The sequence below is a fragment of the Scyliorhinus torazame genome, chromosome 14, assembly GCF_047496885.1.
Source record: "Scyliorhinus torazame isolate Kashiwa2021f chromosome 14, sScyTor2.1, whole genome shotgun sequence".
Classification (NCBI taxonomy): domain Eukaryota; kingdom Metazoa; phylum Chordata; class Chondrichthyes; order Carcharhiniformes; family Scyliorhinidae; genus Scyliorhinus; species Scyliorhinus torazame.
In genome coordinates this window covers 60047968-60120056 of record NC_092720.1, presented here as the reverse complement: position 1 = coordinate 60120056, position 72089 = coordinate 60047968, and the positions used below count along the sequence as shown (strand labels likewise).

General features: G+C 48.6%; 1 protein-coding gene and 2 non-coding genes across 3 annotated transcripts; all 3 read right to left on the bottom strand.

Moving 5' to 3' along the window:
- Window positions 1–37005: 37005 nt before the first annotated feature.
- ncl (nucleolin) lies at window positions 37006–49094 on the bottom strand. Its single transcript, XM_072474264.1, has 15 exons — window positions 48946–49094; window positions 47692–47787; window positions 47305–47461; window positions 46254–46358; window positions 45657–45797; window positions 44779–44868; window positions 42042–42168; window positions 40891–41027; window positions 40396–40525; window positions 39802–39956; window positions 39442–39559; window positions 39080–39207; window positions 38848–38974; window positions 38322–38584; window positions 37006–37742 (listed from the first exon to the last, which is right to left on the bottom strand). Exons 1-15 carry the CDS (start codon window positions 48961–48963, stop codon window positions 37690–37692), a joined length of 1845 nt encoding a protein of 614 aa, XP_072330365.1. The 5' UTR covers window positions 48964–49094; the 3' UTR covers window positions 37006–37689.
- On the bottom strand, window positions 39624–39703 carry LOC140390941 (small nucleolar RNA SNORD20). The gene has a single exon (XR_011934969.1). It is a non-coding gene; the product is annotated as a small nucleolar RNA SNORD20 (small nucleolar RNA).
- Window positions 42245–42313, bottom strand: LOC140390939 (small nucleolar RNA SNORD82). The gene has a single exon (XR_011934968.1). It is a non-coding gene; the product is annotated as a small nucleolar RNA SNORD82 (small nucleolar RNA).
- Window positions 49095–72089: the final 22995 nt, after the last annotated feature.

Below are 72089 nucleotides of genomic sequence, written 5' to 3'. Positions count from 1 at the left end.
AAATCATAAATTCTTTCCAACTTGCGCTATACATGAGCGCCTCCAGGTGACCATTTTGTGAATGTTGACGGTTTCTACAATGTTTTCCTGCAAAGCAAAATGCAACCTTTAATGCAGGAAAAATCACAAATCTTTAACCGTGTATTCAGGTAAAGGTTGACACCAAATCAAAGGAGCTGGAATTATAGAATGGTTACAAAATAAAAGGGTGCCATTTTGCCCTTGTCGGCTCTGTACAAGAACTCAGCTAGTCCTATTCCTAGCCCTTGCTCTTCAGAACATTTTCCTTTCAAATTGAATCTGCCTTCACCACACTCTCAGGCAGTGCATTCTGAATCCTAACCATTCGCTACATAAAAATGTTTTTCCTCATCGCACCTCTGGTTCTATTCTCGGCGCGGGAGCCGGGAGTTTCACCCAGTGTCGCTGTTAGCCCCTCACTGGTCCCGGAATTGGTCTGGGGTCAGCGCCGATTCTTTGGGCGTAAACCTCGCACGAATTCTCCGTTTGAGTCGGCATTTAGCCGCTGAAACGGAGAATCCAGCTCTCTGTTTTTATAGTGAGGTAAAAGATGTGGGGCTGAATTTTCCGTTTCTGAGACTAAGTGCTTATGCCAACGGAGAATCCGTGAACTTTTACGACAGGAAACCACGCCGCACGTGGACCGATTGAGGGGCTAGTACCGGCGGTGCATGGAACACAGTCAATTCCCATGAAAAATGGTGCGGGATTGGTCAGGTCTGTGATTTGACACTCGGGAGGCTGACAAGCTGCAGCTACACCCTCCCCACACATACTTATTGAAGCCAAAAAGATGGCACTGATTGTGCTGGAGAGTGCCCATACAGCAGCTGGGGCCAGAGGGCACCGGGGGGGGGGGGGGGGGGGGGGGGGGGGGAGAACCTACACGACCCCTGGCACTAAGTTTAATGTGGGCTGTTAGCAGTGTGCACAGTTGCATGGCAGCCTTGCCGGCCGTGGTAATGGTGGTCTGTATCCGTTCACTCCGACCCCACAGCCCACCTCCCACTACTCCCAAGCCCCCCGGCCCTGGCAGAGGTCCCCCAGCCAGCGGCACCCCTGTCGGCTTACTATGCCGATGTTGGGCACTGTCCATACACCCTTTCTCTTTCTCAGCAACCATCATGGCAGGTTTGTGATTTTTGAAAGTACACGCTGTCGGGAAGTCAGCCCATCAGAGGTGGAGAATCGCGGGAATGGTGTTATAAGTACCCATGGAATGAAATGCAATGGTGCTGTTTGAGGTGACAGAGAATCACAATTTGGTGTCAAATCGGTGCTGCCACGATTTTGTTGTCGGAAGCTAGTCTCCCTCGATTTCGGCGCCGGGTAATGGAAAACTCCACTCATGGTGCTTCTAATAATTATTTTTAAAATACCATTGTGTTCTAAATAAACTTGTTCTGCGTAATACATCAATAACATGGTTATAGATGATGCCTTGAAGGAGATTTCATATTTGTGATCATTATTGGCTCTAATGTAGCTGAGCAAATATTCTGAATGTGCTAAAATAAGCTTTATTTTTATAGAGAACCATTAGCTGAAAAAAGTCTTAATTCTATGCATCTTAAGTTTATTTCAAAGATGACTTTAGTGACCAAATTGTGATTTAAAAAAAGCCAAAAGCTGTGATAACTCAGTTAGGTCTATTTATTTTGCTTTTTATCCCCATTGATACATGAAGTCAATACACATTTTATTTATTGTGTACACATCCTAAGATTTGTGTTGTTTTACAAACTTTGAAACCAATGTCAAAGGGATTCACATATATCAAGAAAATAAGTGGTCCTCACACCAAACCCTGGGGTAACCTCACAAAAATCAACCGTTCACCACCACTGTTTCCTGTCATTCAGCAAACCTTTGTATTCATGCTGCCACTTTATTTCAGTCTTTGCTGATAAGCCTGTTATGTGGCACTTTATCAAACACTTTGGTCAAATGATGCAGAGACTAGGGGCGAAATTCTCCATTATCGGCGCGATGTCCGCCGACCAGCGCAAATCCCACCTGCATCGCGCCGCCCCAAACGTCGCTAAGTCTCCGGCCCGGAATGGGCTAGCAGCGACGTGGCGCTATCCGCTCTGGCTCACGCTGTGCGGCGTCATACACGCCGCACGGCGTGACGGCTCAAAAGACGCGCTGTTCCCCCCACCCGACCAGAAGACCCGACCGGATGGCCGCCCGCCACTCAGCCCCGAGGTTCCAGTCCCGCGACATTGAGGCGCTCCCGGGCGCAGTGGAGCAGAGTTGGGAGGCCCTGTATCCTGGACACGGCCGCAGAGATGCCCCACGCCACAGCCGGCGTCTGTGGAGGGAGGTGACAGAGGCCGTCAGCACTGTGGCCCTAACACCACGGACAGGCACCCAGTGCCACAAGAAGGTGAACAACCTCGTCAGGGCAGACAGGGTGAGCCCCCCCCCCCCCGCCCGATATCCATATCCCCCATCCCCATATTCCACTCCCCCATATCCCCCCTCCCCATATCCCCCCTCCCCCATATCCTCCCTCCCCATATCCCCCCTCCCCCATATCCCCCCTCCCCCATACCCCCCTTCCCCATATCCCCCCTCCCCCATATCCCCCCTCCCCCATATCCCCCCTCCCCCATATCCCCCCTCCCCCATAATCCCCCCTCCCCCATATCACCTGATCACTGCCTGCGTGTCTAACCATGCATGCTTCATTGTGTATCGCAGGAGCAAACGTCGAGGCACCCATCCCCGCAGATGCAGTCCGCCCGCATGATGCCCCTCGGAGACCACGGGAGACGGAGAGACCCGGACCCTCTGGCATGCGACGCCCGCAGGATGCCCCTCGGAGACCACGGGAGACGGAGAGACCCGGACCCTCTGGCATGCGACACCCGCACGATGCCCCTCGGAGACCACGGGAGACGGAGAGACCTGGAGCAACAGGGAGACTGCGCCCCCGTCTCATGCGGGGGCGGCGACGCAGGCGTGTGCCACCCAGCGACGAGGGGGCAGTCACAGGCCCCCGTCACAGCCGAGCCACAAAACCACAACGCAGGAAACCCCTACCCAGGACACCCCTACCCAGGGAACTGAAATACAGGACAGTGACACAGATTGGATGGGCGGAGACGAACCGCCACCCCAAAGTGCCATGGACTCAGAGTCGGACGTGCACACCACACAACGCCACTGCTGTCACCAACACCCTCCACCACTCCACCATCGCAGAGACGCTCACCTCGGATGGGCACTTTAGTGATGAGGCGCCTGGTACACTCACTGGTGCGCACAACACAGCCGTCCCAGTACAGCAGGTGGAGGTAGGAGCAGCAGAGGGGCTGGGCGGTCGGAGGGCAGCCCGGCGTAAGCGAACATCTGCCGCCCAGATGGATCCCGGGTTCCTGGAGTTACCACACCCACCCATAGGTCCGATGCAACCACTGACACTGAACCTGAGACGAGCGAAGAGGGTGACGGCCAGCTTGTGGCGGCTGCAGTCGCAGGTGGAGGAGTCCACCCGTGTCCAGGAACTGGGAGTGGTGCCGGTCATGCGTGCCACCCAGGCCGACACCGCACGGGTGGCGTCCGCGGTGGAGGCAATGGGTGCAACGGTGTCAGACATGGGGAACGGTTTGCGAGGCCTTGGGCTTTCCGTGCAGGCGGCGTCTGTGGCCCAGGACATGGCTGCCCTCTCACAGGAGGCCATGAGCCAGCGCCAGCGGCAGATGGCAGAGGGGCTCAACTCCGTGGCACAGTCTCTGCAGGCCATGGCCCAGTCTCTGCAGGCCATGGCCCAGTCTCAGCAGGCCATCGCTGAGGGCATTGGCGCCATTGCCCATGTGCTAGCCGGCATCGCACAGTCACAGACAGGGATTGCCAACTCCCTGAGCTCCATGGCTGCAAACCTGCAGACCCTTGTCGATACCAGCACGGGCCTCCAGGACTGGCAGCGCCAGATGTCGGGGTGGCGTCGGATGGCCAGTCCGTTCGAATCCCCCACCCATGTGGAGGCCTGGGAGCCATCGGGCACCCCGAGGGAGGAGGAGGTGCTGGGGCCTGTTCCGAGTCCCATTGTAGGGGAGGTCCCGGAACACCTCACCACCTCGGGCTCCCCCCCTTCCGTCCCAGGTGCATCGGGTGGGCAATGGGCAGGACAGGCTGGCAGCTCGCCATCCCAGTCGCCCGGGCCGCAGCCTGGCCCATCTAGGCCAGGACGCCCCAGGAAACGGCCGCCAAAGGGATCCCGTGTCAGAGGGCAGGAATCACAGGAGTCCACCTCCAGTTCTGCTGTACCATCTGGGGAACCAGCTAGGCGTAGTCAAAGGGCCCGTAAGGCCAAACAATTAGACACTGAGTAAGTTGGCACGGGTGCAGGGCACAGATGAGTTTTAGGGACTAGGGCACGTGCATGAACTCCTTTCGTTATTAAAGTCAATGTTACACCTACAGAAGCTGCCTTTGTACTCGGTCCAAAGCGTGCGGGGGGTGTCATGTACATTGAGCGCAAGTGTGTGTGTGAGGGGTGGTCTTACCTCAGCCCCAAATGAGTCTGCCCCCTTCCCCCTGGGACAGCCCAGCAACATCCCCCCGGGCAGAGGACGGGACCGTGCGCTGCAGTGTCACAGCCGCATGCAGGGATGGTCCGGGTGGATGGTGGTACTGTGGCCATGGGTCAGACATAGTCCAACGATGTGGAGCCAGGAGCTCATCGCAGGGCGGGTTGTCATCATCCTCCATGGCCTGCAATAGACACGCGTCCACCGGCAACTGTGTGAGTCCGGCCGTTGTGCCGCAGGTGGATCGGCAATGGGGGGTGATGTGCATGCGGGTGGAGTGGGTGGGGTTGGGGAGGGGGGTGAGGGTGCTGGGTGGGTGGATGGGTGGGGGGTGTGGGTGGTCGGGTGTTGCCATGGTGTGCGGTCTGTGGCCATACTACCCGATTCCCACGCCCATCTAGTCAGTGAAGCGGGCGTCTATCAGCCTGTCCCGTGCCCGCTGGCCCAGCCGGTAACGGTGGACAGCCACCCGCCCGTGTCTAGCCCGTCTGCCCTGACCATTGCCCCCATCCCCCTCATCTGAGGAGGACTGCGCCTCTTCCTGCTGCTCCTCCACTCTGCCGTCCTCTGCCTGCGGCACATCGCCCCTCTGCTGGGCTATATTGTGCAGGACGCAGCACACCACAATGATGCGGCCGACCCTATCTGACCGATACTGGAGGGCGCCCCCAGAGAGGTCCAGGCACCTGAAACGCATCTTCAGCACGCCAAAGCACCTCTCTATCACTCCCCTTGTCACTACATGGGCATCATTGTAGTGGTTCTCCGCCTCATTGCGTGGCCTCCGTATAGGCGTCATCAGCCACGATCGCAATGGGTAGCCCCTGTTGCCCAGCAACCAGCCCCTCAGCCGGGGATGGCGTCCCTCGTACATGCCGGGGATGTATGACCACGACAACATGTATGAGTCGTGTACACTGCCCTGGTAACGGGCGCAGACGTGCAGGATCATCATGCGGTGGTCGCAGACCACCTGTATGTTCATCGAATAGGTCCCCTTCCTATTGGTGAACACGGCCCTGTTATCTGCAGGTGGCCGCACGGCGACGTGCATCCCATCAATCGCGCCCTGGACCATGGGGAACCCGGCCACGGCAGAGAAGCCCTTGGCCCGGGCATCTTGGCTGGCCCGGTCCACAGGGAAGCAGATGTAGCGGTGCGCAATGGCATATAGGGCGTCTGTCACTGCCCGGATGCACCGGTGCACCGATGTCTGCGATATGCCGGACAGATCCCCACTCGGTGCCTGGAATGACCCCGTTGCATAAAAGTTCAGGGCCACCGTAACCTTGACGGACACGGGGAGAGGGTGTCCCCCGCCAGTGCCACGCGGTGACAGGTGCGCCAGCAGGTGGCAGATCTGTGCCACAGTTTCCCGGCTCATCCGGAGTCTCCTCCTGCATTCCCGGTCCGTGAGGTCCTGGTATGACAGCCGGGGCCGGTACACACGGAGCGTCCTCGGGTGCCTCTGTTGTCATGGGACCGCGACGTCCTCCTCCCCCTCCTCGTCCTGTCGGTCAGGTGTCCCTCCAGCCTGGTCGGCTGCCGCCTGCCCCTCTGCGGCAGCCTGCGCCGCCTCTCTGGCACGCTCCTCATCCTCCTCCTCATTCAGGGCAACTTGGACATTAGCGGCTGCCGCCACGGCGGCCAACATCGCTGGCTGACCGGAAAACATGGCGGCCTGTGCGGGGGGAGGGGGGAACGACGACATGTCATCATTGCCCATACCCCCTCCTCCCCCCCAGCCAGGTGGCATGTCCACATGGGTCCGACTGTTGGAGGCTGACACCTGGCCAGGTGGACCAACTCACTTGCCCTCGCACCCCCCTTCCCGGCACGGACCCGTCCCCCTCCCCGGCACGGACCCCCCCCCCCCCGCCCCGGCACGGACCCCGACTCCCGTCCCCCTCCCCGGCACGGACCCCCCCGTCCCACTCTCCGCACGGACCCCCCCCGTCCCCCTCCCCGGCACGGACCCCCCCCCCGTCCTCCTACCCGGCACGGACACCCCCTCCCCGGCACGGACCCCCCTCCGCCCCCCTCCCCGGCACGGACCCCCCATCCCCCTCCCTGGCAGTCATCCTCCCGTCCCTGGCACTCACCCCCCCCCCCTCCCGGCACTCCCCCGGAGCCCAGCCCACTCTAACCACCCCCCCCGCCGCACACACACACACACACACACAACCCTACACACACCTCTCCCCCACACATGCAGACTGTGGCCACGCCATCGCCTCTCCAGCGGCCAACCCCCCAGGCCGTCACCCACCTGCACGCTGGTCGGCGTCAACCATGAGCACTGGTTGACAACAATTAATAGGTGGTTTGATTTGCACCGACGTGACCCGTGATCACGTCGGCGGGACTTCGGCCCATCCGGACGGGAGAATATTGGCAGCCTCGAAATCCATTGTCTTGCACCCACCCGTGCCATTCTCCGAGGTCTGCGGCGCGATTGACGCCCCGCCGACTTTCCTCCCTCGGAGAATTCGGCGGGCGGCGGGGGCGGGATTCACGACGGCCCACGGCGATTCTCCGACCCGGTGGGGGGTCGGAGAATCTCGCCCCAGGAGTTTAAATTCCATTGTGAGCATTGGGAAATTTATATTCAATGAATTAAATAATTCTGGAATATTAATGCTGAGCATGAACTTACATTGAAGTAATGGACATGACAAAGTACATTCAGCCCAGTTGACCATGTCTTTCACCTCTTCACCAACAGTTCCAGAATTGGGAGAACTTACACTATACTTTGTCAAGCACTTGATTCATAACTTACAGCTTTTGTGCCAGACTCCTTTTATCAAACCCTGTCCCAGACCTGCTAGGGTGGATGAACAGTGGAATACAGTTGGGAAGGTGTGGTCCTAAGGACCCTCAAACATGACTGAACTTCATGTCACCAGTCAAACATGGGCAAGGAAATCTACTGATCACCACCCACTGCACAGAATCAATATTTCACTTGTTGAAGACCATTTGGGAGAAATGCAAGGGTGGCAAGGTCAAAGAATTGGGCAGAATTCTGGGCGGGGGACCATCAGTGTCTCAGTAGCACCACTACTGACGAGCATGTTGACTTCTTTTTTTTTAAAATAATTTTTATTAAAGGTTTTCATAAAATATCAATAACAAAATGAGAAAGAAAAAAGAACCCAACAGGGTTAAGCACAAAACACAATCTAAAAAAGCAACCCCCCAAACCCCTCCCCCCCGTGCCTAAATAATAAATTAACATTAACACCCCGACTTAAGACAACAGGTGTATGCACCCCCTCAGACCCTTCCAGTGTAAATATCATAAACAAAAATAAAGTAAACTACCCCCCGCCCCCCGAGCTGCTGCTGCCATTGACCAATGTCTATCGTTCTGCCAGGAAGTCTAAGAACGGTTGCCACCGCCTAAAGAACCCTTATACCGACCCTCTCAAGGCGAATTTCACCCTCTCCAATTTAATGAACCCCGCCATATCGCTGATCCAGGATTTCACGCTTGGGGGCCTCGTATCTTTCCACTGAAGGAGAATCCTTCGCCGGGCTACCAGGGACGCAAAGGCCAGAATACCGGCCTCTTTCACCTCCTGCACTCCCGGCTCCTCTGCCACCCCAAATATTGCGAGCCCCAGCCCAGTTTGACCCTGGATCCTACCACCCTCGACACCGTCCTCGCTACGCCCTTCCAAAATTCCTCCAGCGATGGGCATGCCCAGAACATATGGATGTGATTTGCTGGGCTCCCTGAGCACCTAACACACCTGTCCTCACCCCAAAAGAACCTGCTCATCCTTGTCCCGGTCGTGTGTGCCCTGTGCAGCACCTTAAACTGTATGAGGCTGAGCTTCGCGCATGAAGAGGAAAAGTTCACCCTCCCTAGGGCATCTGCCCACGTCCCCTCTTCGATCTCCTCTCCCAGCTCCTCCTCCCACTTGCCTTTCAACTCCACCACCGAGGCCTCCTACTCCTCCTGCATCACCTGGTAAGTTTCCGAGATCTTCCCCACTCCGACCCCCCCCCCCCCGAGAGCACCCTGTCCTGTACTGCGTGTGGCAGTAGCCGTGGGAATTCCGCCACCTGCCGTCTGGCAAACGCCCTTACCTGTAAATACCTGAAGGTGTTCCCCGGGGGGAGCCCATACTTCTCCTCCAGCTCACCTAAGCTCGCGAACATCCCGTCCACAAACAGGTCCCCCAACTTTCGTATCCCTGCCCTGTGCCACCCCGAAAACCCTCCACCTGTTCTTCCTGGGGCGAACCGGTGGTTCCCCCGTAATGGAGTCCACGCCGAGGCCCTAACTTCCCCCCTATGCCGCCTCCACTGCCCCCAAATTTTGAGGGCCGCCACCACCACCGGGCTCGTGGTATACCTCCTTGGAGGGAGCGGCAGCGGCGCCATTGCCAGCGCTCCCAGACTCGTACCCACACAGGACGCCGTCTCCAGCCTCTTCCATGCAGCCCCCTTCCCCTCCATCACCCACTTGCGCACCATTGTCGCATTGGCGGCCCAGTAGTACCCACAGAGGTTGGGCAGTGCCAGCCCGCCCCTATCTCTACTCCGCTCCAGGAACACCCTTCTCACCCTCGGAGTCCCTCGCGCCCACACAAACCCCATTATACTCCTGTTAACCCGCCTGAAAAAAGCCTTCAGGATAAACACGGGGAGGCACTGAAACAGGAACAAAAACCTTGGGAGCACCGTCATTGTGATTGACTGCACCCTACCCACCAGGGACAGCGGCAACGCGTCCCACTTCTTGAACTCCTCCTCCATTTGCTCCACCAGCCTTGTAAAGTTAAGCCTATGCAGGGCCCCCCAGCTCCTGGCCACCTGGACCCCCAAATATCTGAAGCTCCTCTCCGCCCTTTTTAGTGGGAGCTCGCCAATCCCCCTCTCCTGGTCCCCTGGATGAACTACGAACAGTTCGCTCTTCCCCATGTTGAGCTTGTACACCGAAAAGTCCCCGAATTCCCTAAGAATCCTCATTACCTCCGGCATTCCTCCCACCTGGTCCGCCACATACAGCAGCAGGTCATCCGCATAAAGCGACACTCTATGCTCCTCCCCACCCTGCACCAACCCCTTGACTCCCTCAGTGCCATAGCCAGGGGTTCAATCACCAGTGCGAAGAGCAGGGGGGACAGGGGACACCCCTGTCTCGTCCCTCGGTGCAACCAAAAGTACTCAGACCTCCTCCTGTTTGTGGCCACACTCGCCATCGGGACCTCGTACAACAGCCTAACCCACCTGACAAACCCCTCCCCAAACCCAAACCTCTTCAGCACCTCCTACAGGTACCCCTACTCTACCCTATCGAAGGCTTTCTCAGCGTCCATCACCACCACTATCTCCGCCTCCTCCTCCCTCGCCGGCATCATGATAACGTTCAAAAGCCTCCGCACATTCGCGTTCAACTGCCTCCCCTTCACAAACCCAGTCTGGTCTTCATGGATGATCTGCGGCACACAATCCTCAATCCTCGTGGCTAAGACTTTCGCCAGCACCTTGGCATCTACATTTAGCAAGGAAATCGGTCTGTAAGAACCACATTGCAGGGGATCCTGCAATGGATCAAGGAGATCAGTGCCCGGGACATTGTCGGGGGTAAAGCCCCCCCCCTCCCTTGCCTCATTGAAGGTCCTAACTAACAGCGGGCCCAACAGGCCCATATATTTTTTATAGAACCCGACCGGGAAACCGTCTGGCCCCGGTGCCTTCCCCGCCTGCATGCTTCCTGTCCCTTTGATCAGCTCCTCCAGCCCAATCGGGGCCCCCAGTCCCGCCACCAGTCCCTCTTCCACCTTTGGAAACCTCAATTGGTCCAGGAAACGGCCCATCCCTCCCTCTACCCGTGGGGGCTCGGATCGGTACAATTCCTCGTAGAAGTCCCTGAAGACCCCATTGATGCAAACCCCACTCCGCACCACGTTCCCTCCCCTGTCCTTAACTCCCCCGATCTCCCTAGCTGCGTCCCGCTTCCGAAGCTGATGCGCCAGCATCCGGCTTGCCTTTTCCCCATACTTGTAGACCGCCCCCTGGGCCTTCCTCCACTGCACCTCCGCCTTCCTGGTGGTCACCAGGTCGAATTCGGCCTGGAGGCTGCGCCTCTTCCTCAACAATCCTTCCTCAGGTTCTTCCGCATACCTCCTGTCTACCCTCACCATCTCCCCCACCAGCCTCTCCCTCTCCCCCCCGCTCCCTCCGCTCCTTGTGGGCCCTGATGGAGATCAGCTCTCCCCTCACCACCGCCTTCAGTGCCTCCCATACCATCCCCACTCGGACCTCCCCGTTGTCGTTGGTCTCCAAGTACCTCTCTATACTTCCTCGGACCCGCTCGCTCACCTCCTCGTCCGCCAACAGCCCCACCTCAAAGCGCCACAGCGGGCGCTGGTCCCTCTCCTCCAAGTCCACCCAATGCGGTGCGTGGTCCGAACTGGCTATTGCCGAATACTCGGTATCCTCTACTCTCGCCATCAGCGGCCTACTCAAAATGAAAAAGTCGATTCGAGAATAAGCCTTATAGACATGTGAGAAGAATGAAAATTCCCTAGCCCCCGGCCTTGCAAATCTCCAAGGGTCCACCCCTCTCATTTGGTCCATGAATCCCCTCAACACTCTAGCTGCCGCCGGCTTCCTACCCGTCCTAGACCCGGAGCGATCCAGTGCAGGATCCAACACCGTGTTAAAGTCTCCCCCCATTATCAGGCCCCCCACTTCCAGGTCTGGGATCCGACCCAACATACGCCACATAAAACCCGCATCGTCCCAGTTCGGAGCATACACATTGACCAGTACCACCCTCTCTCCCTGCAACTTACCACTTACCATTATGTACCTACCGCCATTATCTGCCACAATGCTCGACGCCTCGAATAACACCTTCTTTCCCACCAAGATCGCCCCCCCTCGATTTTTGGCATCTAGCCCTGAGTGAAACACCTGACCTACCCACCCTTTCCTCAGTCTTACCTGGTCTGCCACCTTCAGGTGTGTCTCCTGGAGCATAACCACATCCGCCTTGAGCCCCTTCAGGTGCGCGAACACGCGGGCCCGCTTAACCGGCCCTTTCAGTCCCCTTACATTCCAGGTTATCAGCCGGATTAGGGGGCTACCCGCCCCCCTCCCCCGCCGACTAGCCATGACCCCTCCTCGGCCAGCCACGCGCCCGCACCCCACACCCGGCCCATTCCCCACAGTGGCATACCCCCGTCTCGACCCACCCCACTCGCTCCAGCTCCTTCTTGATCTTAGCAGCAGCAAATCGATTCCCCCCCCCCCCCCCGGCTAGGACCCATCCTAGCTGGTTTACTCCCCCCATTGCACTTCCGCAAGTCAGCTGACTCCTGCTGACCCCGGCCACTCCCGCCTCCCCTTTGACTCCTCCCATTGTGTGGCACACCCTCCTCTCCCGCTCCCCATTCACAGGCTCTCCCCCTCCTTTCTAAGCGCGGGAAACAATCCTCGCTTCCCCGCCCCGGTCCCACCCCCCCCCCAGTCTTCGGCGCAGGAAAGAAATCCCGCGCTCTCCACCTACCAGGCCCCGCCACCAACCAAACCAGTGCCCAACCCGCCCCATCCACCCTCCCCAACCCGAAAGAGAAAAACACAGAGAAAAAGAAACCCAAAACAATGCAGAGGCCCCCCCCCCTCCCCCGAACCAAAAATAGGCATAACATATCCACCACAGTCCCCAATCGCCCACCCCAACCCTCAGTCTGTGTCCAGCTTCTCGGCCTGAACAAAGGCCCACGCCTCCTCCGGAGACTTAAAATAATGGTGCTGGTCCTTGTAGGTAACCCACAGTCGCGCCGGCTGCAACATGCCAAACTTCACCCCCTTCCTGTGCAGCACCGCCTTCGCTCGATTGTACCCGGCCCTCCTCTTCGCCACCTCCTCACTCCAGTCCTGATATATCCGAACCTCCGCGTTCTCCCACCTGCTGCTCCTCTCCTTCTTGGCCCACCTGAGCTCACATTCCCGATTGACGAACCGATGGAACTGCAGCAACACCGCCCGCGGAGGCTCGTTAGCCTTGGGCCTCCTCGCCAACACTCTATGGGCCCCTTCCAGCTCCAGGGGCCCCTGGAAGGACCCCGCTCCCATCAGCGAGTTTAACATGGTGACCACATAGGCCCCCACGTCCGGCCCCTCCAGCCCCTCCGGGAGGCCCAGAATCCGCAGATTCTTCCGCCTCGACCGATTCTCCATCTCCTCGAACCGCTCCTGCCATTTCTTGTGGAGCGCCTCGTGCGCCTCCACCTTTACCGCCAGGACTAAGATCTCGTCCTCATTGTCAGAGATCTTTTGTTGTGCCTCTCGGATCGCCACCCCCTGGGCCGTCTGTGTCTCCAGCAGCTTACCAATAGAAGCCTTCATCGGCTCTAGCAGGTCCGTTTTAATCTCTCTGAGGCAGCGCTGGATACCCTCCTGTTGCTCCTCCGCCCACTGCTTCCATGCTGCCTGGTCTCCGCCCGCCGCCATTTTGTCCTTCTTCCCTCCCTTCTTCTGGTCCACCACCACCTTTTTTGTCACCCCGCTCCTAGTTAAAGCCATATACTGACGGGGAGCTATTATTAACTCCTTCCCACACCGGGAAACGTCGAAAAAGTGACCTTGGGGCCAGAAAAGAGCCCAAAAGTCCGTTTTTGCGGGAGCCGCCGAATGTGCGACTTAGCTCCGCATAGCCGCAACCGGAAGTCTCGAGAGGGAATCCTTTTGGCAGTGTTCGCTTCACCAATCTACCCCAAAATGTCTGTGGAAACTCCTGAAAAAGGTCTAAGTGGCCGTTCCAGAAGGGAGCTGCCGAATGCGCAACCTACTCCTCCATGGCCGCCACCGGGTGCCTCATCCCCGCTTCTTCAGTGGCCCTGGTGAGATCTTTTCACAGTGGTTCCCTCTGCTGTTAGAATTCAACTTTGATAAAGGCCCTCAGGTCATTTTGCAGCTTTAAGCTTGCCCTTCCCCCGCCTGCATGCTGGAAGAGGCTCTGTTTATCCTGCAGTTACAGCCAAATATTTTACTGTTTCTGCCGGGTCTGGGAGCCAAAAGACATCAAATTCCTGGGCGACACTGTCAGGGGAATGTTGCAGTCTTCCTGCCACACCGGGAAATGTCAAACAAATGCCGTGGGGGCCCTGTAAAAGAGCCCAAAAGTCCGTTCCAAGCGGGAGCTACCGAATATGCGACCTAGCTCTGCATAGCCGCACCCGGAAGTGCATGTTGACTTCTGAAGGACATTTTTTCTCATCCTCACCTTTGCAAATGTATCTATGCTTGAGCAGATGTCTCAGCTTCATACCGAGGACACACTGCAACGTGTTGTGTGGCACTACCATCATGCTATATGGGATAGATTCAAAACAGATCCCACAGCTGGCCATTCTAGAGGTGCTGTGAGCACCAGCAGTATTACTACTGCCAAACTCTCTGACTGTTATTGACAAGATGTGGAGATGCCGGCGTTGGACTGGGGTGAGCACAGTACGAAGTCTTACAACACCAGGTTAAATTCCAACAGGTTTGTTTCGATGTCACTAGCTTTCGGAGCGCTGCTCCTTCCTCAGGTGAATGAAGAGGTATGTTCCAGAAACATATATATAGACAGATTCAAAGATGCCAGACAATGCTTGGAATGCGAGCATTAGCGGTGATTAAACCTTTACAGATCTGGGGTTACCCCATCTCTGGATCTGTAAAGAGTTAATCACCTCCTAATGCTCGCATTCCAAGCATTGCCTGGCATCTTTAATCTGTCTATATATATGTTTCTGGAACATACCTCTTCATTCACCTGAGGAAGGAGCAGCGCTCCGAAAGCTAGTGACATCGAAACAAACCTGTTGGACTTTAACCTGGTGTTGTAAGACTTCTTACTGTTATTGACAAGAAACTTGTGACTAACTACATAACTGCTGTGGCTACAACAGATCAGAAACTGGGTACTTGTGGTGACTGACTCGCCTATGACCCCCCCCCCCAAAAAAAACTTTCCCCATCATCTGGAATGCGTAACTCAAGAATGGGAGTACTTTTCATTTGCTTGCTCCAGTGGTGGTTGCACTAATGTTGCCCAGGTTTGATTCTGACTGTGGGAAACTGTGTGGCGTTTGCAAAATTTCCCTGGCAATTTAGCATAGCCAATTAACCAAATCTACACATCTTTGGACTATGGGAGGTTCAGTGCAGACTCGATGGGCTGAATGGCCTCCTTCTGCACTCTTGGGATTCTATTCTACTTCAGATTTTATCTTACCTAAATCCAGGGCCAAATACCCAATTAAACACCCCCATCCACCATCTTTCCTCTCCTACCACTGAAGCTCTGTAGCAGCAGTGTGTTCCTGTCAACAGGATGCCTATGAAGAGAACAAAGAACAAAGAAATGTACAGCACAAGAACAGGCCCTTCGGCCCTCCAAGCCTGTGCCGACCATGCTGTCCGACTAAACTACAATCTTCTACACTTCAAAGAACAACTATCTATGAAGTGTACTGCAGTAACTTGCCGAGTCTTCAGCACAGTAACCTCCACCACCTAGAATAACAAGTTAAGCAGCTGCACCATCCGCTGCAAGTTTGCCTTCAAGTCACATCATCATTTGGAAATGCATCACCATTCTTGGGTTAAAGACCTGGAGCTTCCTTCCGAACACCATTATGTGTGTATTTACTGCATAACCTGGCCAAACAGGTTGATTATTGTTCTGGGCCAGGGTTTAGAGAACCCCAAAGTGTATCATGGAGTTCACCTGACCCGCAACTTTTAATAGATTGTGGAATGGGGAGCACACAGCCCACTCTACAGGTGTGGTACAGCAGAAATGGAAAAGTATTTTTTAAAGCAAAACAATGTTTATTCTATGAACTCAAGTTAACTTTTTTAAAACATACAGTGAACATCTTAGCAACCATTAATTCAAATACAACCCCCAAAGAATACAACACTAAGTAAGCCTTTAAGCTTTCCTTTTAACATCCAGAAGACTTAAGAAACCCCTTTTAACAGAAGCACATTAGGTTTACATTCACGACTGAGAACATTTATAATTCTGAATTCACCAAATGATCAAGAAAGTCTTTTGATGGCAGAGAGATCAACAGTGCAGCTGCTCTGTCTGGCTCCCACACTGAAAACAAAACGAAAACACACCCTGCAGCATACAGCCTAAAACGAAAGGAAAAAGCTGACAGACAGCCCAGCGCCACCCACACTCTGACATTACTGCAGTAGTAAACACCCATTTCTTAAAGGTACTCCCACTACAGATATTTATATACACACCCATTTATAAACACCCATTTCTAAAGGTACTCTCACATGACACCTCCCAAGAAAAAAAAATAAACCATCAACTTCAAGATGGTTTCATTTTTCACCTTTTCACAATCCTTTAAGAAATGCACACAATGTATATACTTTATCGTTTCAAAAAACAACACACGCAAACAGGTATAATAATATAGTCCATTTTTCTTTCTTCCTCCAACTGAAATCCTTCCTGATTGACAATATCTTTGAACAAGAAGGTCTCTGCATGATCCGTCCATGTCTCCACGCCTCGGCATTTCTCTTTAGTCAAATTCTTTAGTTCAATCTGATCACAGAGTCCCTTGTAATTCTCCAACACAGGAGCTTTGGTTATCACAGCTTTCAGGCCGTCAAATGCCTGTTGGAAGTCCACTGTCCACTGAAATATTCTGCGTTTCATCAGCAAGTCCATCAGTGGAGCAATTACGCTTCAAAACTTTTGCACAAATGATCGGTCAAATCCACTCATGCTAAGAAATCGCATTATTTCCCTTCATCTTGAGGGTATTAAAAACACCTCATTAACTGTTGGTTTCACATCCCGTGTGATCATTCGACCCTGTCTGATTGTATGGCCAAGGAAAGTGACTTGGGCTTTTCCAAATTCACTTATCACCAAACTCGCCTCCTGAAGTCGATCGAATAACACCATCAGATGTTTCAAATGTTCTGTCCATGTCTGGCTGAAAATTACCAGATCGTCGATGTATACCACACAATTGGGTAATCCTGAAACGACTTTGTTAGTTAACCGTTGAAATGTGGCTGGGGCGTTTTTCATGCCAAATGGCCTAACTTTGAATTGGTATATACCATCTGGAGTCACAAAAGCTGAGATCTCCTTCGCCCTTTCGGATAAAGGTACCTGCCAGTAGCCTTTAAGTAAACCCAGTTTGGAAATAAAAGCGGATTGTCCCACCTTCTCAATGCAATCCTCCAAATGTGGGATAGGATAAGAGTCCGTTCTTGTAACTGCATTAACCTTTCGAGTCCACACACAACCGTTGGGTACCGTCTGGTTTAGGTACCATCACTTTAGGTGAGCTCCATTGGCTGCAACCCACTTCCATTATGCCATTTTTAAGCAGACTCTCAATCTCTTTGTTAACCTGTGCCAATTTTAAAGGGTTAAGTCTATGTGGATGTTGTTTGATTGGAACAGTCTTTCCCATATCTACATCATGTGTAGCCCTTTTAGTACTTCCCAATTTATCTCCACAAACTTGCCCATGTGATATCAATAACTCTTTCAGGTCAGTCCGTTTTTCCTCTGGAAGGTAACTCAACAGTTTATCCCAATTTTTAAGAACATCCTCGTTTTCCAATTTAATTGGAGGTATGTCAAATTCACAGTCATCTGGATTTTGTTCGTCACTTTGAGTTAGAATCATTAAATCCGCCTCCTTTTTCTCTCCTTCCCTTTCAAAGTACCTTTTAAGCATATTCACATGACACACTCGGTGAGTCTTCCTTCTATCTGGTGTTTTTACCACATAATTCACCTCACTTAATTTCTTTCAATCTGATAAGGTCCACAAAACCTAGCTTTTAAAGGTTTACCTACCACTGGTAACAATACTAAAATTTTATACCCACTGGCAAAACTACGAACTTTGGATTTCTTGTCCGCTACCCGTTTCATCACATTTTGTGCAACTTTCAAATGTTGCCTAGCCAATTCACCTGCTCTATTTAATCGTTCCCTAAAATTTGACACGTAATCCAATAATGTAAGTTCTGATTTCTCACTCACCAATTTTTCCTTAATCAATTTAAGTGGTCCTCTTACCTCATGACCAAACATTAGTTCAAAAGGACTAAATTTGGTTGACTCATTTGGTGCATCCCTCATTGCAAACAGTACGAATGGAATTCCTTTATCCCAATCCTCTGGATAATCTTGACAATAAGCCCTCAACATTGTCTTTAATGCCTGATGCCACCTTTCTAACGCTCCCTGCAATTCTGGATGGTACTGCAGCCACCTGGGTTGGCCACTTCCCGACTTAAAATGGAGGTCCGCAAAGGCTGCAGGGAAATTCAGCCAAATTCAGTTGTAGGGGATTCTATTATCAGGGGGATAGATAGTATCCTTTGTGAGCAGGATAAAGAGTCCCACATGGTATGTTGCCTGCCCAGTGCTAGGATGCTGGACATCTAGGGGCAGCACGGTAGCATGGTGATTAGCACAATTGCTTCACAGCTCCAGGGTCCCAGGTTCGATTCCCGGCTTGGGTCACTGTCTGTGCGGAGTCTGCACATCCTCCCCGTGTGTGCGTGGGTTTTCTCCGGGTGCTCCGGTTTCCTCCCACAGTCCAAAGATGTGCAGGTTAGGTGGATTGGCCATGATAAATTGCCCTTAGTGTCCAAAATTGCCCTTAGTGTTGGATGGGGTTGGGTGAGGTTACTGGGTTATGGGGATAGGGTGGAGGTGTTGACCTTGGGTAGGGTGCTCTTTCCAAGAGCCGGTGCAGACTCGATGGGCCGAATGGCCTCCTTCTGCACTGTAAATTCTATGTAACACAGGCAAAAACTAGCAAGTGCAGAAAATAAATCCTGTGTATTAGAACTTGCAAAAGCCCAGACAGCACTGAAACTCACACCCATCTGCATACTAATGAGCGATCCCCGGGAACAATCTAAACATTTAAGGTGAATAAGGCCAAGCCAGACTCCTCGGCGCCAGCAGGAGCCAAGACAAAGGAAGGCCAACGGACACCGAGGGACCGCCCAGCGATCAGGGAACGACTCCAGTATTGGAGAAATCGATCCAAGTGATCGGAACGTAGTCCAATCACTTGGAACCAGGTACGGGGTCCGCCCTGAACGGCAGGAAGCCCCTGGGGACTATAAAGTAGAGTCCCCAAGTTCAAATTGTCCTTCTTGGCAGGGTCACTCAGCAGCGAATCAACCCTTGAGAGTGAACTGCCCAAGCTGCTGCATCAACCAAGTAAGTCTCCAGTCAATGCACGCTACGAGATAGGTGCTCTTAACTACCAGTCCATACCAGCTTTTGAACCCTGCAGACTCAGATCGAACGAAAGGCCATTTGTTCCCCTGACCTGGTGGGCCAATTCCGAAGCTAAGTATAGGCCTTTTAGTGATAGAGAATAGTCTAGAAAGTAGAGTTTATGCATGAGTAGTGATTTACTGTGTATAATAAATGTGTTTTGATTTGAATCTTACTAATTGGTGTGTTGAGTTATTGATCAGTACTTGAACCTGAACCTCGTGGGGGTATCATAAAGATACCTGCCGACTCTAGAGCAAAGGTTATAGAAACAGAGCAAATTCAGTAAAGATACAACGGGCAACATTTAAGAGCCAACCAAAAGTTAGCAACAGTACGCAGTTGATTTAAATTGTTTTATTCCTAAGCTATCCATAACTTCTTTGAATAACGTTGAGGTAACATTTGATCCTTGATCCAAGTGTATTTCTGTGGGTAGTCCATATCTAATAAAGAATTTATTTAACTGCTCCACAATCTTTTCAGCTGTAATATTACCTACTGGAATAGCCACTGGAAACCTAGTAGAGACATCCATTATAGTCAAAAGACATTGATTCACACTTTTTGTTTATGGAAGCGGTCCTACGCAATCAATTAGGACCCTTGTAAAAGGTTCCTCAACTGCTGAAATGGGTATTAAGGGCGCTGGTTTTATCACTGCTTGAGGTTTCCCTATCACTTGACATGTGTGACATGATTGACAAAATTTAACTACATTTGTATGTTGTCCAGGCCAATAAAAATGTTTCTGGATTTTAGCTTGAGTTTTCCTTATTCCCAAATGACCTCCCACTGGTACCACATGTGCAACCCGCAACACCTCCTTTCTATACTCTACCGGCAATACTACTTGATGAACTTCTGCCCACTTTTCATCCGCCTGCATATGTAAAGGTCTCCATTTTCTCATCATGACATCGCTTTTATGGTAATAACACTCTGGTATACACTCAGATTCCTCTTCCGAGTATGCTTTCTGTTCTATATCTTTTTGTTGTAACTCCGTCAATTTTCCTGAACTAAAAATATCTGCCTCATCCTCCACCTGTTCTTGTTCTTTTTCAACCATCTGATCAAAAATCATTTCTGATAATTGCACTTCAACTTCACTCTTTGATTTCTCCTCTTGTCTTAACCTGTGACTTTGCGACCTTGTTACTGTCATGATATCCACATTAACATATCATGGTGCAATCACACACACACACTGATGGACAGGTAGTTGAACCAACCAACACACACACATCGCAGCCAATCACCAGTGGGAGCACACGCACTATAAAACAGGGAACACCACAGTTCCCGCTCATTCTACCAAGAGATAGCTCAGAGCACAGAGCTCACAGCGTGCCACTCAGACATACATCATGTGCTGAGTGCCTCACAAAGATAGTGCAAAGGCTGGGTCCACAGGTTAGCTGGTGAAGTACAAACTACAGCCAGAAGTTAATAGTTATTATTGTACAGAACAATAAAACAGAGTTGTACCATCTACAACCATGTTGGTTTGTTTGTGTATCGGAACACCCAACACGACATGATACCAGGATTGGAAACTCGCCAGCGACTGTGAGACCTACCTGCACCTCTTCAGAAACCCGCCATCCTGCACCATGGATACCATCAGACCCGCCACAGCCGCTCCGAATCGCTGGAAATCTTGGCGTCAACTGGAAGCTGTTTAAACAGCGCTTCCAACTCTCCCGAAAAGCCACAGACAGGGAGAATCGGACACCAGGAAGATCGTCCTCCTCCTCTCCAGGGCGCGGCAACACGCCATCCACATCTACAACTCCCTGGCATTCGCGGAAGGCGAGGACAAGACGAAATACAAGACGGCCCTTCTAAAATTTGAGGAACACTTCAGCGTGGAAGTTAATGAGAGCTTCGAGAGGTACCTCTTCCAGCAGTGCCTGCATGGTAAGGATGAGCCTTTTCAATCTTTTGTGACACACCTCCGTATCCTCGCGCAGTCCTGCGGCTATGAGGCCACCTCCGACTCAATGATTCGGGATCAGATAGTTTTTGGAGTCACCTCGGACACCCTACGCCAGCAGCTCCTCAAAATAAAGCGCCTCACCCTAGCCACTGCCATCGAGACCTGCGTCCTCCACGAAAACGCGACCAGCCGGTACTCCCAAATCCAGGCGGCCGAATCAGCACGGCAGGGGTCCTACGAGGCCGAGCGGGTCCAGTTGATCGAGTTCCTTCTGGCCCGCGGCCCGGACGAGGGTGGACATTTTGCGCGCTTTGTGAGGCCTCCCGCGCTTGTATGCGCCAAAAGAGGGGAGGTCGACGCAGAAGGACGGGATGCGCAGGCACGCTCTACACAGGGCCGCACCGCGCATGTGCGGTGGAGCAACGAACGCCATGACGTCACGACATGCGGCAACTGTGGACCGCACACTTAAAGCGCCAATGTCCGGCCAAAGCGCGACAATGCCTCCGCTGTGGCAGGGTGGGCCACTACGCTGCCTGCTGTCGAGCAGCTCAACCTGCCAAATCTCCGCAATTCCGTCAGCCTCGCAGGGTCATCGCGAGCCATTCAGTCCCCATACACTGAGTCATACCCTGACGACATGCAGACCAGGGATACCGCCGACCGGGAACCCTTCCGCGTTGCGGGAATAAACAAGAACTGGATGTCCGCAAGTCGGACCCACCAGCCGATGCCAGTGCACAGCGTTAATCCGGGCGATGAATGGTGTGCCACCCTAACGGTCAACCGATCACCAGTCACATTCCGCTTGGACACTGGTGCCTCCGCTAATCTCCTTGCATGGTCAGCCTTCCACACCTTGAAGGTTAAGCCACCGATGCTGCCATCCCACTGTCAGCTGGTTGATTATAACGGAAACGTTATCCCGGCCATGGGGTCCTGCCAGCTGGAGGTTACACACAATTCACATACAGCCACATTGTCTTTTGAGATACTTGGATCCTCGAAGGACTCTCTGTTAGGCGCACAGGCGTGCAAGATCCTCCACCTCGTCCAGCGGGTACACACTCTGTCTCCAGAAGGCACGTCCGATTTCCCGGATGTAGACTTCAGGGTGCAGCTCCACTCACTCCTCGCCCACAACCAGGAGGTTTTCGAGGGCATGGGCACACTGCCCTACACATACAGGATACGGCTCAAACCGGACGCCATCCCGGTCATTCACGCACCTCGTAGAGTCCCAGCACCACTCAAGGACCGCCTCAAGCAGCAGCTGCAGGACCTGCAGGACCAAGGAGTGCTTTCCCGGGTCATGGAGCCAACGCCATGGGTCAGCTCCATGGTGTGCGTAAAAAAGCCCTCCGGCGAGCTCCGGATCTGCATCGACCCGAAAGACCTGAACAACAACATCATGAGGGAACACTACCCCATACCCAAACGGAAAGAAATCACGAGCGAAATGGCCCCGGGTGAAAGTATTCACTAAGCTTGATGCCTCTAAGGGTTTTTGGCAGATTCAACTGGATGAGACCAGCAGGAGGCTGTGCACTTTCTTTCTTTAAAAAATATATTTATTAAAGTTTTTTAACACAATTTTTCTCCATTACAAACAATACCCCCCCCCCCGTAACAAAATAACAAGAGATCGCACAGAGCAAGATATATACATGGTAAAATGATATGTTTACATAGCTTTGTACACTGGCCCTCTCCCGCACGTGCCCGTTTCCCCAACTCTTCATGTTATCTCTTGCTCATCCACTCTCCCAGTAAATCCCCCCCCTCCCAGGACGCCCCCCCCCCCAGGTTGCTGCTGACCGACCTTCCTCTAACGCTCCGCGAGATAGTCTGGGAACGGTTGCCACCGCCTGTAGAACCCCTGCGCAGACCCTCTCAAGGCAAACTTAATCCTCTCCAGCTTTATGAACCCAGCCATGTAATTTATCCAGGCCTCCACGCTGGGGGGCTTCGCCTCCTTCCACATTAGCAAGATCCTTTGCCGGGCTACTAGGGACGCAAAGGCCAGAATGCCGGACTCTTTTGCCTCCTGCACTCCCGGCTCGTCCACTACTCCAAATATTGCTAGCCCCCAGCTTGGCTTGACCCGGACTTTCACCACCTGAGATATTGCTCCCTCCACTCCTCTCCAGAACCCCTCCAGTGCCGGGCATGACCAAAACATATGGACATGGTTCGCCGGGCTCCCTGAGCACCTTCCACATCTGTCCTCTACCCCAAAGAACCTACTCAACCTCGCCCCCGTCAAGTGCGCTCTGTGAACCACCTTAAATTGTATCAGGCTAAGCCTGACACACGAGGAAGAGGAATTAACCCTACCTAGGGCCTCAGCCCACAGACCTTCCTCAACCTCCTCCCTCAGGAAGCTGTGCACTTTCAACACTCCCTTTGGCAGATACTGCTACAATAGGATGCCGTTTGGTATCATCTCGGCATCCGAGGTGTTCCATCGCATCATGGAACAGATGATGGAGGGCATCAAAGGGGTACGCGTCTATGTTGACGACGTTATCATCTGGCCCACCACACCACAGGAGCACATCAGTCGTCTCCAGCGTATCTTTGCACGGATACGAGATCTGGGACTGCGCATCAACCGAGCCAAGTGCTCTTTTGGCCAGACTGAGCTAAAGTTTCTGGGGGACCACAAATCCCGGTCAGGGGTGCGGCCGGATGCCGACAAAGTGCATCGCAGCCATGCCGCAGCCGGCAGACAAGAAGGCAGTGTTACGCTTTCTCGGGATGGTCAACTTCCTGGGGAAGTTTATTCCCAACCTTGCCTCGCACACAACGGCTCTTCGCCACCTGGTCAAGAAGACAACGGAATTCCAGTGGCTGCCCGCACACCAGAAGGAATGGGAGGAGCTCAAGATCAAGCTCACCACCGCCCTGGTATTGGCGTTCTTTGACACCACTCGGGACACAAAGATCTCGACTGATGCCTGCCAGTCCGGCATTGGGGCGGTACTCCTGCAACGGGACGACACTGCATCATGGGCCCCGGTCGCCTATGCCTCGCGGGCCATGACCCCCACAAAACAGCGCTATGCGCAGATTGAAAAGGAATGCCGAGGTTTGTTGACCAGCATCGACAAATTCCACGATTATGTGTATGGTCTTCCGCAGTTCACTGTGGAGACCGACCATCGCCCCCTGGTCGGCATAATTCAGAAGGACCTCAACGATATGACTCCTCGCCTCCAGCGCATTCTGCTCAAGCTCTGGATGTACGACTTCCAACTTGTCTACACCCTGAGAAAGGACCTCATCATCGCGGATGCTCTGTCCAGGGCAATCAACACACCGCCCGAATCGAGGGGTTCGTTTGTCAGGTCGACGCACAAGTAGCCTTCACATCGGCCAATCTGCCGGCTACTGATGCACGTCTGGCCCACATTCGCCATGAGACTGCGGCTGACCCCCTTCTATAGTGTGTAATGCGCCACATGACGGAAGGGTGGCTCAAGGGGCAGTGCCCACAATTCTACAATGTCCGGGACGACTTGGCCGTCATTGATGGTGTCCTCCTAAAGTTGGACCGGATTGTGATCCCACACAGCATGCACCGGCTCGTCCTCGAACTGCACGAAGGCCATCCCGGAGTTGAAAACTGCAGGCGGAGGGCCCGTGAAGCTGTGTACTGGCCGGGCATCAGCGACGACATCGCTAACATGGTGCTCAACTGCCCCACCTGCCAAAGGTTTCAGCCGGCGCAACCCCCTGAGACACTTCAGCCCCATGAGTTGGTCATGTCCCCCTGGGCAAAGGTGGGTGTGGACCTCTTTCATGCGAGCGGCAGAGACTACGTCATTATAATTGACTATTTTCTAATTATCCGTAGGTCATACACCTGCACGACATGACATTGTCAGCTGTCATCCGAGCATGCAAAAAAACCTTCGCTTGCCATGGAATTCCGCTCACCGTCATGTCTGACAACGGGCCCTGTTTTGCCGCCTCCTACAACTTCGCACATGTGACGGCCAGCCCTTTGCATCCCCAGTCGAATGGCAAGGCGGAAAAGGGCGTCCATATCGTGAAGCGGCTCCTCTGCAAGGCAGCGGATTCCGGATCTGACTTCTGTTTAGCCCTGCTGGCCTATCGCTCGGCCCCACTGTCCACGGGCCTCTCGCCAGCCCAGTTGTTGATGGGTCGCACCCTCAGGACCACTGTGCCGTCCATTCATGTTCCTGAACCCAACCATGCTCCAGTACTGAAATGGATGCAACAGCAGCGTGCTCAGCAGAAGGTGGCACATGACGCTCGGGCAACTGATCTTCCTGCCCTGGCGCCTGGAGACAACGTCCGCATACACCTACCGGAGGGTGGCTGGTCGGCAACCGCCGAGGTTCTCCGCCGCGTGGCTTCCCGCTCGTTCCTGGTTCGCATGCCTGATGGCTCCATTCGCCGGCGTAATCGGCGGGCCCTTCGGCTGCTTCCGCACTCGCTACGTGATCATGCACCGGTGCCACGCCCTCCTGTTGTCCCTGATGTCGACTTCGTTGAGCTTCCTGCCACTCTGCCTATTCCTCTCTCTCCCGTGGCCTGCCCCATTCCTCAGCCGGTGGATCCTGACCCACCCTTGAGGCGGTCAACCCAAATTCGTCGCCCACCTGATAGACTGGACTTATGAGCCTGTTAGCACATTGGACTCACTGAATTGTTTTGCAATACTGTTAACGTGTTTCTTTCTTGTCGTTCCAGATGTTCTCTTTCGATGTTTGCTGTTTGCACTTGTTTTGTTCGTGGTACAACCTCGTTGCTCTGTTGCACCTGACACCTTCCTGTCTATAGTTTAGCCTCATGTACATGTTGTAAATATTGCACACACATACTCAGATGCACTCAGTACACACCAATATTTATTAGCATGTAGGCACATATCCTTTGTGAAAGGGGGGGGAATGTCATGATAACCACATTAACATATCATGGTGCAATCACACACACACACACACTGATGGACAGGTAGTTGGACCAATCAACACACACACAACATTGCAGCCAATCACCAGTGGGAGCACACGCACTATTAAACAGGGAACATCACAGTTTCCGCTCATTCTACCAGGAGATAGCTCAGAACACAGAGCTCACAGCGCGCCACTCAGACATACACCATGTGCTGAGTGCCTCACAAAGATAGTGCAAAGGCTGAGTCCACAGGTTAGCTGGTGAAGTACAAACCACAGCCAGAAGTTAATAGTTATTATTGTACAGAACAATAAAACAGTTGTACCATCTACAACCGTGTTGGTTCGTGTGTGTATCGGAAAACACCCAACACAGAAAAATCCCAGGATATTCATCCTTCAACACGTCAGTGGTCTGATTTTCCACCGGCTTATCAACCACAGTAGGCATCACTCCCACCTGCGATCTAGCTATATCATTATCCAAGATAAACTGTATTCCTGGACAAGATAGTTCCTCTATTAAATAGTTTCTCTGGTAGACTGGTACAAAAGGTGAAGTCACACGGGATCAGGGGTGAGCTGGCAAGGTAGATACAGAACTGGCTAGGCCATAGAAGGCAGAGGGTAGTAATGGAAGGGTGCTTTTCTATTTGGAGGGCTGTGACTAGTGGTGTTCCACAGGGATCGAGTTTAATCCGGACAAATGTGAGGTAATGCATGCTGGAAGGTTTAATGCAGGTAGGGAATATACAGTGAATGGTAGAACCCTCAAGAGGATGGAAAGTCAGAGGTCTCGGTGTACAGGTCCACAGGTCACTGAAAGGGGCAACAAGGGTGGAGAAGGTAGTCAAGAAGGCATACTTGCTTTCATTGGCTGGGGCATAGAGTATAAGAATTGGCAAGTCATGTTGCAGCTGTATATAACCTTAGTAAGGCCACACTTGGGAGTATAGTGTTCAATTCTGGTCACCCCACTACCAGAAGGATGTGGAGGCTTTACAGAGGGTGCAGAAGAGATTTACCAGAATGTTACCTGGCATGGAGGGCATTAGCTATGAGGAGCGTTTGAATAAACTCGGTTTGTTCTCACTGGAACGATGGAGGTTGAGGGGCGACCTGATAAGAGGTCTACAAAATTAGGAGGGGCACAGACAGAGTGGATAGTCAGAGGCTTTTCCCTAGGGTAGAGGGGTCAATTACTAGGGGGCATAAGTTCACAAGGATTTTAGCAAGTTGGGGGGAAGGGAAGGGTAAAGCTATGGACCGTATAATGGTTAATGGAGAGCAAGGCAGCAGGTTACGTGACAGGTTATTATGTAGAGATATGGGTTCAAAGACAAGGAAAATTAGGAGAAAGGGTAAGAGGAAAAATAATTTGTGAAATGTTACTGATCAAGGTGTTAGGATTCATAACAAAGACATAGAAAACTGAAATACCACACCTGATAAGCAACCACAATATGCTCACCCCTCACTGTCTTTAAGTTCACTAAGCCAATCCAATTGATAAGACTTATCCCCCCTCGAGACTCTTATCCCCCAATTTGTTATGGGCCAGGGACAGCTTTTACTGGATTGTGGTATGGGGAGCACACGACCCACTTTACCTGAATGCTCGTAGTATACAGAATAAACTGAATGAGTTGATGGCGCAAATCATCGTGAATGACTATGATTTAGTGGCCATTACTGAAACATGGTTAAAAGATGGTCACGACTGGGAGTTAACTATCCAAGGGTATCAGACTATACATAAGGATAGTGTGGACGGTGGTCCACACTAAAATGGACGGTGAGGGCGGTGGTGTAGCTTTGTTGTTTAAGGATGGCATCTGGGCAATAGTAAGGGATGATATTGGTGCTATGGAGGACAAGGTTGAATCAATTTGATTGGAAATCAGGAATAGTAAGGCAAAAAAGGTCATTGATAGGAGTAGTCTATAGGCCACCAAATGGTAACAGGATGGTAGGGCAGACAATAAGCAAAGAAATAACAGATGCATGTAGAAATGGTACAGCGGTTATCATGGGAGATTTTAATCTACATGTCGATTGGTTTAACCAGGTTGGTAAAGGCAGCCTTGAGGAGTTTATAGAATGTGCCCGGGATAATTTCCTGGAACAGTATGTAATGGAACCTACAAGGGAACAAGCGGTCCTAGATCTGGTCCTGTGTAATGAGGCAGGATTGATTAATGATCTCATAGTTCAGGATCCTCTTGGAAGGAGCGACCACAATATGGTGGAATTTAAAATACAGTTGGGAGGATGACAAGGTAAAATCAAACACTAATGTTTTGTGCTTAAACAAAGGCGATTAAAATGGGATGAGAAAAGAACGAGCTAGGGTAGACTGGGAGCAAAGACTTCATGGTGAAGCAGTTGAGGAACAGTGGAGAACCTTCCGAGCGATCTTTCAGTGTTCAGGAAAGGTTCATACCGACAAAAAAGAAAGAAGGTAGAAAGGGGAAAAATCGACCGTGGATATCCAAGGAGGTGAGGGAGAGTATCAAATTGAAGGAAAAAACATACAAAGTGGCAAAAATTAGTGGGAGACTAGAGGACTGGGAAGTCTTTAGTGGACAACAGAAAGCTACTAAAAAAGCTATAAAGAGTAAGGTAGACTATGAAAGTAAACTTGCTCAGAACATAAAAGCAGATAGTAAAAGCTTCTATAAATATAGAAGACAAAAAAGAGTGGCTAAGGTAAATATTGGTCCTTTGGAAGATGAGAAGGGAGATTTAATAATAGGAGACGGGGAAATGGCTGAGGAGCTGAACAGGTTTTTTGGGTCAGTCTTCACAGTGGAAGACACAAATAACATGCCAGTGACTGCTGGAAATAAAGATATGATAGGTGAGGACGTTGAGATGATTGTAATCACTAAGGAGGCAGTATTGGGCTAAAGGTAGACAAGTCTCCTGGCCCTGATGGGATGCATCCCAGAGTGTTAAAAGAGATGGCTAGGGAAATTGTAAACACGCTAGTGATAATTTATCAAAATTCACTAGACTGGGGTGGTGCCAGAGGATTGGAAAGCAGCAAACATGACACCACTGTTTAAAAAAGGTCGGCAGAAAGCAGGCAATTATAGGCCAGTAAGCTTAACTTCGGTTGTAGGGAAAATGCTGGAATCTATCATTAAGGAGGAAATAGCGGGGCACCTGGAGGGAAATTGTCCCATTGCGCAGACACAGCATGGGTTCATAAAGGGTAGGTTGTGTCTGACTAATTTGTTAGAATTTTTTGAGGATGTTACCAGCGCAGTAGATAACAGGGAGCCAATGGATGTGGCATATCTGGATTTCCAGACAGCTTTTGACAAGGTGCCACACAAAAGGTTGCTGCATAAACTAAATATGCATGGCATTGAAGGTAAAGTGGTAGCATGGGTAGAGGATTGGTTAACTAACAGAAAGCAGAGTGGGGATAAATGGGTGTTTCTTTAATTGGCAACCTGTAACTAGTGTGGTCCTTCAAGGATCAGTGTTGGGCCCGCAGTTGTTCACAATTTACATAGTTGATTTGGAGTTGGGGATCAAGTGCAATGTGGCAAAGTTTGCAGACGACACTTTAAGATGAGTGGTAAAGCAAAAAGTGCAGAGGATACCGGAAGTCTGCAGAAGGATTTGGATAGGTTAGGTGAAAGGGCTAGGGTCTGGCAGATGGAATTCAATGTTGCCAAGTGTGAGGAATTTTGGGAGGAAAACAGCAGAATGGATTATTATTTAAACGGTAAGATGTTAAAACATGCTGCTGTGCAGAGGGACCTGGGTGTGCTGGTGCACGAGTCGCAAAAAGTTGGTGTGCAGGTGCGACAGGTGTTTTGTCGAGTTTTGTCTTTCATTGCTAGAGGGATGGAGTTCAAGACTAGTGAGGTTATGCTGCAATTGTATAGGGTGTTGGTGAGGCCGCATCTGGAGTATTGTGTTCAGTTTTGGTCTCCTTACCTGAGAAAGGACATATTGGCACTGGAGGGAGTGCAGAGGAGATTCACTAGGTTGATCCCAGAGTTGAGGGGATTAGATTATGACGAGATGTTGAGTAGACTGGGACTGTACTCATTGGCGTTTAGAAGGATGCGGGGGGATCTTATTGAGACATATAAAATTATGAAGGGAATAGATAGGATAGATGCGGGCAGGTTGTTTCCACTGGTCGGGGAAAGCAGAACTAGGGGGCATAGCCTCAAAATAAGGGGAAGAAGATTTAGGACCGAGTTTAGGAGGAACTTCTTCACCCAAAGTGTTGTGAATCTCTGGAATTCCTTGCCCAGTGAAGTAGTTGAGGCTCCTTCTTTAAATGTTTTTAAGAAAAAGATACCTTTCTAAAGAATAAAGGGATTTGGAGATATGGTGTACGGGCCGAAGAGTGGAGCGGAGTCCAAAGATCAGCTGTGATCTCATTGAATGGCAGAGCAGGCTCGAGGGGCCAGATGGCCTACTCCTGTTCCTAGTTCTTATGTAAGTTAAAGGTGCGAGGTTTAGAGGACATGTACGAGGCAAGTTTATTTACAGAGGGTAGTGGGTGCCTGGAACCCACTGCCGGAGGTGGTGGAAGCAGGGACGATAGCGACGTTTAAGGGACATCTTGACAAGTACATGAATAGGATGGGAATAGAATCATAGAATTTACAGTGCAGAAGCAGGCCATTCGGCCCATCGAGTCTGCACCGGCTCTTGGAAAGAGCACCCTACCCAAGGTCCACACTTCCACCCTATCCCCATAACCCAGTAACCCCACCCAACACTAAGGGTTATTTAGCTTGGGCAATCCACCTAACCTGCACATCTTTGGACTGTGGGAGGAAACCGGAGCACCCGGAAGAAACCCACGCACACACGGGGAGAACATGCAGACTCCGCACAGTGACTCAAGCCGGGAATCAAACGTGGGACCCTGGAGCTGTGATGCAATTGTTCTAACCTCAATGCTACCGTGCTGCCCTAGAGGGATAAGGACCCAGGAAGTGAGAAGATTTTAGTTTAGTCGGGGAGCATGGTCGGCACGGGCTTGGAGGGCCGAAGGGCCTGTTCCTGTGCTGTACTTTTCTTTGTTCTTTTACTCCGACTACCACTTCACCACTCTTCACTGGACATTCCAACCTTGCCTTATATAATTGAACACTACTCCTCTCCCCCTGAATTCCACATATTACCACCTTTTCTGGCAACATTCTTCCCAAACTACATAACTCCTCATCTCTTACCATTAAAGATTGACTAGCTTCCGTATCTCTTAAAATTGTGACTACTTTACCTGCTCCTTCTGATACACGAGTAAACTTTACCCGCACAAGTAAATTCTTTAAAGAGATCTGGCACCTTATCAATCACCTCTTGATCAGGCTGTACAATCTTTTGCACCTCCTTCGCTTCACTTGGGCTTTCCTTTACCACTTTAACAAACCCCAGTCTTATCCTGTTTTAACCACCAACACTGTGACTTTACATGGCCTAGTTTATTAGTGAAAACATTTGAAACTTTTCATTTCTTTTCCACCCTCCGGGATTTCTTTTTTAATCTGAGGTACACTCTCCTTATTATCTCCCATCAGATCACCTTTACCACTTGAGTATTTCTCATGTCCCCAGTTTCTATCCCTCACAGGCTGAAACTGATGTCGGAAACCAAGCTTTGATTTATGAACTAATTCATAATCATCCGCCATTTTTGCTACTAACCTTGCAGTTTTAGCCCTCTGCTCTTCCACATGAATTCTCACATCAGGAATTGTTTTAACTCCTCCAAAAGTATAATTTCTCTGAGCTTTATACGCATGGTCTATTTTCAAAGGTCTATTTTCAAAGCCCCTATTCACCTATCAAAATTACTCTGTTTGGTCCTTTCAAACACCATGTATGTTTGACCAAATTATTTCCTTAAATTTCTAAACCTTTGTCTGTAGCCTTCAGGCACTAGTTCATATGCACCGAAGATGGATTTTCTTCACTTCCTCATGACTCAGATACCTCTTCCTGATAGGGATGCATACACTTCACAAGCCCTACCTACCAGCTTTGTTTGATTCAGTAATACCCACATCTCCTGTGGCCATTTCATTTGTTTAGCCACCTTCTCAAATGAACTGAAAAACCTTCTTTGTCAAACCTTGGCAATGCTTGGAAATATTTAAATAGATTCCACCAAGCCTTTGACTGACGCTCTTTCTCACTAGCCTCCAACTGTACGTTTCCCATTCCTCTCTCTTTCGTATTCAAGCTGCTTTAATTCATTCCCTCTCTCTTTCGTATTCAAGCTGCTTTAATTATTTCTAATGTTCCATTTGTTTAATTTGCAACTGAATTTTTGCTATTTCCAATGAGTCAACTGTATCTCAGGCAACTTTAAATGCTCAGCCACCGCCATAATTACCTCATCTTTTTGCATTTTGTCAGGTAATGTTAACTGCAATATCTTTGCTAAATCTAAGTCTGCTTTTATAGCCTCTGTCCATAAGGTACTGCGTGTGACCATCTCCACCCCCAAAAACTTCTGAGCCTCTGAAAGAGCCATTGTCCACAACACACTCCCCACTTAAAACTGAAATACCACACCTGATAAGCAACCACAATATGCTCACCCCTCACTGTCTTTAAGTTCACTAAGCCAATCCAATTGATACTTTTATCCCCCAATTTGTTATGGGCCAGGGACAGCTTTTACTAGATTGTGGTATGGGGAGCACACGACCCACTCTACAGGTGTGGTCCAGCAGAAATGGAAAATTATTTTTTTTAAAAGCAAAACCATGTTTATTCTATGAACTCAAGTTAACCTTTTTAAAACAGTGAACATTTTAGCAACCATTAATTCAAATACAACCCCCAAAGAATACAACACTAAGTAATCGTTTAAGCTTTCCTTTTAACATCCAGAAGACTTAAGAAACCCCTTTTAACAGAAGCACATTAGGCTTACATTCACTACTGAGAAAATTTATAATTCGGAATTCACCAAATGATCAAGATAGTCTTTTGATGGCAGAGATCAACAATACAGCTGCTGTCTGGTTCAGCTCCCACACTGAAAATTAAACTGAAACATCCTGCAGCAGCCTAAAACTAAAGTAAAAAGCGGAGACAGCCCAGCTCCACCCACTCTGACATCACTGCAGTAATAAACACCCATTTCTTAAAGGTACTCTCACTAGATATTTATATACACACCCATTTCTTAAAGATACTCTCACATGACATTATCAACCTATAAATCCTTCTGCCAGACTAGACGGAAATGGCAAACCACCACCGTACTTTTCCAGTCATGCACCAGTCCAATGAAAATCCATGCCCTGAGGAGGGTTTATCTGCACTTCCAGCAGTTTCGCAAGTGGCTTGCCCCAACCTTCAAGGGCGATCATCAATTGTGTTGCCATAAATTAACAAGTGGGCAGGATAATTGTAGATGAAATGTTATGCAAATAAGTGGTAAAATACAATATATTGAAGAGAAAAAATTAGGTGGAACACGAGCTCCATGAATGTTAGGTTTCATCCACACAACCCAAAAAATGTGCAGGTTATGTGAATTGGCCATGCTAAATTGCCCCTTAATTGGAAAAAAAAAATTGGGTACTTTACATTTGTTTAAAGAGTAATACACCACAAATAGTAAATTTCACTTCCCCAGTACCAGCACTTGCAGTAACAATTTTTTAAAAACGGAGACATTTGAATTACTCGTTTTGTTTCATATGAAGGCTGCCATCTGTAGTGCAGTGGTAGTATGACATTCAATGTCACTTCTCAAAATGGCTGAACAGCAATTTCTGAAACACTTCTAGTTGCAAAATTCAATCCTTTTAGCACCGTTTTTTCAGCGCTGTGAATGCGGTTTTCAATCCAAAATGGCTTCACTACCGTGCCATACATGTCCATGCCAAATGTAATAATGAGGGCATTACTGGATAGTCAGGGGGCATCCAAGGCAGTCGACAAATCATTATTTCAATCATCATGTAGCCTCCATTTGGGGCCAGAGCTCAACAGCTGAACATGTGCTCAGCAACAAGGGACCCGTACCAATTGGCAACTTACAAATGAGTTGCTGATTGGTTCCCAGTGGCTGCTGCTGCAATTGTAGAAGCTGCCTTAAGAGGGTTTTCAGCAGATGTCCCAGTTCTTCCTTATTGATGAAGTTGTCTGCATTTCAGGAAGAACATCCTCATTGAAATTTGCCACCTGCTGTGAAGCCATAACTGCAACTTGGGAGATGAAAATGGGAATCTCCAGTAGCAGTGAAGGTGATTGTGGTCCTTATGCTTCTGGCTCCTTCCAGGCTGCAGCAGACTAAATGTTTGCGAAGTGAACTAAGCATCCATTCAATGATCTCAGATAGAGAATGCCAAAGATGCTCAACCCTTTTAGCACATAAATTTCCCCTAAGCACAGCCATAAAGGGCCAATATCTTGAGACTGAAATCCCATGTTCTAGATTACCTAGCCAGGGGTAATTAAACATCTAACCTATCAAGCCCTTAGAATTTTATGCAATTCAACTAGATCACCTCCAATTCTTCTAAACTCTACTTTCTCCCTTTGCAATGTCAGCAATCTTGAAAAGCATTTGCAGTATCCATCTAGTTAGTCTGCCAAATCAGCAATGTCCCATTTATTCCTGTTGTCAGTACATCCCCCCCCCCCCCCCCAATCCTCCACCCACCCCCCCCCCAATCCAGAGTCCTAATTTGGTACTGTGCATTCCTGTGTGCAATGAAATGCTTTGAAAAAAGATGCCCTAGTTAAGTTATTGTTCATGAATCTGTTTATTAGGCCAGTAACCACATCCTTAATATACTTTAGCATGTTGCACACCACTGCTGACATTAGGCTCGCCATCTCGTATTAGTGCTGCCAGTTTTTAAAACTCTTGCATGTTATCAGATGAGTTTTGCTCAGGTACCTTTTAAAATTCCTCCTTTCCTAAAAGTAACTGATTTATGGGCAGCATGGAGTTTGCACATTGTCTGCATAGGTCTCACCCTCACAACCCCAAAAAGATGTGCAGGATAGGTGTATTGGCCATGCTAAAGTGTCCCTTAATTGGGAAAAGAGGACTGGATAAACCTGCTTATTTTCACAATTGTATTTGCCATCTGTACCATGAAGACCAATACAAATCATTTAGGATGCTGCTGCTTCCTTGGTTTCCATCAGAAGGCCAGTCAATTTAACTGGTGGTGGAAATGATTATGGCAGCTGGAGCTTTATAATTGGAAAAGGAGACATTTGGTTCAAGTCACTGGTTAACACCTCGAGTCAGTGAGCAGGGCACATTTTCAGAAGGTACATTATAATCAGAAAGCTCAGTTGGGTGGACAGCCGGTTTGTGACGCAGAGCAAGGCCAACAGTGCAGGTTCAGTGCATGGTGGCCTCCTTCTCAACCAGAGGTGTGGTTAAATCACCAGCAGTTAGTGCTCTCTGCAAAGGGGAAAGTAGCCTATGGTCAACATTACTTTATACTTTATTGTTAGTTCAGTTACTATTCAAATTCATTCAATCCCTTGTTCAATCCAATAAAAGTCTGAAAGGGAGTTCTTGCATTTAGTCTCCTTAGAAACTATAGTTCATTTAAATCAACATTCTTTAGAAAGGAATTTCAGGCACAGTTTCTTTTTAAGCCAACACTTTCCACCGACAGATTTAAATAATCAGTCAATTCCCAGAACGTGTATTAATCCACTTTTTTCTGTAACAGATTTTCTGAATTCCGACAATGCAGGAAGTCAGTCTACCTAGGCCCACAACGCATGGCCAATCCACCCAACCTGCACTGTGGGCAGAACCCAGAGCTCCCAATACAATGTCAGCAATTTTTTTTTGTGGTGGGGGGGGGGGAAGGGAAGGGGAAAGATAACCATGTGAGCAGAATGCAAGAGGCCAGAATGGAACAAAAAATAAATCTTGTTTTAAAAGCTTCTCTGCTTTCTTTGTGTTGCGGAAGGATAGCCAAAACTGTATGAAAATAGAAATACTTCAAATTTTGCTATGTTACAATTACAATGCTCATTTACATGAGTCAGTGCTCATGTAAAAAACAAATTTTCTATTTGCCCTTCCACCACCGTCAACTTTTCCCATTTACTCACCGACATCAACTCCTCTAACCTTATCCCAACATCAATTTCTCAAACATCCATTCATCCAAGGGAGGTTGTTTATAGGTGACACATGTCCTGGTCCAGTCTTCCAGGTGAGCAAAAATATAGCAATCAGATGCAATTTTCCTTCCATTATCTGTAATGAAGATGGATCAGTACAAAGCCTGCTGGGTGAAATCCACATGTTTTAAGTGCCCAGTCTCCAGCCTAGACAGCTTTTACCAGCATATCTTGAATTAGTATTGACTGAAGTCAAAAGTGTGTTTAACTTTACATAGTTATCAGTTCCAACAGACTCATCAAATTAAGTAGAAGTCACCAGGTCAATAGATTTGTTTTCACAGGCTTCTATAAAAAGGTAAACCTCAGGCTGAATCAGTGCAATATAATTTGGATACCTGTAAACATGGCAATGTTGGTGGAAGCAGCGTGTAGTCTGGATGTTCCTTCGATATTGGTTAGACAAAGTTAAAACATTAGTCTGAAACTGATAAACCCTTCGGGGGCTTCTTTCACAGCTTACAAAAGACTAATGCATATTGAACAGGGAAGCAGATTTATATGTCCATTTATTCCACTTTCAGAAAAATATTTTCTACAATGTCGCACCCTGGATAGTTCCATTTTGTAAAAATTAAAACTAAAAAAAAACAAAAAAAAAAAACTTGTATATAGTTAACCCTTGCTGCAGCACTCCCAATCTACAATCCTAAAATACAGACACGAGTCCAGGAGTAAGAACTAGGGTTTCATTCGACAATTCAAGCAACAAGTGTAACAATGATCCAAATTGAAGTCATCCCATTTAATATGGTGCATAAGCTCTTCAGTGGCTATGATAATGTAGTCAAACTAAACAAGCAAGCATACCTGCCTTTGAGCCAGGAATGTACCAGAGGAGCATTTTTTTGATGGACAAATTTTAAATCCATCTTCAAAGAAAATATACTCCAGCAGTCACTTGATCTGGAAGATGTACAAGTCCAAAGAACCAACTCCAAAGTGCAGCAGGTGGCTTAGGTTAAATTTGAGTTTGGCCACCACTGGATAGCATCTGGAATGTGTGGAATGCACATCTCAAAAAGGGGAAAATGCAAGTGCTTAGAAATTCACATAATTGAGCAGAACATACACAAACTGGCCAGGTGATGGTATGTTTGCATTATTTAATTTATAAAAACAATGGCATCATCCAGCCCATAAAAACATGATAAGAGTACATATCTGGACAAGTTGTTCCAACTGATCTACAACACTGTGGTGCTAATTATGTATACAGCCATGAGTAGAGGAGAATTAGGCCAGCTGGCATTTCCAATTTGTCATGTAATTGCAACGTGCAAGATGTCTAAAATTGAATTTGCAACATAACGACAGTATTGCTATTCATAGTATGTAAACGGGGGGGGGGGGGAAATAAAAGCCCAGCAAACCTTCGGAAGTGCTGCAGTATGGTAAACAAGTTTAGTAACCAGTTTGATGCGCACTATTAAATACCCAAAACATGAAATAAGGTCCTTTTAATCCGTCAGACAGTATGCCAAGCACAACATTCTAAAACGTTCTTGCATTTACATTGTAACTAAAAAAATCATAGGGAGCAAGTACATTTACACATTGGTAAAACAGAATACTTAAATTTGACAAAATCCACAAAAGGTGTACCAACAATTTCAATCTCTCTTTACTTAATTGTAAGTCCATTCAGAAACTTGGGGAGCTCCCACCACACTCCAAATTGCACAGCCAGCTAGTCCATGCAGAATTCTGGAATGTCCAACTGTGAGGCAATCAGAGGCTCTGTCTGAACACGAGGTAAAGCAGTCTTATTGGCCTCTAATCAAATTTGATTTTCTTTCCTTGAGGAGTCGTCTTTCCACCTCTGAATCCTACAAAAGAATATACAGATTTAGATTCAAATCTGAAATTATCTGGGCATCAAATAATGAGCTAATCAAAAGGCCAGAAAATATTGCAAAATGTTGAGCTGCAAGGCCTGGCTTCAAATTCGGATTGTGTTCTCAGTTTTACATATATAGCTGGACTCTGCACCCCGGAATTGAATTCATGCAGGTACCGGATTTGTGATGGGCAAGGAAGCAAATATTCATGGGCAACTCAGCACCCCAAACACCACAATGAATTTAAATATGTCCAACACCCTCATCCAACAGAGCATTAGAGAGTTCTATTTCCCCATTTTTCATTAGTTCTCCAGAGCTCACTAGATGTTTCCTACTGCACAGATGATACTCAAATGTCTAAATACAAAAATCAACCGCATTAAGCCCTTGTGATGCAACCAACCAATTTAGATCAAATATTGTCTTCAATACATTGTACATAAAATCTTGCTTTTTATCCAGAACTAAACTTGCTTCTCCAGGGAGGTAACTCCCAAAAGACTGCAATGTTTTTCTGGTAATGAGAAACTTATTTCAATGAGTCAAATAAATGGAGTCCAATACCTCCAAATCCACCTCGACCACCGCCCCCTCGGCCACCACGACCTCTGCCACCAAATCCACCACGACCTCTTCTCCCTCTTCCAAAACCTCCGCCAAAGCCTCCACCAAAACTACCACCAAATCCACCTCGACCACCTCGCTGGTTTTCGCCTTTCGGTCGAGCAAAGTCAAGTGTAATTTTGGACCCATCAATTTCTCCATCTTCCATCGCTTCCTTAGCTAATTTTGCATCTTCTTCTGATGGGAAGTCCACAAAGCCAAAACTGAAATAAAACAGTATTATTTTCTATTATTAGAGAAATATGCCCCAGTATGCAAAATAAATTTCATTAAAATATTGCATCTATGAATAACTCACCAAAATCTGGTCAATTTATTTAATTAACTGTGACAGACTAGGCACTGTTCTTTCGAAGCAGGACAGACTGTGCTTTACTATCCTTCTCTTGCGAATCCATCCACTGTCACAAATTAGGCAGTGAGGAGCTCAATGAGAAGGGGAAAAGCAACAATTTAATTTACCTACCCTTTTGATCTTCCAGATTCCCTGTCTGTTGCAACTCTAGCACTCTCAGCTCCCTCAAAGGCTTCTTTCAACGTTTCTTCAGTTGTGTCATCAGAAAGGCCTCGAACAAACAATGTCTTGCTGGGACCTAAAAGGTGATATGGTTAGCAAATTATATATCATGCACAACCATGGAAATCATGTACCCATCATCTAGAAATTGTAAACGTGAACATTGCATCTAGTGTCTTACCATCACCACTCCTGTTGCCTTGGTTGCTGAAATCCAATCTCACAGTTCTTCCCTCAATTTCTGTGTTGCTGTGATTCTCAAGAGCTTCTTTAGCATCCTCAACTGATTCAAACTTAACAAAAGCAAATCTAAGATAGAAAAAGGCATAAAAAATATTCAAATATTTGTGAATGGAAAATCCCAATTTACATAACCAGGAAGTGCACTTTTGTGTTTGGATTACCCCAGTGTCGGGGAAATTAATATTGGGGGGAAACCAGAGTATTCAAGAATTGGCTCGAGACACACGACTGCATCAAGGTTTCTAAGTTGGATTTCAGGGGTTCCCACAAATAACATTTTAAACAAAACATTCATCTTACCCTTTCGGTCGGCCATTCTTTTCTGGTATTTTGATGAATGATGCTTTCTCAAAAATATTCTGAAGGGTTTCTTCTGTTGCAGAATATGCCAAGTTATTTACAATGATAGTGTCAGAATCTGAAATAAAACCTACAAGTTAGTTTTGACTCCTCTGCTTTTTATTGCATTTTTGTTATTGCAGCTGGATCAGCACTTGACTATCTAGAGGAATTGTTCAAAAAGGTTTCATCATGTTTGTCAGACTGAAATTCATCACATCCAGCTACCAAAAAGCTGCAGAAATATTGCAACTTATCAAATAATTTTCTAGCTCAAATTCTTAAATTAAATGATATATTTAACAATTAAAATATTTGTACCTGGTTGTACTTGCGCTTGTCCAGCCTTCACATTTAACATACTCTTATCCCCAGTGAAATCAACGACAATGGCTCTACCCTCAATTTCAGTGCCTTGTTTCTGTTCCAATGCTGTATCTGCAGCTGCTTCATTTTCAAATTCAATATATGCAATGCTGAATTCAAGAAAACAAGAGTCAACCTACTTCAAAACCATTGGTGCGATTTTACAGAAATTAGTTCCGCGCCGAGCGAGTTTAGCCAGGTGATCCCCAGAGCCAAGTGACATGAACAACCTGCTATCGACTGGAATCTGCTGAAAGTTGCCGCCTCAGTGAGGAACCCCCCCGTTGAGTCCAGTCCAGTTTCCTGCACAAACCACACACCAGTGCAGAAAGAGTGCAGGGTGCCTCAATATAGGGTGCCCAGGTGGCACTTGAATCTGCAGATTTGGGTCCCACCCATAGTGGCGGGTTCCAGATCACGATGTCCCGTGCAATACTGCGTGCGAGGCTTTACAACCTGCACAAATCTAAGAGGCCTCTTGCGAGATTTACTGGCGGTATGAGCCATTTCACCTCATGTGTACTAATCATATCAAAACTAGAAACGTACCCCCGTGTCCCTGAACCATCGCGAGAAGCAGGAATTCTGATGTCAATAGCATCTTCAAAAATCTCTTTGAGGTCATCCTGTGTTATCTTGAATGGGAGATTTTTGACAAACAATGTCCTGCAATCCCTTTCTGCAAGAAAAGCATCTAATTAGTTTCTACAGCCAATGGCATTGACATAAATGTCAATGTTACACAAATATAGTGCAATCTATGACCAGAAACAGTGTACAACGTTCTCTACAGACATGGCAACAAGATGTAAAAAATCTTAACAGGATTGTTAGCGCTCAAACAGGAATAAAATTATGATCTACTGCACTGGTAGCATTAATGACAGCATCGCTACTGCACCTTGTTTTCCACTGCATCCCCATACCATCTCTAGGAACCAAAATTACAAATTTGATTCCAAATCAAGCTCCGTACTAGTAATGAATTTTAATAGGACAATTTCAGTGCAACAATATACAAATTGGGAACCTTCGGATTCATACCTCGTTTGCTATCTGCATTGCTTTCCTTACTGCGTGCTTTGTCAAGTTTGACTGCAAGTCCCAGCACTTTGTTTCCATTGAATTCCAATGCTTTTTCTAGCTGTTCTTCGGTTTCAAAGTCTACATAACCAAATTTCCTGCACCGAAAATAAAAATTCTCAACCAATGGCCAAAATTCACAGGTTGTGACTGTACAGAAAGCATGAACAAATTAAATTAATCATCAAATATAGCCACTCTATTTACTCAAGATTACCATCCCTAGATCAGCTCATTGTTTATTGTAAACTCTAGTCATGGAAGTCTTTAATCCTGACATTTGGATCCCATGCATTATATCACAAATCAAGACTCATTTTATCTTAAATAGGATAACTATGGCAGTAATTCACCATTTAAAACCAGATGTACGCTGTTCATAAGTAGCCAGCTAGGACCAATCCTGCCCTTGCCACTAAAGTTTGGCACAAACTTGCAGTAGAATCCACTCATGCAGGACAGCACGGTGGCAGTGGTTGGCACTGCTGCATCACAGCACTGAGGACCCAGGTGCGATCCTGGGTTACTGTCATTGTGGAGTTTGCAGTCTCCCCATGTCTGTGTGGGTCTCATCCCTTCTACCCAATCAGCAGGGTAGGTGGATTTGCCATACTAAATTGTCCCTTAATTGGAATTTCTTTCCCTTTTTGAAAGAAGAATCCACTTATGCCGTGGAATTGTTTCTGGTGGGTGTGTTTTAGAGCACCAGTGACACCCAGTGTCTGCATGGATTTCTCCAGAAGTGCGTTTCCTCCCACAATCCAAAGATGACGCTAAATTCCTCCTTTATGTCCACTGGTTAGGTTGGATTACAGGGATAGGGTTGGGTGAACGTGTCAAATGGCCTCCTTTCACACTGCAGGGATTCTACACTTACATATGCAATCTAGTAATTGATGGCCACATTCCCCATTAGTTAATGCCCAAGGATATCGTACTATGTACAACAATAAGGCATGATGAGGAATGCCACCATTCATTCACCAGAAGCTGCACTCCAAAAGCTAGTGATTCGAAACAAACCTGACTTGTGTGGTAAGATTTCTATCAATAAGGCAGATACACACCATTTAACTAAGACTTGTGGAAGCATCTTGCAAACTGATAAATACCTGCTGGATCCAATTCGGACATCCGTGACTGAAAGTTTCTTCTTGGTGAAGAAGCCATTCAAAGCTTTCTTTAGTTCCTCAAAGTTCTTCTCAGAGTTCAAGTTTCCAACAAAGAGCGAAAAGGATGCTTTGAAGTGAAACAGAAACTGAAAATTCAATGTGGATCATTTGGAGGTTTCAATACTTCACAATGAATAATACTGGCATATCAGAACAAAGAAAGCATCATACTTTTCAGTATTAAGTCCCTCTTGATAATCATCATCTGTGCACATTGTAGAAAAATCCAGTTAATGCATAAAAGTATTTCCCATTCAATCATATCCAAGGTATCTACTGTTCATCTACGTGCTTCTTTGCAAATCTTATTGACTGCAATGCCTTTGCAAAAACTGCTCGCCATCACCAGGATGTTTGCAATCTCAACATCTTGTTTGACCTCAAGCAAATTTTTATTTGTCCATTCACAGGATGTAGGTAGGTATTGTTGGCTGAGAGGCATTTATTGCCTATTCCTAATTAGCCTCAAAACCGTGACAATGGATTACTGTGGCCTCGCCATTTCAGAGGTAGCCGTGGATATGATACGGAACACGGCAAATGAGACATTAATGAGCTAGCTCGGTATGTACAGCTACCTGGGATTTTCACAGCCATTGTTTATGATACATTAGCATGGATAGAAATTTTAACAGGTTGGTAACTGGTAGGGTTACACAGGGCTAAATATTAGTTGTCAAGCACTACATTAATGACTGGATACAAATAAATAATATTTCACTTGTTGCCTACAAATAACTCCTACCGATCATAGATCCATCTCTCAGCCTTGAAAATATTAAATGACTCCTGATCTCGGGGAAAGAGAATTCTACACAAACCAAAAATAATTTCCCTGCGTCTGTAATTATAGGATAAATGTTGTCCTCTTGTTCTGCACTCTTACAACGGGATGCAAACAGTACAAATTCACCCCAGGATTGTGAGATTCAATCAGATCATGGGTATAGGCACAAGCTCAGGAATCAGTCATGTGAACTACTTTTATCCTTCAAAGAAACTCCCAAGGCCTTAACATGTGCAGCAACACTTCCTTTTTTCGATCTATAAAAATGTCACCATTACAACTTGCTACTATTACCTGCATATCAACTTTGACTCTCCACCAGGACACCCACATCCACCTGTACCCAGTTCTGCAGTGTCTCCGTTCAAATAACACAATGCTTTTCTACTTGCCCGCACTACTTCTGCCCACTCACCCAACCTATCTAAATCCTTATGTAGCGTAGTAAAATCGATAGAATCCCTACAGTACAGAAGGCCATTCAGTCCCATCTAGTCCACACGGACCCTCTAAAAGAGCACTCCACCCAGGCCCATATTGATCATGGCCAGTCCACCTAACTTGCACATCTTTGGACCATGGGAGGAAACCAGAGCAGACAGTCATCCCAAGGTCAGAGTCAAACCTGGGTCCCTGGTATTGAGGCAATGCTAGCTATTGCACTTGAGGACATTTTAATCTTGATGAAATAAAATGAAAATCGCTTGTCACGAGTAGGCTTCAATGAAGTTACTGTGAAAAGCCCCTAGTCGCCACATTCCGGCACCTGTTCAGGGAGGCTGGTATGGGAATTGAACAGTGCTCCTGGCCTGCCTTGGTCTGCTTTAAAAGCCAGCGATTTAGCCCAGTGAGCTAAACCAGCCATCAGCAACCATATATTTGGTCCCTTTATCAATGTCATTGACCCAAATTGTAAAAGGGCCAGCACTAATCCTTGTGGAACAGGGCACCTGGGAGGGAGATCTAGAATTAGTTGGAAGCAGTTGAAGTATGGTTTCTCCCATTTGACAGAAATTAGGAATGTTTGAAGTTATTAATATTTAGAATTTTCTTCTACACAACAGCAGAGGTTAGATCCTATGCTCAAGTAGAGTTGGACAGATTTTTGACCCACAAGTTAGTCCAAGGGCGTGGGGAGCAGGAATAAAAAATAAAGTTGATGCTACAATCAGAGCAGCCGAAACTCTTGACCAGTAGAGCAGGCTCCAAGAGACAAAAGCTCTACCCTGGCTCCTACTATTTGTTATTTAAAATTAAAATGAACCTTCGCTGGAGTGATGGGAGTTAAGTGGTGAGCATAGCTACCTTCCAAGCAGTTGACCTAGATTACATTCCTGGTCATCAGTGACGATTATTTAGAAGCACGACTCCGTAAATGTATTAAGAACAAAAACATTTCTAATGCAGTGTTTTAAGAGGTGACAGATCCTCAAAATGAATCTTTCCAGCTGTCAGAATAGGAACTGAACATATCCTCAATTAAAAATTGCCTCCTTTGAAGTGATGTTCAGCATAATGATGGGCCTAGACAAAGGAGACCAATTATTGCCTTTGGAGGGATTAAACCAGAGTGCTGATGGAAGGTTACAGCCCTGAATGTTGACCATTGCTATCAGACCTGCTGACTTTTGTATTTCCAGCTTTATATTAGCGCCAAATGTTCCAATATAAATGTAAAATTTAACTACAGCTTTACATCCTTCCCATAATCTAATCTCCCCCAACCGTGCTAATTATTTTGACCATAGTTTCATTTGGTTTGGCATCCATTTTATCACATCTGCCATTAAATTGTTACAGTAGCCTGCAAATGTGCAGTTGGTACAAATAAGAATTATGGTGATGCTAATATTTTCAAGTTTAAACTCTTAATGTTTCCCTTGCACTCACCATCATTTTCAGTCTTGTGCTTCTTAGCTGGAGTCACCGCCTTCTGCTCCTCTTTCTTCCTCTTTCCAGCTTTCTTTGGCACAGCCATCTCTGCAAAAGTGTAACCAACACAAATAAATTAAAAGGAAAATAACCTGACATGTATACCCTTAAAGCTGCTACCAAGTTCCTTGGAATGCCCTTGAAAGTATTATTTAAGTGATCAACACCCATGGCTGCAAGCATATGCCATACTATCAAATAAATCAATTTTCGTGGCAGCACGGTGGCGCAGTGGGTTAGCCCTGCTGCCTCACGGCACCGAGGTCCCAGGTTCGATCCCGGCTCTGGGTCACTGTCTATGTGGAGTTTGCACGTTCTCCCAGTGTTTGTGTGGGTTTCGCCCCCACAACCACGCTAAATTGCCCCTTAATTGGAAAAAATAAATTGGATATTCTAAATTTACAAAACATAAATCAATTTTCCAGACTAAAGTATACAAAGGGGGTTCCAATGTATCTTAATTTTCAGGGGTTATGGGGAAGGGGACTTCATATCAGGGATATGAAAACTAGATGGGCCCCCAAGAACATTTGGCTGTTACATTTTTGGTTTACTCAAACTAAAATGTTCAGGTGTTTAGCAGCATTCATTAACTGAAGGACTATTTTATGGGTCTCATTTACAACACAAGGTTGAAAACACATCAATAACAGGCTTGCTTCAGCACTGGCCCCCCAATAGCTCCACAACAGTCCAAACAGTCACACAGCTACATTCTGAAATGCAGAACCAGTTTTCCTTCAAAACTGAGGTTGTGTGTAAAATTTGTACAAACTAAATCACATTGCTAAACTCTTGATTGGAGGGCAGTTACCCTCAATTCTTCCAAAACTTACCAACTGCTTCCTGATCTTCACTCTCTTCTTCACTCTCTGCTTCATCATCTTCATCCTCATCCCCATCCACAGCTTTTACCATGCCAGTTTTCTTTGCCTTGGGTGGTGGCACTGTATCCATGGCTTCCTCCTCCTCAGATTCTTTGGAAAAAATTGTTTACAAAGCAATAAAGATGGAGGCTTTGTGGGCAACATTCGGCACCAATGTTTGGAACCTTCAAGCAACCAGATATTCACATACATACCTAAAAGCAGAGAAGCCTGCTAAATCAAACCATTCACTTTAATCCTACAGTGCAATCTTTCCTATAACAATGCAAAGTAATTTTCAAGTACACATGCAATTTACCTTTCAAAGTTCCTATGGAATTGGATTCCACCTCACTTTTAATGTTGCAGATCTTGACCAGTGGAAAAGTCTCCTTTTAAGAGTTCTTTAGTCATTTTAACTCTATTCCTGGTTACTAACCCACTTGCCAGAGGATATCACCCCCTCCAATATTTCCACCCGTCAAGCCAGTCCCTTTCTAACCTGAAGCTAAATTCACTAACTCAAACAAACCGATTGTGCAACTTCCAGATAATAAAATGTCTTACCATCCTCATCTTCATCATCCTCATCTTCGTCAGATTCTTCCTTTGCTTTTTTTGTCACAGCAGCTGCAAGCTTAGGAGTCGATTTCTCCTCCTCAGATTCTTCCTCTGAAATATGTTGAGATATAACATATTTTGTTCTACACCAAGAAAGCTGCTTACTCAACTCATTATTTCTTCCCTACCCATCCGATTTTTGCCTCCATGTTTTCACTGCTACTAACTTCATCACCAAAAAGCCGATTCTTTCATTCGATGGGTCAGAGCCCAGTTGCAATCTTTGGTGCGTCGGAATACCCAGGAGGCGAGAGAGGCTACTATTTTGGCCTTTGCTCCCCGGTACCCTGGAGACAGATCTTATTGGTGTGGAGGGACTTGGAACCCCCGAAACCAGGGGTATGGGTTAGTGACATGGCCGGGTTTCTCAGGCTTGCGAAGATCAAGTTCGCCCAGAGGTGGCAGCCGTTTATCGACTCCTCTGGGGAAAAGCAAGCTGCCGGCAGTGTGGGGCGAGGCAGGTGTGTAAAAGGAAAGAGGGAGGCATGGGGAGGGGTGTTGGATGAGATAGGAAATAGTTGGTGGGATTGTATATATAAGCCGTGTTGGCTGTGGTTATTTTTTTTGTTTTCCTCTTGAAAATTGTTTAAAATGCATAAATACCTTATAGAAATATTTTTTTTTACAATTAACCCATGACCAAGCTTTTGGTTATTTGTCCCAATATCTCCATTGTCAAGTTTTGCCCGAAAGAAGCACCTTGGACCATTTGCCAGTCTGCTCTGGATGGATGGAACAGAAACAAGAACTTGGCATGCTTGGGCACTTGACAGCACCTTAACCAGGGTATGAATCATCAACTGTACATACAAGGGGCCCAAAGCATTCTTGCTTTCTATCCTCCTTAAGGCATGCCTTGCAATATACCCTTTGACTACAGCCCCTAATGTGGCGCAGTGCCAAGTATTTACTATATTACTGTAAAGGTGGCAGATAAACGCAAGTTGTTTTCCAAGATTAGCTAACACAAATTGCAGCTAAGGCTGGGAACACCTACCAGAGTCTTCTTCCTCCTCTTCATCCTCCTCCTCGTCGTCCTCCTCCTCCTCGTCACTGCTCTCTTTTTTTACAGCTTTACCATTTTTTTTGTTAGCAGACGGTGGTGTCTTAGCAGCTGGAGTCGCAGCCTTTTTAACAGGAGGTGCTGGTAGTTCCTGCGTAAATGAATTATTTAAACAGTATGAGATTATTATTGTTTACTACTTACTCTAGAAAATCAGGTCCAACTTTGGCAAACAGGAAAATTTACAAACGCTCAGCACCATATATATTCCACATAGAATCTAGTTGATATACTTTTTGCAGACCCCATCATGCATTGGATGTCACAGGCACCCGTTATCTAAACAGGAATTGATATGTTTGACTGAAGTGCAATAATTACCTCCTCTTCACTCTCCTCCTCAGAAGTAGACTCTTCAAAATCTTCAGGGGGTGGTGGAGGGGCAGCCTTTTTAGGTTTGACCTGCTTTTTATCTGCCTAGAGAATGAAACAAATGAGATGAGTGTACAGGCCACCCAGAAAAAAGTCTAACATCTGGGAAGTTATGAAATCCCACATTTATATAATTATGCACTGCAACAGAAAAGGAATTCGAGAGGTCCCCCGAGTTGAAATGATGTACATCTTCTCTCCACAGTATCAGAACTACCTGTTAAATTCCCTGCATTCATTTTTGTCCTTCTCCAACGCATAACTTTCGTGCAACGGTAATAAACTTAACAACGCCCGAGTTTACAATTTATTTCAACCAAATATCTGCCGCCCCCATCATGCATTGGATAACAATCATAAAGTTATCTCCCCGCATTCGGATAAAGCAGACATCCCATATATAATACAACAGTAACTCCAATTCAAAAGTACGGCTGGGGGTTAAGCGCTTGCTTAGTTGCGTGCCTCCGAAAATCCCTGAACGAGAATCGCCCGTGCCGGAGGGATTTGTTTTGAATTCAAAATAACGCGGAGCCCGAAAGTAAAATAATTGATAATTACTGGGCATCATTCGGTGGTACGGAAAATTGTTTCCAAGTGATCCCAAAATCAAAGTGGGAGTGAAAAGCATAGGGCAAACAGAGCCACACGTGCTTCCCACAACGCAAGCTTGGCTGCACCAACCCGAACCGCCTTTCCCGCGTCCCAGGCGGTGTTTTTTTTTTCGGGGGAATAGTTCAATCCACTGAAAACTGTGAAATAAAGACTCAAGCCAGAAGAGGGAGGAGCGGCGTTTACCCCAGCACGCTAACAGGGGCGGCTCGGGCACGGGGGCCCAGGCTGAGCCGAGAGCCCGAGTCCTCGCTTTTTCCAACGTCCCCCGGCGGGGGGAGGTGGAGCGGATCAGGTTGAGAACTCGGTCGGACCGGGCTGAGGAACGATTTTAAAAATACACCCGAGGCCCGTGGAGAGAACAGGGTTGGATCAAGGCCATTAATCTAAAAGAGGCCGGTGGTCCGCATGGGGGGGGGGGGGGGGGCGGCGAGGCAAACACGAGGTCGAGGCCTATGGCCTCTAATGTGGGGCGGTGTGAACGGGAAAGGCCTCGATCGGGCCGCGGTGCCGTCACGTGGCTCCCCCCCGGTTGTTTGGAGTCCGGGCACTCTCGAGCGCACAGGCCGTCGAGCGAGCGCTGGCCCTTACCTTGGCCAGTTTCACCATTTTCAAAACGCTTGCTTGTCGGCTCGAGCGGACGGAGCTGACCCACGTGTTTCCACCACCGCGAGCTGCGCAGCAAAGAGAAAGCCACTGCCGACGTCACCGTTTTGACTTACATCACCCGCTCACGTGAGGCGCGCCGCCCAATCGGCGGCCGCCCGGATTGCCCCCCGAAGCCAGGCCGTCCAATCAGCGACCGCCGAATCCTGCGGTTGGTCCCCGCCCTGCGACCAATCACCGGCCTGCCTCGCGGGCCAATCCCGCTGCAGCCTCCGCCGGGCCGGGCGACCAATCGGAGCGGGGAGATAGTCTGGGCGGGGAATCCTGTCTTAACTCCGAAGGCCGAGTGATGGGGGAGCTGATTTAAAATGGCCGATCCAGCTGGAATGAAACACGGACACTTCCAAACCACTTATTGATTGGCCATGCTGAAAGAGGCAGCATCCAAATTTTAAAAATCGTTTCCCTTGTGTATTTTCTACCGTTTTGCACAAGATTAAGGCGCTAAGCGGCAGGAATGATTGATATCACACATAATCTTCGCTGGAGCATTGTTGAATTGTTGAAGTAAAATGGCTCTCATCTGGGGGAGGAGCAGGAGGCTGTGCTCGCCGAAGCCGTGCTTGAGTGACGCACGGCTGGTCTTTGAGGACACGAAGGAATTTTTAGAACAACTTCACTTTACGAAATAGCAACTTATTTGCGTTAGGGTGGATGGATGGGCTTTGTTGCGAGTTCGAAAATATTTTTGTGCAACTGCCCCCCGCGGCTTCAACGATGTTCCTGTGACTGCCGCATGGTTCGCCCCGAGCAGGCTAAAAATACGGGCATGGTGGCTCAGCGTGCAATCCACCAGAATCATTCTTGTAGTTAGCTTCCAATCGTGCTAAATTCAACTCGTTACTAAATACAACTTAGCAAGCTGTCAGCTTGAACCCAAACATCCTGAGTATAGCTATGGGAAGATGTTTTTCTTAAATGGTACAGTGTGATTATAGGTTTGTGACAAGTCAAACTGCAGTGACAATGTACCCCGTTTATTGTTGGGTACCTAAATGCACAATAACTTCACATTACTGAAGGGGCACCTGTGTTTAGGGCATAAGACATAGGAGCAGAATTAGGCCATTCGGTCCATCGAGTCTGCTCCACCATTCAATCATGGCTGATGTTTTTCTCATCCCCATTCTGCCTTCTCTCCATTTCCCCATATCCCCTTATTAATCAATAAGGGCTGCTGCCACCCTTGCAACAAAAAAAAAAGGCATTTTATTTGGTGCATTGTAAATGTATCTTTCAAACCATTCATGCATATATCTGGTGGGGAAGTTATTGGAATCCATAATTAAGGAAGAGATGACAGAACATTTGGAAAGACAAAGCTCAATCCACCATTGTCAGCATGGTTTTCTGAAATGGTAAGCCATGCTTGACAAACTTGCTTGAGTTCTTTGAGGACGAAACCATCAAGGTGGATAATGGGGAACCTGTTGATGTGATATATCTAGACTTCCAGAAGGTGTTTGACAAGGTGCCGCATAAAGACTGATCCAGAAGGTCAGATCGCATAGGATTAGACCATAAGACATAGGAGCGGAAGTAAGGCCATTTGGCCCATCGAGTCCACTCCACCATTCAATCATGGCTGATTTCAACTCCATTTACCCGCTCTCTCTCCATAGCCCTTAATTCCTCGAGAAATCAAGAATTTATCAACTTCTGTCTTAAAGACACTCAACGTCCCGGCCTCCACCGCCCTCTGTGGCAATGAATTCCACAGACCCACCATTCTCTGGCTGAAGAAATTTCTCCTCATCTCTGTTCTAAAGTGACTCCCTTTCATTCTAAGACTGTGCCCCCGGGTTCTAGTCTCCCCTGCTAATGGAAACAACTTCCCTACGTCTAAGCCATTCATTATCTTGTAAGTTTCTATTAGATCTCCCCTCAACCTCCTAAACTCCAATGAATATTATCCCAGGATCCTCAGACGTTCATCGTATGTTAGGCCGACCATTCCTGGGATCATCCGTGTGAATCTCCCCTGGACCCGCTCCAGTGCCAGTATGTCCTTCCTGAGGTGTGGGGCCCAAAGTTGCTCACAGTATTCTAAATGGGGCCTAACTAGAGCTTTATAAAGCTTCAGAAGTACATCCCTGCTTTTATATTCCAAGCCTCTTGAGATAAATAACAACATTGCATTTGCTTTCTTAATTACGGACTCAACCTGCAAGTTTACCTTTAGAGAATCCTGGACTAGGACTCCCAAGTCCCTTTGCACTTCAGCATTATGAATTTTGTCACCGTTTAGAAAATAGTCCATGCCTCTATTCTTTTTTCCAAAGTGAAAGACCTCGCACTTGCCCACGTTGAATTTCATCAGCCATTTCTTGGACCACTCTCCTAAACTGTCTAAATCTTTCTGCAGCCTCCCCACCTCCTCAATACTACCTGTCCCTCCACCTATCTTTGTATCATTGGCAAACTTAGCCAGAATGCCCCCAGTCACGTCATCTAGATCGTTAATATATAAAGAGAACAGCTGTGGCCCCAAAACTCAACCCTGCGGGACACCACTCGTCACCGGTTGCCATTCCGAAAAAGACCTTTTTATCCTCTGCCTTCTGCCTGACAGCCAATCGTCAATCCATGTTAGTACCTTGCCTCGAATACCATGGGCCCTTATTTTACTCAGCAGTCTCCCGTGAGGCACCTTATCAAAGGCCTTTTGGAAGTCAAGATAGATAACATCCATTGGCTCTCCTTGGTCTAACCTATTTGTTATCTCTTCAAAGAACTCTAACAGGTTTGTCAGGCACGACCTCCCCTTACTAAATCCATCCTGACTTGTCCTAATCCGACCCTGCGCTTCCAAGAATTTCGAAATCTCATCCTTAACAATGGATTCTAGAATCTTGCCAACAACCGAGGTTAGGCTAATTGGCCTATAATTTTCCATCTTTTTCCTTGTTCCCTTCTTGAACAGGGGGGCTACAACAGCGATTTTCCAATCCTCTGGGACTTTCCCTGACTCCAGTGACTTTTGAAAGATCATAACTAACGCCTCCACTATTTCTTCAGCTATCTCCTTTAGAACTCTAGGATGTAGCCCATCTGGGCCCGGAGATTTATCAATTTTTAGACCTCTTAGTTTCTCTAGCACTTTCTCCTATGTGATGGCTACCATATTCAACTCTGCCCCCTGACTCTCCTGAATTGTTGGGATATTACTCATGTCTTCTACTGTGAAGACTGACGCAAAGTACTTATTTAGTTCCTCAGCTATTTCCTTGCCTCCCATCACTAGATTACCAGCATCATTTTGGAGCGGCCCAATGTTTACTTTTGCCTCCCGTTTGATTTTAATGTATTTAAAGAAACTTTTACTATCATTCCTAATGTTACTGGCTAGCCTACCTTCATATTTGATCCTCTCCTTCCTTATTTCTCTCTTTGTTATCCTCTGTTTGTTTTTGTAGCCTTCCCAATCTTCTGACTTCCCACTACTCTTTGCCACATTATAGGCTTTCTCTTTTACTTTGATGCATTCCCTGACTTCCTTTGTCAGCCATGGCTACCTAATCCCCCCTTTGATAACCTTTCTTTTCTTTGGGATGAACCTCTGTACTGTGTCCCCAATTATTCCAGAAACTCCTGCCATTGCTGTTCTACTGTCTTTCCCACTAGGCTCTGCTCCCAGTCGATTTTTGTCAGTTCCTCCCTCATGCCCCTGTAGTTGCCTTTCTGACATGCCCTTTCTATTTCGTAGTGCATTTTGTGCCCCTGGTCCTGACCACTGTTAAGGAGGCCTGAACATAACTCCCATTATGGTTTTTTGCCTTTGTGGTTCCTCAACTCTACCCACACAGATTCCACATCATCTGACCCTATGTCGTTTGTTTTCTTAGTGTGGTGGACCTTGGTTTACTGAGCCTTTCCATACACTGTGTCATATTTTGTGAGATGGGGACTATCGTAACCTCTCCTGAGTTCTGTCTTTTCGTGCTTTTTTGTATTCCTAAGCAGCTACGCTTCCCACTGATTACTTCACCTCTTGGTTCCCTGACTTTCCCTCCCCCCCCAATCTTTAGTTTAAAGTCCTATTGACCACCCTATTTACTCTTTTCGCCAGAACACTGGTCCCAGCTCGGTTCAGGTGGAGACTATCCCAACGGTATAGGTCCCCCCTGTCCCAAAACTGATGCCAGTGTCCCATGAAAAGGAACCCCTCTTTCCCACACCACTCTTTCAGCCACTTATTAACTTCCCTTATTCTTGCCTCCCTATGCCAATTTGCACGTGGCTCGGGCAGTAATCCGGAGATTATGACCCTTGAGAACCCGTTTTTTAATTTGAATCCTAGCTCTTTATAATCCCTAAACAGGTCCTCTTTCCTAGACTTGCCTATGTTGTTGGTACCGACATGGACCACAACAACTGGATCCTCCCCTCCCTCTCCAGTATCCTTTCAAGCCGGTCAGAGATCATAGAATTTCATAGAATTTACAGTGCAGGAGGAGGCCATTCAGCCCATCAGGTCTGCACCAGCTCTTTGAAAGAGCACCCTACCCAACCCACACCTCCACCCTATCCCCATAACCCAGTAACCCCACCCAACACTAAGGGCAATTTAGCATGGCCAATCCACCTAACCTGCACATCTTTAGACTGTGGGAGGAAACCGGAGCACCCGGAGAAAACCCACGCACACACGGGAAGAACGTGCAGACTCCACACAGACAGTGACCCAAGCCGGGAATCGAACCTGGGATGCTGGAGCTGTGAAGCAATTGTGCTAATCACCATGCTACCGTGCTGCCCCTAGATGTCCAGCATCCTAGCACTGGGCAGGCACATACCATGTGGGACTCTTTATCCTGCTCACAAAGGATACTATGTATCCCCCTGATAATAGAATCCCCTACAACTACAACTTGCCTATTTACTCCCTCCCCTTGAATGGCCTGCTGAACCATGGTGCCTTGCTCAGCTGACTCATCCTTCCTGCAGCCCTGTTCGCCATCCACACAGGGAGCAAGTGCCCCGTACCTGGTGGACAGGGTCAAGGGCTGAGGCTCCTGAGTTCCTGAGTGCTGGTTCCCTTTACCTGCCTGACTTGCAGTCACACCCTGCTGTCCCTGGCCACTGGCAGGATTTAAACTACTTACTCTGACAGGTGTGACTGCCTCCTGAAACACAGTGTCCAGGTAAGTCTCCCCTTCCCGGATGTGCCTCAGTGTTTGAAGCTCAGACTCCAGCTCATCAACTCTGAGCCGGAGCTCTTCGAGCAGCCAACACTTACTGCAGATGTAGGATAGAATACTAGATTGGATTGAGGATTGGCTGACCAACATAAAGCAGTGTGTCAGGTTAAATGGGTCCTTCTCTGGCTGGCAAACTGTAACTAGAACATGATAATGAAATGAAATGAAAATCGCTTATTGTCACAAGTAGGCTTCAAATGAAGTTACTGTGAAAAGCCCCTAGTCGCCACATTCCGGCGCCTGTTCGGGGAGGCTGTTACGGGAATCGAACCGTGCTGCTGGCCTGCCTTGGTCTGCTTTCAAAGCCAGCGATTTAGCTCTGTGCTAAACAGCCGCTGTAAACATACAGTGCAGAAGGAGGCCATTCGGCCCATCGAGTCCGCACCGACTCACTCAAGCTCCCACTTCCACCCCATCCCTGTAACCCAATAACTCCTCCTAACCTTTTTGGTCATTAAGGGCAATTTATCATGGTCAATCCACCTAATCGGCACGTCTTTGGACTGTGGGAGGAAACTGGAGCACCCGGAGGAAACCCACACAGACACGGGAAGAACATGGAGACTCCGCACAGACAGTGACCCAGTGGGGAATTGAACCTGGGACCCTGGCGATGTGAAGCCACAGTGCTATCCACTTGTGCTACCGTGTTGCCCTAGCAGGGTACTGCAATGTTCAGTCCTCGCACCTCAACTGTTTACGATCTATATAAATGAACTTCAAGCAGGGACAGATTGGCAAAAACGTAGCAAAATCTGCGGATGATACTAAAATAGGTGGGAAATCAGGCAGTGAAGAGGAGATAAACATTTTACAAATAGATATAGATAGGCTAGTACACTGGGACGAAATTAGGCACATGGAGTTTAATGTAGATAAGTGTGAGGTTATCCATTTTGGCTGAAAAAAATAGAAAGGCAAGTTATTATCTAAATGGTAAGCACATTCAAAATGAGTCTAGGCAGAGGGAACTTTGTTCATGAATCGCAGAAAGTGGTTTTATAGGTAGAGCTTTTAATTAAAAAGGCAAATGAAATGTATTTATTGCAAAAGGACTGGAGTATAAAAGTAAAGAAGTGAGACTACATCTGGAGTATTGTGTCCAGTTTTGGTCTTATTTGAGGAAGGATGTGGTGGCATTGGAGGCAGTTCAGAGGAAGTTCACCAGATTGATTCCAGGGATGAAAATGTTGATGTATGAGGAGAAATTAAACAGTTTGGGTTTATACTCGTTGGAGTTTAGAAGGATGAGAGGAAGGGGCAGCACAATGGTTAACACTGCTGCCTCACGGCGTCGAGAACCTGGGTTCGATTCTGGCCCCAGGTTCGATCCTGGCCCCGGGTCACTGTCCATGTGGAGTTTGCACATGGGTCCCACCCTCACAACCCAAAAAGATGTGCAGGGTAGGTGCATTGGCCACGCTAAATTGCCTCATGATTGGAAAAGAAATGGAGTACTCTAAACTTTAAAAAATGGAAAGATGTGAGGGGAACTGATTGAGGTACATAAAATACTAAGGGGGATGTTCCCCCTTGTGGGGCAATCTGGAACAAAAGGTCACAGATGTAAGTTGAGAGATGATAGATTTAGAACTACTTCTTGCAGAAAGTGGTGAATTTGTGGAACTCGCCCCATATGTGGTTGAATCGGAGTCATTAAATGGTTTCAAGAAGGAGATAGGGATTTCCGGTGGCGGATGTAAGCGGAGGACACGCATCGGGAGTCGCTCCGACCCGACTCGCAAAGCGCATAATAAGTAGCGCTATCTGGAATAAAATAATACAGATGATCGTGGAAATACACTGTACATTAATATACCCAAAAACAACAGGCACAAGAAAGGGAGGAGCCAAATGTGCTCCTCAGACTACGGAGGCATCGTTGGAATCGTCAGGAAACAAAATGGCGACAGCATGCTCCTCTTTCCCCCAGGTGAACTCGTGGCCATCAGTTGAGGATGTTGCCAATTCACACCGGAGACGCCAATAATGTTGCTCTTTTTAACTGGATACTGATATGACAGTTATTAATGATGATATTGCTTTTCAGAGTCGCCAGGTATCAAGGTTTTACCGGATATGGATCAAAGATCAAACAACCAGTTAGTTCAAGTTCAATGATAGTTTATTTACACACAAGAATTACTTCGACATGCAACATAAAACACTACAAGCTAAATTACACCTAACACTACAACAACCTGTACTTAACTTCAGGCACCCGGCTTTATGCAGAGGAACAAGGCCTTTGTTCGGATCTTGCGTGGCTGGGTCTGGAGAAGTGACTTCGTTTCTGATGGGCTCATCCATCTGGTAGTGATTGTTGGTGTTGAACTTGTCTTCTGGTCATGATGCTACACTTGGTTTTAGGTGTAGGTCGGGGCCAAGAGAGACCGAGCGCCGGGGCCAAGAGAAATTGAACGCATGGCAGTGTTTCTCTTTATCCTTCTGGGGTTTTGCGCTCTTTTGGGCGGTCCTTAGCTTTGGACCCAATAATTTGGCAGGCTTTGATTACTGCCTTCGATATTGGCCAATAAAGGGGCGGGTGCTTTGATGGTGGGCCGTGGCCTGAGCGGTCATTGACCTTGGATTTTTGGGCTCCCTGAGCAAAGGGAATGGCACCGATGAATCTGTTTCTGTATCTGTTACCTGAGTACAGGTCTTTTGTTCTGGGGAAATGGGCCATTAGAATGCAGAGCAGCTGGGGGTTTCGATAGCGTCTAGTTATCTGAGTTGCCAATATACATAAGCTCAGAGCGTCTGAGTCCTGGGGTGACCATATTTCCCATGGTCCTTTGCAGGTGGCCATATTTCCCAGGATCCTTTGTAAGTGGCCATCACAGATGGCTACAAGGATATCAGCCGCATTGTGGCAGCTGGATTGAAAAAACACTATCGAGACCTGACCGGAGAAATAAAAAGGTCAGTGGACAAGTCCCTAACTTAAATCTCAAGCAAGTTGGAGGGGATGGATAAAAAAATGTAAGTGTTGGGTGACACGGTCCAGAATATGGAGGTGACCCTCACTAACCACAGTGAGCGGATCATGGAATTCATTATTATTTACTATTGTTCGAGTATGTATGGTAACCAAAACAAGGAGCTGAGCATTCACAGTCAAGAGAGGGTAAATTAAAGATTTACCCCAGAATAGCTGGTGCTGAGGAAAGTTTCCAGAGGAGTGTGGTGCACTTATTGAAATGTTGTCACTTCTAAACAATTAAGAATACAAGCACAAAAGTACACAACTGCTTCTGAACTGAACTGCCCGCAAAAACAGTAAGGCCCCTTTTATTATTTTCTACACAAGAGAAATACATCGGGGACTCGGCCTCCAGCACACCTTACTGTCAGGTATTGTCTGAAATGTTAGACATTTTGACCAGTTTGTACTAAAACCTGTTTACCCAGGTGCTCCTCCTCATGAGGCGAACAAAGGACAAGGATTTGTGGTTTAACTCAATTTTATTAAAGGACCTTATTATCAAAACTCTTTAAAAAACAAATCGTAAACATTAGTAGAACTTATTAACACACTGTACCGTCTATCTGAGATTGTGCTACTACCCATGCAGTTGAGCTTGGCCAGGCTTCTCCGGTGGGTACAACTCTTTGTCTTCCCTGAGCTCTGCTAATTCCGACGATTTTGTCTCCGAACTCAGAGTCTTCTTTGCGAAGGTTGGTCTTGCATGCCCTCTTCTGCTGTTACCGTGTCTTTGCTTGGTGGTCGAGTCTTTGCTGGGGGTGTCTCTTCTTCTATCCACTTCTTCACACGTTTCTGGAAGGTTCTCTGGCTTCCAGCCAATGAGGTTACTGGGGTGGGGTGTGGGGAAGGGGGGGGGGGGGGGCTGGGGCTGGTGTCGTAGCACCCAAAGGGATTGTCGATTCCATATATGGGAGATGCCGGAAGCACCTCAGGTCCATCCTCAGGTGCACCTAGCCCTTTCCATATATGGTAAATGAAGAACCGGTGAATCTGGCTGATACCGGCAAATAATCAAAATGTCCTTATTTGGTCAAGGTCAAGTGCCCCCACTCCCAGCTTCCAGGACGAGTCCAGGCTTGCCCTTGCTTGCCCCTGACCCCTGTCTGTGCTTAAACTTGGCCTGTCCGAATTCCCATCAGGCCTGACTGCTCAAGCTGTTGGCTGCTGTTTAATTCAGATGGTCCGATTATGTATCTGGCCTAGCTTCTCAGGTTGTGGGCCACTTGACCACACAGGTTTTTATATAGCACTTTTTAACTCTAATGTCCTTTTACAAAAGCATAACCTTTAGACACAACCATCATATCTCCTCCCCTTTCACCAGGAACAAAGCAGTCAAACAGGTTGCAGGTTTGCTAGGGCAGAGCGGTAGTGCAATGGGTAGCACTGCTGCCAATCTGTGAATAAGATTGTATGCAGATAGCAATGTGACCTCCACACAGCTGGTGGCATCAGACCTTGATCACGTGATGTGGCAGACTCATCAGTTGGTAGTAAGGCATACACACGGACAGTCGCACATTGGGAAGTTCCAGAGCATTCTAGTTTGCATAGCATTCTGCATGTTATCCTTCCACATGTTAAACAATAAATCATCATTTAAATAACTCATCAATAGTTCTGTGAGTATCATTGTTACAGCAAGGTCACAGAACACAACTGAGGTTATTCTACTTAGGGGGGACCTGATTGAGGTTTACAAAATTGTGAAGGACGGAGATAAGGTAGATAGGAAGAAACATTTCCCTGTAGTTGAGGTGTCAATAACCAGGGGACATAGATTTAAGGTAAGGGGCAGGTGATGAAGAGGAGATTTAAGGAAAAACCTTTTCGCCCAAATGGTGCTGGGAATCAGGATATCACTGCCTGAAAGGCTGATGGAGGCGGGAACCCTCACAACCGTCAAGAAGTATGTAGATGAGCATTCGAAATGCCATAGCATACAAGTACGAAGTCTTACAACACCAGGTTAAAGTCCAACAGGTTTGTTTCGATGTCACTAGCTTTCGGAGCGCTGCTCCTTCCTCAGGTGAATGAAGAGGTATGTTCCAGAAACATATATATAGACAGATTCAAAGATGCCAGACAATGCTTGGAATGCGACCATTAGCAGGTGATTAAATCTTTACAGATCCAGAGATGGGGTAACCCCAGGTTAAAGAGGTGTGAATTGTCTCAAGCCAGGACAGTTGGTAGGATTTTGCAGGCCAGATAGTGGGGGATGAATGTAATGCAACATGAATCCCAGGTCCCGGTTGAGGCCGCACTCATGTGTGCGGAACCTGGCTATAAGCTTCTGCCCGGCGATTCTGCTTTGTCGCGCGTCCTGAAGGCCGCCTTGGAGAAGCGTTCTTCAAGGCGGCCTTCAGGACGCGCGACACCGCAGAATCGCCGAGCAGAAGCTTATAGCCAAGTTCCGCACACATGAGTGCGGCCTCAACCGGGACCTGGGATTCATGTTGCATTACATTCATCCCCCACCATCTGGCCTGCAAAACCCTACCAACTGTCCTGGCTTGACACAATTCACACCTCTTTAACCTGGGGTTACCCCATCTCTGGATCTGTAAAGATTTAATCACCTGCTAATGCTTGCATCCCAAGCATTGTCTGGCTTCTTTGAATCTGTCTATATATATGTTTCTGGAACATACCTCTTCATTCACCTGAGGAAGGAGCCACGCTCCGAATGCTAGTGATATCGAAACAAACCTGTTGGACTTTAACCTGGTGTTGTAAAACTTCTTACTGTGCTCACCCCAGTCCAATGCCGGCATCTCCACATCATGGCAAAATTCTATGACTATGAGAAGGAAAAGTTTTGAAAGCGAGACTATTAGCAGCTTATTTTCAGTATATAACCATCTTGGGGGCAAACATAAAGTAACTGCATTTCAGTAATTGTCATTTTATTTTAAACATTTCCGGCTCAAATTCTGATGCAACCAACAGTTTGGAAACAAAAAACATCCGATTGACAAATTCTTAATTGGTACCCAATTGATGCTCCTACACTATCCTTTGTTCCAGGGAAACTCAGCATAAATGTGAGGAACAACACCTTGTGTTTCTAACAGGCACTTTAAACAGTGAGTTTAACAACTTTTGATCTGAACCGTCGCTTCCATTTTCTCTCAAGTAGCTGGTAATGGAAGAATCCCAGACCAGAGGCACTGGAGGTGGAGGAGATTATGGGCCGCTACTTGGGGTAGGGTACATGCCCGATGACACCTCTGGGACCTGCCTTTCCTCTGCCACAATCCTGCACTGTCAGAGATTCATAACATCCGCACCCCCCCCCCCCCCCCGCCCCACCCCCCCGCTTGCTATTCTGCTGTAACCATTTCCACCTCCCAACCCATCCTTTGTCTCTATAACTGTTACATTATCATACAAATACACTGATCACTAAACATTTTGCCGTAGTTTAGCAAGGCCAAAAGAAAAGTAAAACCAAGCACTCGGCTTTATTTCTAATCTAGTGGGGCAGAATTGAAAAGTAGAGAAGTTACACTAAACCTGTATTGAACCTTGGTTTGAACACACTCCTGTGTGCAGTGCTTGTTGCCGTATTATAGAAATGAGTGACTGGAGAGTGCGCAGAGAAGATTTACAAGAATGATATCATGACAGCTTGGGTATACATATCAGGAGAAGATTGACATGCTGGGCCTCTTTTCTCTTGTAAAAGAAAGCTGAGTGGTGACTTAATAGAAATCTTTAAAATTATGAAAGGTTTTGAGAGTGGATAGAAAGAGAACTTTTTGTCTCGTAGGGTAGAGGATAACTAGAGGTTATCAATAGAAGGTCAACCAAGAAATCCAATAGGGAATTAAGAACATTCTGGGCGGGATTCTCCGGTCTCCAACGCCAAAATCGCGTTTGTCGATCGGTCAGAGAATCCACGTTGGCTCTGAAATCGGGGGAGGTGCCGCGTTCGAGATGCTCTGCCCCCTTCAAAACAGCGTACTCTAGGAGTACACCGCACGGCATCAGGACGCCCTCAGGACTTTACCTGAGGCCCTTCTTCTGCTGCTCCGCCCCCGATGGGCCGAGTTCCCGACGGCGTCGGTTGCGTGTGGTAGTTATTTTCGGGAACTTGGCGTGGCGGCTGTGGACTAAGCCCAGCGCAACCACAGTCGGGGGAGAACCGATCCACGACAGGGGGGGCTTTGGTGGGGGCTGGGGGCACTGGTGGGGGGGGGTCCGGGGGTGGCAAGCCTGGCCAAAGGGAGTCACTATTTGGCAGGCTGGGTCCACGCGCAGCTGGCGACATGTTGCACGGCGCGGCCGCTGCTGACGCGTCCGTGCGCATGCGCGACCACGGACCCGGCAATCTTCGGGCCGTATCCGCAGGTAAAACGTGTGCTCTATGCTGCGTGCCTGCTAACCCCCCACCAGACGGAGGATCGGTGGCTATTTTGTGCTGTTTTTTCAGTCGTAAAACGCCACCGTTCCCACGTCGCCGTCAGCACTTAGTCTCAGAATCGGAGAATCCAGCCCTCTATATCCAAAGAGAGTCGAGAATATTGAACTCACTATCACAATGAGTCATTAAGTGAATAAGAACAGGCCAAAAGGGGAATGCTCCAAAATCCCATGTTCCCAATACATCTTAAATAACGATGTATTTAAAGGGAAGTTAGACAGGGAGGAGAAAATAGAGGGTTACAATTATAAATTTAAATGAGTGATTTGAGGAGATTCAAGTGAAGCATAAGCACCAGCAAGAACTGGGTTCTGTGTTGTATATCCGGTGTCACACTGGGCGTGATCCAGCGAACTTGAGTTAAAGTTCTGGTTTTGGCGCATTTGGCGGAGAGTTTCGTGACGGCCATGTTGGTGAGATCGGTATTCAACGGCACTTAGTGCCAAAAATGAGCTCCCATGAAATTCTCGACATTACTGCCTCCCTTGTGCCTGATTCGCCCGACTCATGCCTCAGCGTCTCGCCGCTAACAATGGGGAGCTACTTTTAAGCGCTCCTTCACCACTCACTCCCAGTCAACAAACAAACATGGTGTAGCACCATCGATCACACATGAGGCGAGACGTAGAGAACTTCAATCGAGGCTTTGTTGAGCAGAGTTGTTCCCCAGCAGCTCAGTCACAGAATGCAGCTGCGGGGAGCAAACCGGGTTCTTATACCCCGCCTATCTGGGTGGAGCCCAGTAGGCGGCAGATCCAATCGGGACCCAGCATCTGTCCTCCAATAGCTCCTCGGCATTCATGGTGTACCGTATTACCCCTAATACATACCACCACATTCTCCCCTTGTTAAAAAAGAACCCGGCGGGGTGGTGGGTGGTATGGTGGTAGGGGTTTACAGGGTCGGTGCCTTAACCATTGAACTATATACAACCATGCCGCTTTTACTGGGCCACTGAATTATTCACATTTTACCCGATTAGCAGCATTAACTATTTACAACAATGCCGCTTTACTGGGCCACTGAATTATATACATCTTAAGTCGACTCGATGAGTCGAGATGGTGCTCTGGTCGCCCTCTCCGATCGTCGCAGCCCGGGTGGTGGTGGTGGTGCTGGCTTGGGTCCGGTCGACTCTGGGAGCATCGCGCTGTCCTTCTCTGTTTCCTTACTCCTGGGCGGGCCTGGGAGGAGAACCGATCCCCCCGGGAAGGGGGTGCCTGTGGGGTGCACCGGCGGGAGTGAGGGGGTGGTGATTGGTGTTAGGGGGGTGTGGGGAGCTCCGGCGGGCGCCAGGTCCTGCTGAGAGACCGTGTCCTGTCGGCCTTCTGGCAACGCCACGTAGGCGTACTGCGGGTTGGCGTGGAGTAGATGTACCTTTTCCACCAGTGGGTCTGATTTGTGCGCCCGCACATGTTTCCGGAGCAGGATGGGTCCCGGGGCTGCCAGCCAGGTCGGGAGTGACGTTCCAGAAGTGGACTTCCTAGGGAAGACAAGGAGGCGCTCGTGCGGCGTTTGGTTCGTGGTGGTGCACAGCAGGGACCGGATAGAATGAAGGGCATCCGGGAGGACTTCCTGCCAGTGGGAAGTTGGGAGATTCCTAGACCGTAGGGCCAGTAGGACGGTCTTCCAGACCGTTCCGTTCTCCCTCTCTACCTGCCCATTCCCCCGGGGGTTGTAGCTGGTCGTCCTGCTCGAGGCTATGCCCTTGCTGAGCAGGAATTGACGCAGCTCGTCACTCATGAAGGAGGACCCCCTATCGCTATGGATGTAGGCGGGGAAACCGAACAGGGTAAAGATGGTGCAGAGGGCTTTAATGACCGTGGCCGCGGTCATGTCGGGGCAGGGGATGGCGAAGGGGAAACGGGAGTATTCGTCAACGACGTTAAGAAAGTACGTGTTGCGATCAGTGGAGGGGAGGGGGCCTTTGAAATCTAGACTGAGGCGTTCAAAGGGACGGGAAGCCTTTTCCAGGTGCGCTCTATCTGGCCTGAAAAAAAGAAACGGGCCTTTATAAAGTGGTAGAAGTGAGTGACCCCCGGGGCGCAGAGGTCCTCGTGGAGGGCTTGGAGGCGGTCCACTTGTGCGTTGGCACATGTGCCGCGAGATAGGGCATCGGACGGCTTGTTCAGCTTGCCGGGACGGTACAAGATCTCATAGTTGTAGGTGGAGAGTTCGATCTCCATGGAGGAGCGAGATCGGTCTATGCAGTGGGTCCTTGTCCCGCTTCAGGATCCGAGAGATCAGCACCTCGGACATTGTTGGGGGCAGGGTCCCCCCCTCCCTTGCCTTATTGAAAGTCCTCACTAGCAATGGGCCTAGCAGGTCCACGTATTTCCTGTAAAACTCGACCGGGAACCCATCTGGCCCCGGGGCCTTCCCTGACTGCATGCTCCCCAATCCTTTAACCATCTTTTCCAACCCAATTGGCGCCCCTAAACCAGCTTTCTCTTGCTCCTCCACCCTCAGGAACCTCAGCTGATCCAAGAATCGTCGCATCCCCTCTTCCCCCGCTGGGGCTCAGATCTGTACAAATCCCCATAAAAGTCCCTAAATACCTCATTTATTCTCACCGCACTCCGCACCGTATTCCCCCCCGCTATCCTTAACTCCACCTATCTCCCTCCCTCTTACGAAGCTGGTTGCCAGAATCCGACTCGCCTTCTCCCCATATTCATACGTCACCCCCTGCGCTTTCCTCCACTGTGCCTCTGCTTTCCCTGTGGTCAACAGGTCCAACTCCGTCTGGAGGTTCCGCCGCTCCCTGAGTAGTCCCTCCTCGGGGGCCTCTACATATCTCCTGTCCACCCTTAAGATCTAACATTTAAACAGTGGTGTCACGTTTGCTACTTTCCAATCCTCTGGGACCACCCCAGAGTCTAGTGAATTTTGATAAATTATCACTAGTGCGTTTACAATTTCCCTAGCCATCTCTTTTAACACTCTGGGATGCATCCCATCAGGGCCAGGAGACTTGTCTACCTTTAGCCCCATTAGCTTGCCCAATACTGCCTCTTTAGTGATTACAATCATCTCAAGGTCCTCACCTATCATATCTTTATTTCCATCAGTCACTGGCATGTTATTTGTGTCCTCCACTGTGAAGACTGACCCAAAAAACCTGTTCAGCTCCTCAGCCATTTCCCCGTCTCCTATTATTAAATCTCCCTTCTCATCTTCCAAAGGACCAATATTTACCTTAGCCACTCTTTTTTGTCTTATATATTTGTAGAAGCGTTTACTATCTGCTTTTATGTTCTGAGCCAGTTTACTTTCATAGTCTACCGTACTCTTCTTTATGGCTTTTTTAGTAGCTTTCTGTTGTCCCCTAAAGACTTCCCAGTCCTCTAGTCTCCCACTAATATTTGCCACTTTGTATGTTTTTTCCTTCAATTTGATTCTCTCCCTCACCTCCTTAGATATCCACGGTCGATTTTTCCCCTTTCTGCCGTCTTTCTTTTTTGTCTGTATGAACCTTTTCTGAACACTGTGAAAGATCGCTCGGAAGGTTCTCCACTGTTCCTCAACTGCTTCACCATGAAGTCTTTGCTCCCAGTCTACCTTACCTAGTTCTTCTCTCATCCATTTGTAATTGCCTTTGTTTAAGCACAAAACACTAGTGTTTGATTTTACCTTGTCATCCTCCAACTGTATTTTAAATTCCACCATATTGTGATCGCTCCTTCCAAGAGGATCCCGAACTATGAGATCATTAATCAATCCTGCCTCATTACACAGGACCAGATCTAGGACCGTTTGTTCCCTTGTAGGTTCCATTACATACTGTTCCAGGAAATTATCCCGGGCACATTCTATAAACTCCTCCTCAAGGCTGCCTTTACCAACCTGGTTAAACCAATCGATATGCAGATTAAAATCTCCCATGATAACCGCTGTACCATTTCTACATGCATCCGTTATTTCTTTGGTTATTGCGTGCCCTACCATCCTGTTACTATTTGGTGGCCTATAGGCTACTCCTATCAGTGACCTTTTCGCCTTACTATTCCTGATTTCCACCCAAATTGATTCAACCTTGTCCTCCATAGCACCAATATCATCCCTTACTATTGCCCGGATGCCATCCTTAAACAACAAAGCTACACCACCGCCCTTACCGTCCATTCTATCCTTTCGTATAGTCTGATACCCTTGGATATTTAACTCCCAGTCGTGACCATCTTTTAACCATGTTTCAGTAATGGCCACTAAATCATAGTCATTCACGATGCTTTGCGCCATCAACTCATTTACCTTATTTCGTATACTACGAGCATTCAAGTAAAGTACACTTATGCTGTTTTTTATGTCTTTGTTATGAATCCTAACACCTTGATCAGTAACTTTTCACAATTTATTTTTCCTCTTACCCTTTCTCCTAATTTTCCTTGTCTTTGAACCCATATCTCTACATAATAACCTGTCACGTAACCTGCTGCCTTGATCTCCATTAACCATTATGCTGTCCATAGCTTTACACTTCCCTTCCCCCCAACTTGCTAGTTTAAAGTCCTTGTGACCAACCTATTTATCCTATTCGCTAGAACACTGGTCCCAGAATGGTTCAGATGAAGACCGTCCCAACGGTACAGGTCCCTCCTGCCCCTGTACTGATGCCAGTGCCCCATGAAATGGAATCCCTCTTTCCCTCACCACTCCTTTAGCCACGTGTTAACTTCCCTAATTTTCTCAACCCTATGCCAATTGGCACGTGGCTCGGGTAGTAATCCACAGATTATAACCCTGGAGGACCTGTTCTTTAATTTAGTCCCTAGTGTTTGATAATCCCCAAACAGGTCCTCTTTCCTAGTCTTACCTATGTTGTTAGTGCCAACGTGGACCACAACAACTGGATCCTCCCCCTCCCTCTCCAAAATCCTTTCAAGCCGATCAGAGATGTCCCTCACCCTGGCACCGGGCAGGCACCATACCATGCGGGACTCTCGATCTGGCTTACAAAGGATGCCATCAATCCCCCTAATTATAGAATCCCCTACAACTACCACTTGTCTTTTTGCTCCCCCCTCTTGAATGGCTTCCTGTACCACGGTGCAGTGGTCAGTCAACGCATCCTCCCTACAGCCCTCTTCCTCATCCACACAGGGAGCAAGTATCTAATACCTGTTGGACAAGGTCAAGGGCTGAGGCTCCTCAACTCCTAAACTCAGGATCCCCCTACCTGCCTCCCTTGCAGTCACACCACTCTGTCCCTGACCACTGTCCGAATTAACAATACTTATTCTACCAGGTGTGACTGCCTCCTGAAACAAAGCGTCCAGGTAATGTTCCCCCTCCCTGATGTGCCGCAGTGTGTGCCGCTCGGTGGTCTCCAGCTCATCAATTCTGAGCCGAAGTTCCTTGAGCAGCCAACACTTGCTGCAGATGTGGTCACTGACGGTCTCAATGGGATCCACCAGTTCCATCATCATACAGCAACAGCACATCACCTGTCCAGCCATATTCAACTAGTTAATTAATTTAAATAATTTAAATTTTTTTTTTAATAGAACCTCAAGGATAAACCCAAACACCAACAAAAACACAGCCCTCTCTCGCCACTCACCCGAACTCAGTCACTCACCTAAACTCAGATGCACTCTGTTCCAATCAGCACTCCTGCCACACCTTTTGTGCACTCACCTCTCCCAGCACTGGGACCTAGGACCCCGTCTTCCACGACATAGCCGAGGATGGCCAGCCGGATGGCATGGAAAACGCATTTGACCTCGTTATAGGTCAGGTTAAGGGCTCGGGCGGTCTGGAGGAACTTTTTGAGGTTAGCGTTATGGTCCTGCTGGTCATGGCCGCAGATGGTGACATTGTCCAAGTACGGGTATGTAGCCCGCAAACCGTACTGGTCGACCATTTGGTCCATCGCTGTTTGAAAGACGGAGACCCCATTTGTGACACCGAAGGGAACCCTGAGGAAGTGGAAGAGCCGGCCGGCTGCTTCGAAGGCAGTATAGGGGCGGTCGTTTTGTCGGACGGGGAGCTGGTGGTAGGCGGATTTGAGATCGACCGTGGAAAAGACTCGGTATTGAGCGATCCGATTTACCATTTCCGCGATGCGAGGAAATTCAAGCTGCGTGAATCGGTTTATGGTCTGGCTATAATCCACGACCATCCGTTTCTTCTCCCCGGACCGGACTACCATCACTTGCGCTCTCCAAGGGCTGCTGCTAGCCTCCATGACCCCCTCTCCCAGTAAACGCTGGACCTCTGACTTGATAAAAGCCATATCTTGGGCATTGTAGCGCCGGCTCCTGGTGGCGACGGGCTTACAGTCGGGAGTGAGGTTCGCGAATAGCGAGGGGGGTGCGACTTTCAATGTCGCAAGGCAGCATACCGTGAGGGGGGGCAAGGGTCCGCCAAACTTCAGTGTCAGGCTTCGGTGGCTGCACTGGAAATCCAGTCCGAGCAGCAGGGGGGCACAGAGGTGAGGGAGGATATAAAATTTGAAACGGGTATATTTGGCGCCCTGGACCGAGAGATCCGCAATACAGTACCCCTTGACTGCACCGAGTGGGACCCAGATGCGAGGGCTATGGTTTGGGATGCGGGATGGGTGCGTAGGGAGCAGCGCCTTACCGTTTCAGGATGGATAAAGCTCTCCGTGCTCCCGGAGTCGAAGAGGCATGCAGTGTCGGCCCGTTGACCTGGACCGGCATCATAGAGTTCTGCAGGTGTTTTGGCCGAGTTTGGACGAGGGTGATCGCACCCACTCGCGGGTAGTCCGAGTCCTCAGCCGAGTCGGACTCGTAAAATGGCCGCCGCCGTCAGTCGCACGTGTCGGGTCGAGAAGATGGCCGCCGACAAGGTGGCCGCTCCCATGATTCGCACGAGGCTGATGCCGCGTCAGAATGGGGCGTGTCCGGTCGGTGCGCAGCAGCATTGCGAGGCCTGCAGGCCTGAGAGCCTGATTTTCAGGCCGGCTGTTCTTTGTTTTTCTGGCCCCTGGGTCTGGCCAGGCACACCCTCGCAAAATGCCCTTTCTTCCCGCAGTCGCTGCAGATCGCGGAGCGGGCTGGGCTGCGTGGGTGTGGGTGCTGGCCCTGTCCGCAGAAGTAGCACGGTGTGCCCCCATGGTGAGCGGGTCGCCGAGTGGCGCAGGCCTGTAATACGGCTGAGTCGGAGGAAGTCCAGGGGGGGGCTCGCTGAGTCCACGGAGTACGTACCCAAGCTATGTCGGGCAACCTCCAGCGAGGAGGCAAGCGTTAGCGTGCCCTGGAGGTCATGTGCCCCGTTTTCGAGCAGCCGCTGCCGGATATAGGTCGAGCGGATGCCGGACACGAAAGCGTCTCTGATGTGCAGGTTCATATGGACTTCCCCTGTCACATCTTAATGGTCACAGTCCCTGGCAAGCGCGGTGAGTTTCTCAACAAACTCGTCTAGCGATTCCCCCGAGCGCTGCCGGCAGGTAGAGAGCAGATGCCGGGCGTGCACCTCATTGATGGGTTTGACAAACTGCTTGCGGAGTAACTCGACTGCCTCATCATAAGTCGTCGCCTTTTCGAGCGTGGTGGAGATTCTGTGACTCACCCGGGCACGGAGTAGACGCAGCTTGCGTGGCCCCAGGATGGGAGTCTCTGCGGAGTCCAGGTAGGCCTCAAAGCACCGCAGCCAGTATTAAAAAATTTCCTTCGCCTCCGGTGTTCGTGCTTCCAGATTGAGCTTCTCTTCTTTTAGGCCTGAGTCCATCCTGAATCTAGTTTAGTCTAATAAATTGAGGTACCCTCAATAACAAAGCTTAGAGATTAAACCGTAAAGAAGGCTTTATTAGACTAAGAACTATGTTAGAGCTGAGACAAGTGCTGACTGCTACACAGCCCATGAGGCAGCCCTTTATATATGGCTCACAGATGGGCGGAGCCAGAGGCGGAGTCCCCAGGGTTCCAAGATCTTAAAGGGGACATCACCTTACATGATGATAAGGCAGTAACCGTTCATCACACATGCACAAGCTGGTCCTCGTCCAACTACACGAAGGCCACCTGGGGTTGAGAAGTGCAGACGGAGGGCCCGAGAGGCGGTATACTGACCGGGCATCAGTGATGACATTGCCAATTGTAGCGCACAAAGACTCCGTGAGATGAATAGAGTGAAGTCGATGAGGCTTTATTAAGCGTGTCTGTTCCCCCGCAGCTCGATAGTAGAATGGCCTGCGGGGGAGGACTCCGGCTTCTTATACTCCGCCTTCAGGGCGGAGCTAGAGGTCAACGGCCAACCAGGACCTGGGATCTGTCAGCCAATGACATTAGGGCTTCCAGTCCCACATGACCCCTAATACATACTACCACATTCACCCCTTGTCAAAAATGAACCCGGCGGGGTGATGCTTCGCATGGAGGTAAGGGTTTACAGGGCTGGTCCTGGGAGGAAAACATTCATATGGCAATACAGTATGTACAATTTTGTCCTGTTTCAACTATTTACAGAAGGTATCGGGAGAAAAGCAAAATGTTCTTGTGAAAAGTCCATATATTGATTTAGATCGACGCCACGAGTCGGTCGGGCGGTCTGGTCGTCCGTGTCGATCGCCTCGGCCCCGATGGTGGTGGTGGTGCTTGTACCGGTGTTGTCGTCTCCAGGAGCCTTACGGTTTCAGCTTGGGCTTTATTCTTGGTCGGGCCTGAGGGGAGGGGAACCGATCCTCCTGGGAAGGGGGCGGTCGCGGGGTGCGGCAGTGGCAGGAAGGGGGGGGGTTGGGTGAATGGTGTCGGGGGGGTGTGTGTGTTGCCGGCGGGCGCCAGATCCCGCAGGGAGACCGTGTCCTGTCGGTCGTCGGGGTACTCCACGTAAGCGTACTGTGGGTTCGCGTGGAGGAGGTGAACCCTTTCGACCAACGGGTCCGCCTTGTGCGCCCGCACATGCTTTCGGAGCAAGATGGGTCCTGGGGCCGCCAGCCAGGTCGGCAGCGACGTTCCAGAGGAGGACCTCCTAGGAAGACAAGGAGACGCTCATGAGGCATTTGATTAGTGCTCGTACATAATAGCAATCGGATGGAGTGGAGAGCGTCCGGGAGGACCTCCTGCCACCGTGAAACTGGGAGGTCCCTGGACCGTAGGGCCAGTAGGACGGTCTTCCAGACCGTGCCGTTCTCCCTCTCTACTTGCCCGTTCCCCCGGGGGTTGTAGCTGGTCGTCCTGCTTGAGGCTATGCCCTTGCTGAGCAGGAACTGGCGCAGCTCGTCACTCATGAAAGAGGACCCCCTGTCGCTGTGGACGTATGCGGGGCAACCGAACAGTGTGAAGATGGTGTTCAGGGCTTTAATGACTGTGGCCGCGGTCATGTCAGAGCAGGGAATGGCGAATGTGAAGCGGGAGTATTCGTCCACCACATTAAGGAAGTATGTGTTGCGGTCGGTGGAGGGGAGGGGCCCTTTGAAATCCAGACTAAGGCGTTCAAAGGGGCGGGAAGCCTTAATCAGGTGCGCACCATCCGGCCTGAAAAAATGCGGTTTGCATTCCGCGCAGATGTGGCAGTCCCTTGTGACTGTACGGACCTCCTCTAAAGAGTATGGGAGGTTGCGGGACTTGATAAAGTGGAAAAACCGAGTGACCCCCGGGTGGCAGAGGTCCTCGTGGAGGGTTTGGAGGCGGTTAATTTGTGCGTTGGCACATGTGCCGCGGGATAGGGCATCGGACGGCTCGTTCAGCTTTCCGGGACGATACAAGATCTCGTAGTTGAAGGTGGAGAGCTCGATCCTCCACCTTAAGATCTTGTCGTTTTTGATTTTGCCCCGCAGTGCATTATCGAACATGAAGGCTACCGACCGTTGGTCGGTGAGGAGAGTGAATCTCCTGCCAGCCAGGTAATGCCTCCAATGTCGCACAGCTTCCACTATGGCTTGGGCTTCCTTTTCCACTGAGGAGTGGCGGATTTCTGAAGCGTGAAGGGTTCGGGAGAAAAAGGCCACGGGTCTGCCCGCTTGGTTAAGGGTGGCCGCTAGAGCTACGTCGGAGGCGTCGCTCTCAACCTGGAAGGGGAGGGACTCATCGATGGCGCGCATCGTGGCCTTTGCGATATCCGCTTTGATGCGGCTGAAGGCCTGGCAAGCCTCTGTCGACAGAGGGAAGGTCGTGGTCTGTATTAGGGGGCGGGCCTTGTCTGCGTACTGGGGGACCCACTGGGCGTAGTATGAAAAAAAACCCAGGCAGCGTTTCAGGGCTTTTGAGCAGTGGGGGAGGGGAAATTCCATGAGGGCGCGCATACGTTCGGGGTCGGGGCCTATTATCCCATTGCGCACTACGTAGCCCAGAATGGCTAGCCGGTTGGTGCTAAAAACGCACTTGTCCTCGTTGTACGTGAGGTTCAAGGCTTTGGCGGTCTGGAGGAATTTTTGGAGGTTGGTGTCGTGGTCCTGCTGGTCGTGGCCGCAGATGGTTACATTGTCGAGATACGGGAACGTGGCCCGCAACCCATGTTGATCAACCATTCGGTCCATCTCCCGTTG

Bases quoted from the DNA above. Each gene is read 5' to 3' on its own strand.
- ncl (XM_072474264.1), bottom strand. The intron at 39,208-39,441 runs GTAAGATGAATG...TTTCTATCTTAG, and splicing joins AAGAATGGCCGACCGAAAGG to ATTTGCTTTTGTTAAGTTTG. The intron at 37,743-38,321 runs GTATTGGACTCC...ATTCTTTTGTAG, and splicing joins TGGTCGAGGTGGATTTGGAG to GATTCAGAGGTGGAAAGACG.